This window comes from Canis lupus, chromosome 19 (assembly GCF_011100685.1).
Source record: "Canis lupus familiaris isolate Mischka breed German Shepherd chromosome 19, alternate assembly UU_Cfam_GSD_1.0, whole genome shotgun sequence".
Lineage (NCBI taxonomy): Eukaryota > Metazoa > Chordata > Mammalia > Carnivora > Canidae > Canis > Canis lupus.
The window spans coordinates 5907760-5979848 of NC_049240.1; the positions used below are offsets into that span (position 1 = coordinate 5907760).

The following is a 72089-nucleotide window of genomic DNA, read 5'->3' on the forward strand; positions in this document are numbered from 1 at the left end:
CAGATGCTTTTCCTGATCCTGCAAGTTTGTTGGGGTCACCTACCTGTAGTACCTATGTGTTTATTTTCCTCGTACTACTAGTGACATTTTGTGATTAATTATATCACAATGTATTTAATTGATGTTTCCCTTTTCCTTATTGAACCTGAAGCTCTTAGGAGAGAGACTGTATCTCCTCTGTTTACCACACTGTCTCCAACACCTACTCCAGGTTCTAATTGTTAAATTAATACATGGACATAATCTTCACTAAATAACAATGTTTTCAATCAGGTAATTTAATGTTTTTAAAATTCTATTTTACTTATTTGCAAAATAGATTTAGATAAATCCTAAGACACTAGACTCCCAGTTACATAGAAAGGGATGATAAGCAACAAAGATATAAAGAGAAGATTTTATTTTCAAATATAATACTATTTAAAAAAAGGAATACCATTTAAAGTTATCAACGAAGTGTACCATCTTCACATATTTCCAAAAACAAGGCTAAACAATTTTTTTCCTTTTGCAAAAATTACTTCAACTCTACTTTCAACCTGGTTGAATCAGCCAAGACATCTTTGATTTAGCTGGTCTGTCTCCCCAGGAGGCTTCAGTCTCTAAGTATCCTGTGGAAGGAGGCTAGAGTTCATGCTGTTTTTACAACCATCTTAAAATTAAGACAATACTAGAAAAATAAAAAAATATATATAACACCCTGGTACCCAGTAAATATTTTGTTTGATGGAATCTGCCAATAATGAAAAACTTGTCAAAAAGAATGGTTTTGAATTTTGTTAGTTATGGAACTATAGTTATGAGATATTTCACAATCACTCTTAAATACTGAGGTCAATACAAATTAATTTCAGTGTATTTATTGAAAACAGTTTCATGACACAAATTTATTGCCAAACTTATGACTAGTAGAATAAAAATTAAATTATGTGCCATGGTGCAGGATAGCCAAAGCATTAAAATCTGATGTAGTTGACTTGTCCCCGGTTGGTTTTTATAGGAAAGTAAACTAAAATCATAATAAAAGGGAATGGGTCATGATGAAAGCAGTTTTATTTATTTATTCTTCTGAAAGCAATTTTAAATTAAATATAGAATATTCTTCCAATAATTTGTAATGTGTTCGAGCAATTTTAAATCATTTTTGTCCTATAATTGCACATTTTTAAATAAAGATTGATAGAGTATAAGTGAGTCTTTATATATAGAAATAACAAGGATAGAAATATTTATTATCTTATATAATCAGTGTAAATAGTGTAACTGGATAACTCAGGTCAAGTTACTACATATTTAAATATGGATTTAATCAACTTAGGTACTTAGGTTCTTTCTTCTCAATTTTGTCTTAGGAGGCTGTAATGAAATCTTTCATCCATCACAGTACATTTTCTACTCTTCACTCATTATACAAACAGAGTGCCACTCATCTACAATTTATATGCCTGATTTACCCTTATATGGCTACATGGTGTCTAGTTCGATATAGCTTCCATGTCACAGCCTTAAAGAAAGTTGTCCTTGAATCTCTTTTATTTTTACTGACTGGGAAAACAATGGTTTATACTGCATAAGAAAAATGTGAGAATTAAATCATTTATGAAAACAGGTTAGAATAAAATCAATTACTATAAGTTATTACACTATTATTATCCACATAATAGTTATTAATGTTTTTCCTTATGAAACATTATCAAATAAAAATGTTAAGTTGGGAGCTTCAAGGAAAATGTAAATGGGCTAAGGGCAGAATTTCCTATGCATTATAAAATATGTTCCCAAATTTGACTTTGAATCTCCTGATCATCAAAACAAAATAAGAAAATGTGACTAGTGGGCACCCGGGGTGGCTCGGCGGTTTAGTGCCACCTTCGGCCCAGGGCGTGATCCTGGAGACCTGGGATCGAGTCCCACGTCAGGCTCCCTGCATGGAGCCTGCTTCTCCCTCTGCCTGGGTCTCTGCCTCTCTCTCTGTGTCTCTCATGAATAAATAAATAAAATATTTAAAAATAAATAAATAAATAAATAAATAAATAATAAAATGACTAGTTGCATAATTTTCTGTGTCCATGAGAAAATGAGGTGCTAAGGAGACACAAGGATTTTAAATACTTATAAAGTAATTTCTATCATGGGCTTTTAGTAAATGTATAGTAAGCTCTGCATCTGGTTTTATCCTTCTATCAATATAATTTGAAGTAACATTTCAACGCTTGATGAGGTGAAATCAGTTTTGTAGTTGTGGCAATGTATAGGCGGTATAGCAGAATGTGTAGCAGAGTGTGTACACAGCTAGTGTAGGGACCTAGTTTGGAAACCAGGTTTGGCCTCACCTGTGGATCCCCAGACAAGTTACTTACCTCAAACAAATATAAAGCCTTGGATTGCCTTGAAGACTGATAATTTATATTCTTTTGGTGTCCAAAAAATTATAAAGTGGAATGAAATTATTTGTATTACTTATTCATACCAGGTTAGTAGCCAGATTTTCCAGGAAAGTCACCAGAACAGATTCTTCTTCAGAATAGCAAGGCAAGATTCTCATGACTGGAAGAGTCTTCTGCAGAGATAATAGGTCCTCAGGGGGAACTGAGCACTTAAAAAGCCTGAAGATGCCACATGGTTCCTGATTTGTAGGGTTGTCTTGGTAGTTTTGCACTTATTTTTCCCATTTAAGAAAATTTGTATCATCAATCTCTGTCAGGGGATATCTTTTCATCAATCTTGCCATCAACCTCAAAGGTTGGTGTCAGAATACAGATTAGCACAAAAACGTAGAACCTAAAGATTAGGTTGGTTAGGAGGAATGGGGAACAACAATTTTCTTGGGAAAGAAAATGATACTACATGGTCTGGTTGCACCCAGACCATTTTAGACAAAGAGCCTAGAAATATTTAGCAGTGATGGAGGATTGTTTCAGAGGAATATGACCATTATTTCCCATGATTTGAGATGGATTGGCACGCTGAATGAAAAATAAATTGTTGTTCAAATAAAAAAAGTTCACATTTTTCCTCTAAATTTTACACTTCATTGGCTTTAACCAAAGAAGTAGAGATGCTTGAAAGTTTGCAACAAAGACTGAAACCAAGTACCACTAGACCAGGAATGTAGTAGATAAGAAAAAAAAAAACACAAAACTAAAACTGTGGATTCTCATGTTTTTGTGCATAAATACTTGGGGTGTTAATGTTAAAAATGTTGGTGGGTCAGGGTACCCCATTAGCTCCATTCTTTCTGAAACAGAAGTTTGTCATAAATTAAAATTTACAAGAGGTAAGAGCCTGTTTGACTTTAACCAAGTCAAAGCTCCCTGTAGAGAGAAAAGGAAAGAGGAAGATTAAAATGAAAAGAAAAAGAAAATTAAAATGTAAGGAAAATGTAAAAATGTAAAGAAAAGAAAATGTCAAGCTCAGGAATTAGCATTAATTGTATTTTAATAAATTATTTTATTTTATTTTATTTTATTTTATTTTATTTTATTTTCATGATAAGTATACTTTTTAATCCTCATCCACCTATTTCACTCCCTCTACTTCCCTTCTGGTAACCATCAGTTTTTCTCTATAATTAAGGGTATGTTTCTTGATTTATCTCTCTCTTTTTTTCCTTTGTTAATTTGTCGTTTCTTAAATTCCACATATGAATGAAACCATATGGTATTTGTCTTTCTCTGACTTCTTTCGCTTAGCACTATACATTCTAGTTCCATCCATTTTATAGCAAATGACAAGATTTCATTCTCTTTTATGGCTGAATAATATTCCGGTGTGTATGTGTGTGTGTGTGTGTGTGTGTGTGTGTGTGTATACCACCTCTTCTTTATCCATTCATCTATTGATGGACACTTGGCCTATTTTTATGGTTTGGCTATTATAAATAATCCCATAATAAACATGGAGAGGCATGTATCTATTTGAATAAGTGTTTCTGAAATTTTTTTGGTTAATACCCAGTTGTGCAACTACTGGATCATAGGGTAGCTCTATTTTTAATTTTTGAGGAACCTTGATACTGTTTTCCACAATGGTTACATCAGTTTGCATTCTCGCCAACAGTGCAAGAGTGTTCTGTGTTCCTTTTTCTCCATATCCTCTCCAACATTCGTTGTTTCTTGTGATTTTGATTTTAGCCATTCTGATCGGTGTGAGGTGATATGTCATTTTTTTGAAAGTTTTGAATGTTTTGAAGTGCATTTCCTTGGTGATGAGTGATGTTGAGGATCTTCTCATGTCTCTGTTGGCCATCTGCACGTCTTCTTTGGAGAAATGACTGTTGAGGTCTTCAGGTCATTTCTTAATTGGATTAGTTGTTTTTTGAGTGCTGAGTTGTATCAGTTCTTTATATATTTTAGATACTAAGCCTTTATCAGATATGCTATTTGCAAATATCATCTCCCATTTGGTAGGTTGACCTTTAGTTTTGTTTATTGTTTCCTTTTCTCTGCAGAACCTTTTATTTTGATGTAGTCACAATAGTTTACTTTTGCTTTTATTGACTTTGCCTCAGGGGACATATCTAGAGAAATGTTGTTACGACTGATGTCAGAGAAATTACTGCCTATCCTCTCTTTAAGGATTTTTATGGTTTCAGGTCTCACATTTAGGGGTTTAATTCATTTGGAGTGTATTTTTATGTATTGTGAACAAATGTGGTCAAGTTTCATTTGTCTGCATTTAGCTGTCCAGTTTTCCTAACACCATTTGCTTTTTTTAAAAAAAATAAGATTTTATTTATTTCATACACAGAGAGAGAAAACATGAGCAGGGAGAAGGGAGGAGGGAGAGGGAGAGGGAGAAGCAGACGTCCTGCTGAATGGGGAGCCTGATGTGAGGTTTGATCCCAGGATCATGACCTAAGCCAAAGGCAGATTCTCAACAAACTGAGCCAACCAGACACCCCTCCCCCACCACAAACACTATTTGTTGAAGAGACTTTTTTTTCCATTATATATTCATTCCTCATTTGTTAAAGATTAATTGACCATATAATTGTGGGTTTATTTCTGGGCTTTCTATCTTCCTCTATTGATCTTGTGTCTATTTTTATACTAGTACCACACTGTTTTAATTCTACTGCTTTGTAATATAACTCGAAATCTGTATTAACTGTGTTTTAATATACATGAGTAGTTGATATTTGTTTTGACATATTTTTAAAAGATTTACTTATTTTTTCATGAGAAAGGCAGAGACATAAGCAGAGGAAGAAGCGGGCTTCCTGCAGGGAGCCCAACATGGGACTTGATCCTGGATCCTGGGATCATGCCCTGACCCAAAGGCAGATGCTCAACCACTGAGTCAACCCAGGTGTCCTGTTTTGACATTTTTTAATGAACTTAAACTTGCAGTTTGATGACTCATGAAACTAGTTATTATGTATATATATGTTATAATCATACACATACATGCTTTTTTATTTTAGTTTTTAAAAAATTATCTTCAAAGTAGAGAATCTCAAAAATGATTTCATATTTGGGCCATATTTCTTTGAGTGTACAGTCAGAAGTACTTAGGTGGCGTAGAATTTTTTTCAATAAAATGTTTATAACAAATGATTTTACCCCCAAGCTTCTGTTTGAACGATGAGTGAATTCATGATATGTGGTCAGTTAGGAAGATTCTAAAAGTGAATTTTGCCTAACATGCCAAAGCAATTTCACTATAACCAGAGTGATCCAATTTAGATCCTATTCTAAATTGGTCTAAAGATGTGGCGATCAAAGGGTTAACTAACTTTCTCCTTTAGGCATGGCTGTGTTTAGGGGAAGATATTTTACTACATTGGAGCCAAAAGAGATAAGTGGGGGAAGCTGGAACTATGCCCAGCTTCTCAAATCCCAAGATCCTTGGGAAAATAACTTTTTTTCTTTTCTCATCCCTTTGAGGTGTTTTGCTAACTATGGTTTTTACTAAGCTTTCTTAGGAAGGGAAAGCATCTGGCAAGGACTTGGATGTCTGTCTCCCCTTCCTCCACTATTTTTATTTCTTTTCTTTTCTTTTTTTTTTAGTAAAAATTTATAAAAAGTGAAGTTACACTGAAAAAAATTCCATAAAAAGTCATTATTTTGGAAAGAAAAAATTTCAAGTTAGTTAACAAAATATTAAACTGTCAGGAGTTCTAGCAGCAGCACTATTGATCAGGAGCAGCAAGAGAAGCTGATAGTAAGAAATTGGAGTAAAGATCAGAAAAGTTTCTGGCTGTTCATGTGAGGAGCTTAGAAGTCACTACTCTGTCCTAACAAGTAAAAATCTTAACAGGCTGATAAAACAACTTTTCTTGGATCCATGAGAGAGGCAAGGTCACAAGACAGCACAAGATGTTCCTCATCTGGAGAGAAAAACAGGTGAAGGAACATAGGGAGTCATGGCTTCCCAGAGCAGAGTTGTGCAAGCAGAAACTCCTACAGGATCCAGTGCTGGGAAGGAAAACTGGAGCTGTACTTGACAAATTGCTGGATCCTCAGAGTGGAGAAATCTGTGAATGAGTTACTCCACAGGACTCCAGTCATTGAGGGCCTCCACGATGTTGTGGGATTTACCTTCAGGAGCATACCAGATTCCCACAGAAATTATCACAGAAAAATCCCCTCAGGAACCATGTGAAAATACCTCAGAGTAATCTAATCTGTTCTTGTTAACAAGGCCTCCTCTTAGTCCCCCTAGTTAACCAGAGCCCAACTTGTCAGAGCCTAACTTATCTGAAGGAAAGCAAATGCCCAACTCTAAACAATAAAATTGATGACATTCTAACCATGCTAATTCTCAAGAAAAAAGAAAAAAGGCTAATATGAGAAATGAGAAAGGGGGGCTATTTCTACAGATCCCGTAGACATTAAAAGGATGGTATTAGATTTACCATGAATAAGTCTATGCCCACAGAGTTGATGACCTAGACAAAATGGACCAATTCTTTGAGAAACATAATTTGCCAATACCAATATAGGAAGAATAAACAATATGAATAGGACTATATGTATTAAAGAAACGGAATAAATAATTAATAAACTTTCAAAACAGAAAACACCAAGTAGAGATGGGTTCAGTGGTGAATTCTATCAAACATTTATGGAAGAAGTTACACCAATTCTCTGCAATCTCTTTCAGAGGGTAGAAGCAGAGGGATACTTCACTCTATGGTGTCAGCATTTATCTTAATAACAAAACCAGACAAAGACATTAAAAGAAAAAACAAAGCCTACAGGCCAATATCTCTTATGAACACAAATGCAAAAATCATCAACAAAATATTAGCAAATCAAATCCAACAATATATAAAAATAATTACACAGCATGACCATCTGGGATTTATACCAAGTATGCAAAGTTGGTTTAACATTCGTACATCAACTGATGTAATCCATCATATCAACAGGCTAAAAAAAGAAAAATCCCATGGTTATATCAACAGACACAGAAAAAGAATTACCAAAGTCTAATACTCATTCATGATAAAAACTCTCTGTAAACTAAAAATAGAAGGGAACTTCCTTTTCTTGAAAAATAATATCTACCAAAAAAAAAAAAAAAAAAAGTACAGCTAGCATCATACTTACTGGTGAGAAATTAGAATCTTTCTCATCAAGACCAGGAACAAAGCAAAGATGTTTCCTCTCACCAATCCTTTTCAACATTGTACTAGAAATAGTAGCTAATGCAATAAACAAAAAATGGAAATGAAGGACATACAGATGGGAGGAAAAAAACGCCTTTGGTTGCAGAAGACTTGATCATCTACGTAAAAAATCTGAAAGAAGGAAACAAAAATTTCTGGAACTAATAAGTGATCAAAGCAAAGCGGTAGGATGCACAGTTAATATGCCAATGTCAATTAGTTTCCTGTATACCAGCAATGAGCCAGTGAAATTTGAAATTAAAAACAATATCATTTATATTAGCATTTTTAATAATGTTTCAAAATATATGCCTTTACCCTGCAAACAACAACTGTCAGTTCTGGAATTTGACAGATACACATTTCTGCATAAATGAAATGACATAGATATATAGTAATTCACTGAAATATTGTCTTTAATACCCAAAGAGTAAATAACCCAAATGTTCATCAATAGGAAACTGGTAAAATACTACTATCACAAAGCAGCAAAACAAAATAAGAGAACTTTCTACATACTGATATTAAAGAACTTAAGATATATCATCAGGTGACAAGAAAACAATTTGCAAAGTATTGTCTGTAACCAGTTACTTTTTTGAAAAAGAAAGGAAAAAATAAGTATATATATTTGTATTTACACCAATTTTGCCCCATCCCCCATGCTCTTCCCTTCCGGCAACCACCATTTTGTTACCAGTATTTATGAGTCCATTTCTGTTTTCTATTGTTTGTTTGTCCGTTTTGTTTAGATTTTGCATATAAAAGAAATCATACGGCATTTGTCTTTTTCTGTCTGACTTATTTTATTTATCATAATACCCTCTAGGTTGATCCATAGGTCGTGAATAGGGAAGTTTTATTCTTTTTTAAAAGCCATTTGCCTATGAAAAATTATACAGCTTAGTGTAAAATGAATAGTATTTTTAAAAATGTGAAAAACTTGGCATTTTAAAATAAAAATACTTATGACATTTTCAATTTTATAATGCACTCTTTATGAAATGAGATTGTGCTACTCTTAAAAACAGTGAAAACTGGCGATAGAATCGAACTTTATAAATAAATTGAGTAAAACAAATGCTCCTCCCCCAAATCTTCTAAGATTTAGAGTCGTTGAATATCTTTTAATGTTACATTTTTAATGGCCTAATGCTTTCATCATTAGCTTCAATTTAAGTAAACTTGCCTTATACTTTTCTAAGCCACTCTAGCATCATACTGAAAATTTCTACATATCAAACTTAGACAATTTCATGGTCTCCGTCATAAAGAACTGTGTTTTTTCTGCCTCACTCCTGTAATATATATTACATTTTTATCATAAATTCAAATCCTTAACCTTAGCTAAACTCTCTTTTTCATTATACTGTAGTGAAATCAAGGAAGAACTGAAATTAACAGAAACTAAATTTCCTTTGCTCTTTTGTGTTTTCTATCTTATTCTTTCAAATATCATTTGTGTGGAACAAGAGAGTTTATAAGGGATTAGTTTAAATATGGAAATCTTCAAGCCAGGAGCTATGTGTATCTTCAGATACTGTAGGAGTTTAGGGGAGCTCTCAGATTTTTCTGTTGTTCTTCGTTATTACTCTCCTATTGCAATATCATTATCCTTTTGTAGTTGGAATAGTTTTTAAGTTTAGGTAAGGCAACCTAAGAGGCTAAAAAAATATATTATATTCTGACACCTAGAACCTAAAGTATAGCATGGCTGCCCAAATGCAGATTTAGAGAAAATATTTTGTTTTGTTGTTTCCGTGCACCATAATAGGGTGTTTTGAATTGCCTCCTATCCAACTTGCTGTTGAGGAATGAATCTTCTCCTCCAAATAGTATAAAATGGCCAAATAATGACATGTGACAATAAAAAATGATTTATTGATTAAACATACATCCCCAGAGACACCTGAGTGGCTCAGTGGTTGAGCGTCTGCCTTTGGCTCATGACATGATCCCAGGGACCTAGGATCAAGTCCTTCATTGGGCTCCTCATAAGGAGCCTGCTTCTCCCTCTGCCTATGTCTCTGCCTCTCTCCCTCTCCATGTCTCTCATGAATAAATAAATAAAATCTTAAAAAATAAGATAACATAAACACACAGCCCCAGTGGAGGATGTGGCATGTCCTGGGCAATACAGTGAATAAACAGGGGCAGTAGTAGGTGGGTATGCTAGAAAAAGAGGGTGGAGTTCTTCTGGGACCATGTGATTAGCTTTTTTGAACAATTTTTGAGGTTTGTGGGCAGGTAAAGGCATTAGATCAAGAAGAATCAGGTGGGGTGCAGCCATTGGTCCAGCTATTAGGGGAACTAACAACATGGGAGCTCTTCCTCTCTATGGAAATCTATCTGGTTACAGCAAGGGGCCCTGTAAACCTTGAAATGGCAAAGCAGCAGCACATGAAATTTTGGGCCTATTAATACTTAAATGTTGCAGTCTAAAATATTATGTTCCTCTTGAGAGAATTTCTCTATTACTTTTTGGTTTAGTTCAGTCTGAAGTGAATTTTTCTTTTTCTTTTTTCCCCCTGAAAGCTCCAGAAATATGTCATTCTTCTATGTGAAATGTTTAATACTGCATCATTGAAGATCTTATACATCACCTACCATATCTAAAATACCTAAAAGGATGGACTACAGATTTAACAAGAAAAAAAAAAAAAGATTATATTGATGTGTAAGATGGAAAGAGATGTTATTATTTCATGGAGTATTTGATTTTTATGGCTTTTCATTCATACAGTATTTTAGGACACTGTGGAAGGGGATAGGGTGGCAGCAGGACACAGAATTAGCCTAGAAAACCTGCATTCTAATCCTGGTTCCTTTGGATGTCATTTAATAGTTCCAGTCTTCAGTTCCATCACTGGAAAATAAGATGATAAAACAAGACTTTGATGTTCCTCCCCTCTCCAATATTATTTTAATCCATCAAAGTTTATGCATGCTTTACAAATATTTGGCCAAGGGCTCCTGGGTGGCTCAGTGGGTTAAGCATCTGCCTTCCACTGATGGTTTCGATCTCACAGTCCTGGGATGGAGCCCCGCATCATGCTCCCTGCTCAGCGGGGAGCCTGCTTCTCCCTCTCTTTGTGCAGCTCACCCTGCTTGTGGTCTCTGGGCCTCTCTCTCTCTGTTAAATAAATAAATAAAATCTTAAAAAATATTTAAATCATTTTAAAATTTTTTTTTTAATATTTATTTATTCATGAAAGACACAGAGAGAGAGAGAGGCAGAGACACAGGCAGAGGGAGAAGCAGGCTCCATGCAGGGAGCCCGACATGGGACTCGATCCCTGGACCTGGGATCACGCCCTGAGTTGAAGGCAGACGCTCAACCACTGAGCCACCCAGGGATCCCCCAAAAAAGATCTAAACAAATAAAATAAATGCAAATACTTGGCCAATTTGCATGTGTATTTTCCTTCTCATTCTTATTGAAGAATACACTTGGAATTTGGGTGGATCCCTGAATTCTGAGTGTAGACCTCACTTCTTTCAAAGAGAGAGCCCACACCATTGTTTACTTCCTTGTTTCATCTCCCTCCTCCTTGGCAATCATTCCTGGTACTCCCAAGTCAGAAGAAGAAAAAGATCAGGTTGCCTACGTTGCCTACTCCTGACGGTACTTTTCCTGGTGGGCAAGATCCATTAACACTGTATTCTGGTCTTTCCTTAGTCAAAGAGGTGCTAACGGAGATGGAGTGACTTCTCTGACAAGTAATGATGTCTCTTATTTGGTGCACAAATCTGTCTAATCCTGGGTACATTTTGCTCTTACCCTAAGCTATGTCATCAACTTAGCCTCTTTGTATTATAAATATAATATATATGTCTCCCTTCTACTAAAAAAAAATCATTTATTCTATAAATAATAGCCCAGGGGTGGTGACAGATGGTTATCAGAAAATAAAGGTGTCTAGAGGTTGACACCAAAAGGAAGAGATGCCAAGGGAAAATACACCCACTGAAACATTTTGCTGGTGTTCACCTCGGGAATTAGGTCCATATTCATTCATACTATAGGATTATTGCAAAAGTCATAGTAATTTAGATATTTATAAGCACTTTAACCTTTAAATAAAAAACTATGAGTTTACTGTTTATTATATCCATGTTAATAAAAATTGTGCAGGTAAAATGTAGCAGCTGGTCTTTAAAAGAGAATTTGGCCATTTCAAGGGCACATTTTGAAGGGAAGCATCTTGTTTCCTTGATGGTGATTGCATTCATTCTTTCAGAATTTATTGAATACAAGATCAAGAGAAAATGGGTTAAGCACAACAACAACCAAAAAAAAAAAAAAAAAGAAAGAAAGAAAGAAAAGGAAGCAGTTGCTCTATTTTATTTTTCCTAATCCTCCTGGGAGGTCAAAGCATAGAAAGACCTAGGTTTGGAAAAAGAACAAATGAATCAAAAAGAAACTCAAATCTACTGCAGGGAAAGAGGTAATGTTTGTGAATGTTCTTTTTCTTTTTCAAAAATGTTTTATTTATTTATTCATAAGAGACCCAGAGACACAGGCAGAGGGAGAAGCAGGCTCCCTGAAGGGAGCCCAATGCCGGACCCGATCCCAGGACCCCGGGGTCACACCCTGAGCCAAAGGCAGATGCTCAGCCACCGAGCCACCCGGGTGTCTTGAATGTTCTTTTTCCAATGCAGTTTTGGGAACTGATTCTAGGATCTGGGGAGTATGATGCAATGGGGTTGCTATTGGTGGGACTTGGGGGGCATTGTAAAAGTCATTTTTATTTCCCCAGTTTTTTTTCTCTCCTCTGGGGAAAATCTTTGAGAAGTAATTTTTGTTTGGAGAATGTTAGAAGATTCCGATGAAATGAGACTTGCTTAGAAGATGGAAAGCTTAGGATTGCCTAGAGTTTAGTTGCGAGTAATGCTGAGGGCCTTTTTGTCTAAGTTGCTCAACTACTCTAATTGGAATAGGACTGATGGGAAGATTTTTTTTTTTTTTTTTTTTGTCCAAGAATAAAAGGCATGGAGTTGTCTGAAGACATGTTTTTATTCATCTTCCTGGATACCAATCCCATGGTTGATACCAAAAGGAAGAGGTGCCAAGAGAAAATGTGCCCACTGAAACATTTTACTGCCCACACCCATGGTTGGGCAAACAATAGATTGGGAATCTGTAATAGTGTTGATATTATGTTCCAAATGGACCAGTAGGTAAATAAGCTTTATAAAATTAGCTGCAACCGAACATCCATGCGAGCATGAACTGAGATCCTATCTACATACTCTGCCATTTTATTTCTTTGGCAGTATCGTCACATGTTCCTTTTAATTAAAATTTGTTCATCAATTATTGACAAAAGGTTCGTGGTTTTTTTTTTTTTTTTTTTTGAGTTTTGTTCATTTGTAACCGTCTCTCCCCAACTTTAGGAATCTCCTAAATGTATTTTTTTGTTTTGTTTTGTTTTAACATTTATTTTACGGTTAACTGATGAGCACTGGGTGATGCATGGAATTGTTGAATCACTAGATCCTACACCCAAAACTAATAATACATTATATGTTAACTAACTGCAATTCAGATAAAAACTTTAAAAAAATATATTAATTGTTAGCATTAGAACACACACACACATTTCACTAGCAGCAAGCAATTTGAAATCAATGATTAGGCTATTCATCTTTGTTTTCCCAGGTGTTAAAAAGAATGAGGACACATGAAAAGCAAATAGTAATTAGTTTCATTCTTAATCCCCCTTTTGATTAATTCTTACAGTGCCCACACCTTGATTATTCACTTGTCAAAATTTTACCAATCTTTAAAGGCACTTCTCAAATACTGTTTGATACAAAACATTTATTTTTTTTCCTGTCCAAATCACTGTAATCATTTTTCTTTGAAACCGACTGTATTTTATGTTTCTTGTCGAGCTTATCTTCCTTTTCCTAGAATTAAATTTGTATGTGCATGCTTTATCACTAGTAATAAATTAAAATAATTCATTCTCTTTAAAATATACATTGAATACCGACTAGGGTCCTGTTTTACATCCTTTTTTTAATTATTTTTTTTCTGTTTTATTATTATTTTTTATTTTTTTCCTGTTTTATTGTTTCCTGTTTTATTTTTTTCCTGTACATCAATATTCTAATTGATCTACACAAATAGAATAAATATGCTAATTAGACAGACAGATTATTACAAAATAATAAATATCACTGGAATAAAAGCCAAAACAGTGTAAGGGAAATGGGAGTGACAGGAGGTTGAGGTTGCAAACCAATCAGGTAGGCCACTTTAAGAAAATGACATTTTTGGAAGGCTTAGTGGTTAAGCAGTTAGCCATCGCCTCCCCGGGGGTGGGTGTGGGGGGCTTGGAAGAGTGCTCCATGCAGAGGAAATAAACAGCCGGTAGAAATGCCCTGAGGCAGGCCCTTGGCCGGCAAGTCAGAGTGAAAGAGGCTGGTGTAACTGGAGGGGAAATTGGAGTGTGGTTGGAGGTGAGGTCTGGTTGATAATAAGGGGCTAGATCATTAGGGGCTTTACAAACACTTGAAAGGATTGTGCCTTTTACTTCGGTGAAATATGGAGACATTGCAGGGTCTTTAGTAGATGAATGACAGGATCTGACTGTTTTAAGGGATCTCAGTGTAATCCTTGTACCGAGAAGAAGCAGTGCCAGATGTAGACTCAGGGAGACTAGCTAGGAGGATATTGCAGAAGAAGAATGATATTATTTTAGATCATGGAAAGTAGTGAGCAGTGGATATATTCAAGGGAAATTTGCAATGGACAGGTTTGGAGGAGAAAATAAGGAGTTTAGGTTAGGAAATGTTGATGTGATATCTGATAGACATCCTACATATATGCTGAGTAGGCACCTGTGGTTTTGCAAAATGTTGTTCGCACGTAGTCATTTATTATACAGGAGCTGGCTGTCTAAAACATGAAGACATCACTATGTTTTCTTTTTACTTCATAGAATAGTATTATTAGACAATAAGAAATTAGCTTAAGTTTTATCCCAAGGTAGTCAGTTTAATACGTTGTGGCCTAGAGTAGATCTTTCTCTTTAATTTCTGATTCTTTGATAAGAACTTTGCCAAGTCTATAACTATATTAGGAATTAAAAATTTTAAACTTTAAAACTTCATGGCCCGTATTCTGTAGATTGTGAAAATATGCAATATTTTTCACTGTGACAGTTTTGAGGATATACCTATCATATTAAGTTTCTGGTAAAGTTTCATGTATCCTGAAAATTAGCACAACAAATGAATCAGACACACAGAGAGAATGCCTTTGCCAGCCCAGAAAATATATGCAGTGCTCCTATGCCTGAGTACCCCTTTATTCTTTTCATGATTTATCATGGAAATGTGAGTTGACAGTTTTATGTATGGAATGCAAATGTGGCTCACTTTATCAATCCCATGCATATTAATATGTATGTATGGTAATTCTTGTTGCTTGTGGAATGGCCTTTAGATACTACTTCAATTCTATGCAATTTAATAGGTGAAATGTTGGAAGGTACACATTTCATGGGTTTGTTTTTATTAAACTAGTAAAATGTTTGTAGAAATCTGCTTGGTGATTGTGATTCTTTTATTATTTTCCTATACATGATTGAAAAAAGAAGTCAGGTGCATTATCATATATATGCATGCATAATGTATTTACCAATATAAGGGCTGTTTCTATTTATGGAAATAATAACTTTATTGAAGCAAGACAGTCATCAGGGAAGAGTTACTGTTAAAAAAGGAAGGCACACATTTTCATCAGGTTCCAGAAATTATCTGAATTAGAGCAATTAGGATCTACCAAGTGATTTTTAGCTTTCTAATATAATTATGGAAGAAAATAAAATTTCATAATCTCTAATTATTCTTCCCACATGCAAAATATCATTATCCACCAGACTTGGTTATGAAGATGAAAACCTCCCTCCACCTTTTTCCTTAGCTTTCCTAGCCACTATATTTCAAGGATTTAAGAGTTTGTGCTTTCCACTCAAGAGTTCATATTTGAAAGCCAGATCCAAGCATTTACTAGCTGGATGACCTTAGACAAATATTTTAAACTCTGTAAAAGTCAATTTCTCCAACAATGAATCATAAATAATAATAATAATCACTTCATTTAGCTGGATGGTCTTAGACAAATATTTTAAACTCTCTAAGAGTCAATTTCTCCAACAATGAATCATAAATAATAATAATAATCACTTCATAGATTTTAATGATATGAGTAACTGAGATAAGAGAGGTAAGGTGTTTCACCATTCTTTCCTACACTGAGTTAACATTCAATATGATTTCTACTAGAAGAATCAGCATCATCATACATGTATCATTTATGATAAAGATATACCTTTCTCTGTTTACAGACCAATATCTCTTCTACTAATAACTAAAAACTTAAAAGTTGTTTACCTCTTGGAGCACCTGGTTGGCTCAGGTTGCAATCCCAGGGTCCTGGGATCAAGCCCTGCATCAAGCTCTTTGCTCAGCAGGGAGTCGGCTTCTCCCTTTCCCTCTGCCTGCTGCTCCCCCTGCTTGTGTTCTCTCTCTCACTTGTCAAAAAGAAAAATTTCTTTTTAATCTTTAATAAGAAAAGTTGTCTCCCCTTTTATATTTTATAATTTCACTGATCCATTTCTATATGTGTATATATATGCATATATGTATTTATATATAAACATGCCCACATGACTTACATTAAAAACAACAACAAAACACTCCTCATATTTCTTCATCAACATGCATCCCCCTCCCCCAGCTATTATATTCTATCACTCTGCGTAGATATAGTCCCAATTTCTTGAAAGAATTGTTATGCTTTATTTCTTGATTCTGCACCTGGCATTCACTTCTCTATTATGGATTTGACCTTCATATCTCCCTTCAAGTCCCTCTGAGTATTCCATAACCTTAATATCTGTAAATACAATGAATAGTTTCTCAGAATTTTCTAGTCTTACTTTAACAGCATTTGACAGAATTGGCTACGTCCTCTACCTTGAATATCTCATCCACTGACACCAGTTTCTCTTATTTTCCTTCCGGCCTTTTGACCTTCCTTCTTAGTCTCCTTGCCTCATCCTTCAAAGCTTTTCATTAAGTGTTCTGGCTTCTCAGGAACTCTTGATGACTTCACCAAAGTTCACAGTTTTTAAGTCCTTTTAATTGCTAAGTAAGTTGTTAAACGACAACAACAAAGTACAAACATCTGATTGTTCTGGCTCAAAAAGTAGAACACATATTTATTTCTTTTCGTCACCTCTTACATCTGGTACATCAATAAGTCCTGTCGCCTCCACATTTGAAGTACATATTAAATCTGATGACTGTTCTCCATTTCCACTACATCATTGTCCTCACTGAGATACTGCAAAATAATCATCTTATTCTATGTAGCCATAAAACAACAACAACAAACAACAACAAAATAGCACAACATCCAGTAAAGTTAGGTTTGTATGTTATGTTGTAACAAGTGCTGAGGAAAAAATAAGAAAGGAAGGACACTTGGTATGTTCTAGAAATGGACGTGGGGTTGGACGTGGTTTTAAACAAGAGCTTGAATGTTGACCATATTGAAAGGTGGCATATGAATGAATGTTCATAATGTATTTATTCCAAAGAAATTTGCTTAAATCACTTAAGCAGTCTGAATTTTTATAAGCTAAGATAAATAACTCAAGGACTTCATAAAAATATAATTCAGTGTAAATCATGATATGTGAAGATTAAATATATGTAACAAATGTTCTTAAGCATTTTTTTTTCCTAGGTTTTAAGCAGAAAGCCATGAAGGTAAATGGTACAGGGGGAGATCCTCAGGGGAGTTTCTGTTCATGCAAACTCTAAGATATTGTGACAGGTTTTCTGACAGCATCAGCCCATGGAGTATCTGGGGTCTATATAAAAGCAAGAGAAAACATGCAATATGAAGTTGAAGACATTGTAATGGAAGTTTTCCATTAGAAAACTAAAAGTTTTACATTAGAAAACTAAAAGTTTTCTTTAGAGAGGAAGAGTTGCTGGTGTATCTGGGGTTTCCTCAAACCTCCTCTGGTGAGGCAGTGCCTCCTTCTTACCTCAAGCAAAATAGGAATAAACTTCAAGTGAACCAAGTCTATATTTAAATTTGAAAAGTCTGAAGGCAAGAGGCCGGAGCTGGTTTCCTGAGATGAACAGGATCAAAAAGTACTGCTCTGAGAGATGCTGCACTTCTGGTAGCTTCCAAGGAGTCCTGTGGTCTTCATGTGCTAGAAAAGAATATTGAAGAAAGGAACCAATGGTGAGCCATATCTAAAGACCCTTCCCAAGAAGACTTCTAACCAAGAGTGAGGTATCTTCAGAGGAAAGATTGAAAGTCTAGTATGTCCTAGAAGAGGTGGCACTTGAGTGAGGGGGAATATAAATAACACATAGGAGAAGGAACACCATCAACCACTTTAGGAATTCCAGCTGCCTCTGCAACTAGGAAGAAACTCTCACAAGAGAAAGAGTAAGCTTTTGGCATATACTAAACCTGAATGGTACTAATATTGGATTACAACCTTCCCAGGCAAGTGAGACATTCTCACCCTTCTCTCCCCCCACTTCTATTGACTTTAAACTTGGGGGGTTCTCTAAAGAGCCACAGAGTGGGGGCAAGAGATCAAGACCAAGCAACTATGCAGTTCCTTTCCTGTGATTGCTTATCGGTTGAGGAGAGAAAAAAAAAAATGTGGACTTGAAGAGAAGTTAAAGATCTGATGTTAAACTGAAAGGGATTTACTTTATTTGAAAAGAGCCAGAAATCTATGAGATCTTCCCAAATTTTTCTTTAGACTTAAGGGGAAAAAAATCAATGCAAAGAGTGCTCTGAAAAGGGAAGGTATGAGAAAGAAAGTTTCTTCCCCATTGTATGCTACCACGTCCACTTTTTTGGTAAACTGAAAATATGCAAGTTTATAAATTTCATTGAGTTTTTCACTGAGTGATAATTGGTTATATTGGGAACTTCACTGAGTAAATAAATTCATTTGTTCTTTATCTGAAATTGGATATCAGTTCATTTAATAGGAATAATTTGGCAAATTATTCTCAATGATATAGTCAGGAATAATTGCAAATGACTTTGAAATGCATAAAAAAAAAGATTATTGGATGTCCTGTCGAGTTCCTCCTTCAGTATCTCTAAGCTATGTTAGCATTCTAAATTGTAAATAACTGATAACAATGAATATGATTTTTCTCATAGGTATGCAAAATAAGTTTTATTTTTTCCAGTAGAGGTAATATTTATATCCTTTTCCTCCCTCCCAAAGAACTGTTTTCGATCTATTGCTTAAGTTCGTTACAACATTCATGATTATTTACTTAATATGTGCCTCCCATTTCTTCCCTGAACTGTTTTGCAGTGTCTTACTGGTGCCCTCATTAATGTATGAGGGTCATGCTTTCATCCTGTAAGAAAAAATATTCTTTAAAATCTTGGAGGTCCCACTGAGGAACTTAGTCAAGTTACCTGCCAGAGTAGGTGCGAGGGGAAAAACCCATGCTACTGATCTGCTGCTTTTTATCTTGTCCTCCAGAGTGAAATCCAGTGGCAATAGAACTTTAATTGTGTTGGTTTTGTGTTTCATTTTTCCTCTTTTACTAATTTTATGTTTTTTTTTGTTGTTGTTTTTGTTTCACTTATGTATTTTATCTTCCATTGGTAACAGTCATGCTTGGGAATTTGGTGTGATGGTCTGACTTTTGGTGATTTTTTTCATATGGATGATAGAGATCTATTCTCTTTTGGGTGAGAGATGATATAGAATAAGGTTTGTTATTCTTTCTCTGATTGTTTTCCTTTTGAAAAAAAAAATTGAGCTCCAATAAATTAAGAAGTAGATGCCCACAGGAAGGAAAATGGTTCTTTAGTATCTGTGTTTCTATATTTACTCTTGACCTGTGGCTGAATTTATAGACCTGAAGCCATAGCTTTCTATGCATGTATGTGTTTGTAATTCTGAAAGCCCTTTACCTTTTACTGTGTGAGTGTGAAGTGTTTTCCTGTCTCGAGAGGATTCATATCACACGTTAGATCATGAACTATCTTAAATTACAGGATCTGTTCTGATTGGCTTATCAAGATAACAAATGAGCACTTCTTTAAGTTAAATATTCCTAAAAGTTCCAGAAAATAAGAATATTAAACTGTTAATATTTTATATATCCTAAACTTGAAAAAAAACAAAAAAAAATATTTTCCTTACAAAAAATGACTCAGAAATATTTTAAGACACTACAAAATTAAGATCATCTTTGACAAGACTAGTTGAATAATTTTGGTTGTAAAAAAATCTAGCTGTGTTTTATCTGTAATTTATTACTATTAAGTACAATAAGAGCATATATTTTATTCTACTTGGGTTTGTTTTTCCAAACTTACAAATCTACTGATCAAATCAGGTAATAATTTCTCATGAGGTGTTTTAAGATTTTAAAAAACTTTAAATTCATTTAAATAAATTGAATAATTATTTTCTTTTTATTTCTATGATAGCTATATTTGAAGCATGCTAGCTCAAAGGAAACTTTTGAGATTTTTAAATAATTTAAAACCTCATTCTGATGTTACCTTAAGTTAATTAACAGATACAAATTGTATACCTAAATAATTTTTTAGAAAGATAGATTATCCAAACATGATTACTAAACATCATTTTTATTTCATATGCCTTTTACTTCAATATTTTTTGAAAGGCTGAATATAGATAGCTTTGGGTCATGAATGTATAAATAAGATCTGTGTGACCTTAGCAGGTTTTATTATGTATATGTATGTTTACATATGTATATATGTAACCGCTAACCTGGAAAATTCTTCTGTAGGACAGATAATTCTCATTTATCCAAAACCTCGCTTTTACTATGAAATAGCAGTTTCTTTGGTTAAAAGTTATAAACCTATATTAGGAGCAACAGTGGCTAAGGAATACAGTTGTATGTGTGCTTTTGTTTGTAAAGGAAAATTATGGAAGTTTTTCTTAATGCAGCAGTGCTCAAGCTTCTTAGTCTCTGAATGTTTTGTATTTTTGAGGGCCCCAAAGAGCTTTTGCTGATATTTTAACTATATTTACCGTGTTGGAAATAGAAACTGACTTTTTCAACTCATGAATTCATTTGTAGATAGCAAGAGCGAACACCACATAAACATAAACACAATCTTGGTTTTGTTGCAAAAATTGTTTTGACCTTGCAGACCCCTTGAGAGAACTACTGTTCTAAAGTAAAGTGTCCTTTGCTTTCAGAAAATGAAGGAACATAATGAAGGCTAACATATGGAAAGTGAGTTTTATTTGTCTTGGCTTATAATATCCGTGTTTAGAAAGAAAAAAGAAACTATGAAATATGTTAAAATTTTAGCAAAGTCCACTCAATTTGGATGGGCTTGCTTTCATAGTTTCTAATTAGTGCCTTTAGCTACTGTAGGAGAGGTTATTTTTCAATTTGATGCAGTCTGCCCAGATGGAGATTTTGTGTTGTATCAGATTAATTTTCTGTGCCTTATGGTGAATTTATAATCCTCTAAAGAAGATGAGTTAAAAGGAATTACCGACTTAAAAAAAGGAGAAAAAAAAAGACCAATGTTTCTACACTTACGGAAGAGCTATAGTTCTTTACAATTGTGTCATTTTCTATTTTTCCTTTAAATGTTTTGTCATCCAATTAAATATAAAACCAACTACTGCATGTCGGGTACCCATGATCCTATCTTAATCGAGTACCCAAAACTCTGGTAACTCTTGAGTTTGCCTTCCCAAAATCTACACTAAACTTGTAAAAAATCCACTTAAAATTTTGCTTGAGTTTTTCTAGACAGCTCCTGGAAAATCATACATCTTTCCTTCTTCTCTATAAAGAGAGATGCTAAAGTCATTAGGTTTGTTCTATATGTCACTATTATGAGTCACACAGAAAATTGTCAGATCAGAAGATATGCTCAACCTTCCCTAAGTTTGTATAAGTAAAGTGTTATTAATATACGTATTTTTGAAACTGCACTTTATGGGAAGACTGGCGATTTGTCAATATGCTGCTTTTCATAATATGTATTTATCCTCAGGTAAATTTTTCTCAATTTCAGTATTATTGGTTATAGAAATAAACTAACCACAGACAGCTATTAATCCTCTATTTACAGATAATTTTTATTTTACTATTGGGTTTTCCTGAAGGTTCTACTACAAGTTATAGTCCAGAGAATGTGTTAGCAAAATATAGAGACCATTTCATAGATTTGTGGAAAAGTTCTGTTTTAGGCACTTCAAATTATTGATGCTAAAGAGTAGTCTTGTGCGTATAGGCTTTGAGCAGATATAACTTAGGTAACTTTCAGACCTTATCAGGGGACTGAATCAAGATTTTCAGTATTCATTTTGGTCCAGAAGTCAGTCACCTGCCAGTGGATGGGTAACCCAGGATCCAGCAAGCAAGAACTAATTATATAGGACTGAATGAACTGATGAGAGAAATCACATCGTGTTCAATTATTTCCTGTATGGCTGATGTTCTTTCAATGTTCTGTTTTCTAGACTTATAAGGAAGTCCTTTTTTCTCTTTTCTTAAGCTATTTACAACTCACAACAATTCAATAACTCTGCTTTTATATATTGAAATAAGACATTTAAAAATGATACTGGATTCTCATTGACCTAGAATTCATAAAATCTTACTGAATCTCCTTACTCTTCATGACAAAAAAGGTAGATTGCATAGATTCCATAAGAATCTGTTCTCCATTTTACCAGTCATGTTTGAAATAATGCTCATTAAATCAGGTGTGACAAGGCAGCTTTAAATAGCAATGTTGCATAAGATACCTAGGAATAAACCTATCCAAAGATCGAAAGGATCTATACCCTCAAAACTATAGAACACTTCTGAAAGAAATTGAGGAAGACACAAAGAGATGGAAAAATATTCCATGCTCATGGATTGGCAGAATTAATATTGTGAAAATGTCAGTGTTACCCAGGGCAATCTCTATCAAAATACCATGGACTTTCTTCAGAGAGTTAGAACAAATTATTTCAAGATTTGTGTGGAATCAGAAAAGACCCCGAATAGCCAGGGGAATTTTAAAAAAGAAAACCATATCTGGGGACATCACAATGCCAGATTTCAGGTTGTACTACAAAGCTGTGGTCATCAAGACAGTGTGGTCCTGGCACAAAAACAGACACATAGATCAATGGAACAGAATAGAGAACCCAGAAGTGGACCCTGAACTTTATGGTCAACTAATGTTCGATAAAGGAGGAAAGACTATCCATTGGAAGAAAGACAGTCTCTTCAATAAATGGTGCTGGGAAAATTGGACATCCACATGCAGACGAATGAAACTAGACCACTCTCTTGCACCATACACAAAGATAAACTCAAAATGGATGAAAGATCTAAATGTGAGACAAGATTCCATCAAAATCCTAGAGAAGAACACAGGCAACACCCTTTTTGAACTCGGCCACAGTAACTTCTTGCAAGATACATCCACGAAGGCAAAAGAAACAAAAGCAAAAATGAACTATTGGGACTTCATCAAGATAAGAAGCTTTTGCACAGCAAAGGATACAGTCAACAAAACTCAAAGACAACCTACAGAATGGGAGAAGATATTTGCAAATGACATATCAGATAAAGGGCTAGTTTCCAAGATCTATAAAGAACTTCTTAAACTCAACACCAAAGAAACAAACAATCCAATCATGAAATGGGCAAAAGACATGAAGAGAAATCTCACAGAGGAAGACATAGACATGGCCAACATGCATATGAGAAAATGCTCTGCATCACTTGCCATCAGGGAAATACAAATCAAAACCACAATGAGATACCACCTCACACCAGTGAGAATGGGGAAAATTAACAAGGCAGGAAACCACAAATGTTGGAGAGGATGCGGAGAAAAGGAAACCCTCTTACACTGTTGGTGGGAATGTGAACTGGTGCAGCCACTCTGGAAAGCTGTGTGGAGGTTCCTCAAACAGTTAAAAATAGACCTGCCCTACGACCCAGCAATTGCACTGCTGGGGATTTACCCCAAAGATACGGATGCAATGAAACGCCGGGACACCTGCACCCCGATGTTTATAGCAGCAATGTCCACAATAGCCAAACTGTGGAAGGAGCCTCGGTGTCCATCGAAAGATGAATGGATAAAGAAGATGTGGTTTATGTATACAATGGAATATTACTCAGCTATTAGAAATGACAAATACCCACCATTTGCTTCGACGTGGATGGAACTGGAGGGTATTATGCTGAGTGAAGTAAGTCAGTCGGAGAAGGACAAACATTATATGGTGTCATTCATTTGGGGAATATAAATAATAGTGAAAGGGAATATAAGGGAAGGGAGAAGGAATGTGTGGGAAATATCAGAAAGGGAGACAGAACGTAAAGACTGCTAACTCTGGGAAACGAACTAGGGGTGGTAGAAGGGGAGGAGGGCGGGGGATGGGAGTGATTGGGTGACAGGCACTGGGGGTTATTCTGTATGTTGGTAAATTGAACACCAATAAAAAAAAATTTAAAAAAAATTAAAAAAATAGCAATGTTGACTTTATTGACAGACTCAATGCCTACAAAGCTCCTGCTAGGAAAACTGGCCCTAAACCTGCCTTACAGGGTTAGGCCTTTTAGGTGGTAAGGAAGATAAATTCCTGGCAGGCCAGGACCCTTAGGAAATTTTGAGGATCTTTGAAAGAGAAATCCCTCAAATTTATAGGCACTGTGGTTGAAATCTGGTGGAACAAGTTTCTTGGGTTTGTTTTCCTATCCTCTGTAAAGTAAATAAATAGAGGCATTTAAAAGCATGATCTGAGGTTCTTTATGATCTTAGATTCTTTTGTACAGAAATCAATTTTGGCCTTGTGGGATGTTCAATACTCTATAGCATTTAGTTTACAAAAGAACACAAAAGGGATCCTATAGGGCTAATTAAAACACTTGCTGGACCTATGTAAATAACCAGACGGAACCTAATGAGACCAGTCTATTTTGCAATGGCCAATAATAACTTCCTTTGATATTATGATGAACATAAGGGGGAGGGAGGTCTGTCAGAAAATTAAATGTGAATGGAAAATTGATTAAAAATTATTACTGGGTGTCCTGTTTAGTGCACACATCTTACTTATCTCTGTCTCTGGTTATTTTTCAGCTCCATTACCACCTTGTAAGTAGTAGATAAGGGATAGTGATGCAAATAGTTCTTGTCCATATGCATACGGATGCATTTTGACTAGTGGAGGTGTAAATGATCTCCATAAACTCTGTAGGAGAATCAAATCCTTTTATCTATTAAGAGTATTAGTTTTAGTACACTTGTTTGCTTATATATGTGTCTGATTCTAGGATAATCCATTGACCAGATGGAACATTTTTCATGTTTTTTATTATTAATGAGTTAAAGTACATATTTGAAATTGATCATATTATATTTAGATGACAGTAATGATTTTACCTGTTAAAAAGTATACTTTCAGAACTGTAGCATACCAGGCTCATACAATAACCTAATAGGAACCCAACACTACCCCTTAACCCCTAACCCTAACCAAAACCCTATGGAAAGATCTCTGACCTGCTCTATACAAGGCATATACCCTCACTCTGCCCTTAATCATAAACCTCATGCTTTCCATAACCCTATGCTGAACCTTACCCTAGATGTAAGAAGGAAAAAGACAAACAGTAGAAGTGATTATCTATACATATATATGATATTTATCATATATACACACACACAAAATGGAATATCATTCAGCCACGCAAAAGTATGAAATCTTGACATTTGCAAGGACCTGGATGGGGCTTGAGAGTATGATGCTAAGTGAAAATAAGCCAGTCAGAGAAACACGAACACCATATGATTTCACTCATGTGTAGAATTTAAGAAACAAAAATAATGAGCAAAGGGATGTAAAAAGTAGAGAAAGACAAAACCTAAAACAGACTCTTAAGTATAGAGAACAAAAGGATGATTACCAGAGAGCAGGTGAGTGGCGGATGAGTGAAATGGGTCACAGGATTTAAGGTGTGCACTTAGGTGATTAATACCAGGGGGAGTTGTATGCAAGTGTTGAATCACTGTATTTTACAATTGAAACTGATTGTAAATCAGGGGTGGTGGAAAGGGAGGCGGGTGGGGGTGACTGGGTGGCGGGCACTGAGGGGGGCACTTGACGGGATGAGCACTGGGTGTTATTCTGTATGTTGGCATATTGAACACCAATAAAAAATAAATTTATAATAAAAAATTACACTGTATGATAACTGGAATAAAAGTAAAACCTTAAAAAAATGAAATATATACTTTAATGTATGTTATTTCAATTTGCCTCTCAAGCCTTTACCATCATTTTTCTACTATGTAACAGGTGCTATTCAAGTAGATTTATAAGTCCTTTCAATTCTAAGAACCACTCTGCACTGTAGGTATTATTATGCTCATTTTATATCTACTGAACTAAACTCTCAAGATAATAGGTGGTGAAATTATGATTTAAAACTGTTTTCAATGTCTGTAGCCTTAGGAAAAGCTTGTTAACTTTCAAAACATTTAACAAAGCTCCAAAATGCAAATAATTGAAACTACCATCATTATCTATTTCAACATGATTGAATTTGGTTTGTTTTGATTATAAGCTATACAAAAACCTATTCCAGGGAAGTTCTCAGTGAGATGAAGGAAGCTGGCATCTGAAGTACACATTTTGTTGACAATAAGAAAAGTAAATGTAACCTCAGGGAATTTACTAGTATATCATTAACAGTATACCTCTATACCACTGGCCAACTTCCTAACTTCCAACCTTTTAGCCAGCCTATTAACCTTAGCTGGTATTGTTTGAACAATTTTCAGAATCATCTACTTTATCACCAAAAGCCAGGAATTGCCTGTTCATTTTTATGTTGTTTTTAGGTTTTTTTACAAGAATAAAATCCTTGATGGAGTTGGCTTTCTTACATACCTCAGCAATATGACTTGCCCTGGCTTAGATATGAGGTAGCGTTTTGAATGTCTTGCTATAAAAGTTTTCTCTTTGTCTAAATTGCAATGCCTTTGCATTTTGCTGTCTTTCCAAAATTTTCTCTATTCTCTAACTGTAGGTTTTCAGGAGCTATTTTCATGAGAACAATGAAACATTACTTCTTGTCCTACAATTCTGTTACCAAATGTCTACTTGTCTTCAGATATTCACAATCTTTGGCTTTCTCCTACATTGAAAAGTCTGGAACAAAGAACTTTGCTTAGGCTTGTGATAGCTCTGAACAGTTTATATGTTCATTTCTCTTATCCTTTATGATTAAATTTTGATAAGCCACAGAAAGCCTGATGTTTCCTATCCATTTCTACTTGTCCAGCAATATAATGCTCCAGTTGTAGGGGTAATTGTTTGGCCTTCAGTCTTTTACTTAACCTATGCTAACTTTAAAGTTGTGGGAATTAAGTAAGTACGTAAAGTGGCTAAGCCCCTTTTAAGCACAGAATAAATTTCAATTTCCTCTCTTCCTTCTTTTTCCTTTAATTTTGTCTTTACGATTCTAGCACTACTTAACCAATGATGTCCTAGACACACCCACTATGCCTTGTTACTTCTCATCAGGATTTATATATTTTCTTATTCTCTATAGATATAGCATTTGAGCTAGACGTGAAAGCAACCTCTACTTAATAAATGGAATAGTCAGGAAGCAAATTAATGAATGTCTCAATATGTGCATTTCTGCACCTCTATCTAGACTTTCACATGGACAGCTCTAACCAGTTTGGCTCAGATTCGCTTCAGTTCATACACTCGAGAACATATTTATCAGACACCAGACAGCAAGGCTCCTTCAGACAGTCAATATACTGCAGGAGAGACACTGAAAAGTGAAATTCTAATTATTCTTGACATAGGGCATTCTAAGGGTGTTTCATGCCAAAATAATGAAAGTTATTTTTCTTCAGAACACTGAAAGACGATACATGAGGCATCTTCAGGTTTCCATAGAAATGGGGCTAAATAAGAAACATGTGGCACTTTCTGATGGATACAGATCATCCTGAAATCACTTCACATCTGTTGGCTAAATAGAGAAATGACTATAAATCTTTTTGAAAACAAAGGAGAGAAAAATGTAGCGAATATATCAAGTAATACCTTTATGGCATCATTTAGCAATGACTCTACAAAGAAGGTTATTTGTAACGGTAGATTTATTTGTCATATACCATTTTTAAAAAAAGAAAATTAGAATTTATAGAGGGTTATGATATTTAATATGGCCTTGTAAACTCTAGATGTTTCACTTTGCTACTTACAAACCTTACTTTTTGTCATTAGCAACATTGTAAAAATTTAGAGATGTGTCCTTCTTGAACCTGGTATGAGTTCCTATCATTAGGGATATTTTAAGTTTATTTTTAACAGTCCTCTGTAGAAATTTAAATAAGTCTTTCTTAGCTTCACATGCACATGCATATGAAAAGGGTTCATTTGAAGCAGTTAATAGTAGAGGAGTGTATACTGGAGAATAAATTGTTTATAACCATATACACACTTAATGGGAAAAGTGTATAAAGCTCACAGTTGGGAATTCAGACATTTCCACCTTCTAGAAATGCTTCTGGAAAATACTTCTCCCCACCATGTTCCATTCTCAGTAACATGCCATTTAAATATCAAAACATAATTATTTTAAGCATTTTTTATTTTAAAGCGTATCAATGGAAGTACCTTTTACCACTTCCATATCGCTTCAAGAAATAATATAAAATATGCATCCATGAGGCTTAAATTTACACGTTACTTAACGATTTATCATTGCATGACTAGTCTTACCCTTCAAATATATAAGGAACATACATTATCCTCATATACGTGTTCTTGTATGACAAATACAGAAATAATAAATTCTCCTTTTTTGCATGTAACCTAAGATTCTGACCTTCGAAAACCCTGTTACAAATATCTTTATCATAATCCATATTCTTGTTGCCCTTAACTCTTAGAAAAGAACTATTGATTTTTTTTATATATACATAAAAAGAATCAAGTAAGAAAGAAAGGAGTAAAAAGTGATCTTCTATTCCATCCAAACTAGACCACATAGACCCGGGTATTGGTGGTGTCGGTGGAGGCAGGGATGCTGTGGAAGTTTTCATCCACCAGCATGGGCTCGGAAACTAATAAATAGCAAATTTGCTTCTTCGTCCTCTCCTTTGCTTCTTCGAATAATTTTCCAATGGCATCAGCTACAAAAGTGAAAGCTTCACATCGGACTGAGAAATGAGAGAGGACTTTCCACCGGGTGAAGCATCTGTCTGATTTGAACATCAGATTCTGCTTTTGTATGCCATGCTTTCTTCTTATACTGGGGACTGACCCCTATTAGATACTAGGATCTCTGATAAAATTCTGGCCTGGTGTGAATTTTTAGCCAAAGAAAGGAAAACCATTTCCGGAAACTGCTATATGAGAGATACTGAAATTTAATGATGTAATTTAAGCGTTATAACATTTTGAAGGGATATTAGAGGTCAGAGTTAAACGTCCTCATTTTCAGATGTAGAGAGAGTTAACAATGAGTTTTAATGACTTGTTCAAGGTCATTGTTAGCTTTCATTAGATGTAAATTGCATATTTTATTTAGTTTCCTAGCTCTTATATGCCTTGTGGTACTTCTTGACATTTTTTCCACTCCAATATAAGATTATTCATGGGGATGGGGACTGCATAACAGGGAGGTAATCCTACCCCTCAAGAAAGAACAGAGAGGCTATTAAGTGATGCTATGGAGGATGGGTTTCCTTTAGAAATTTCTCTTTTCCCTTCTCACCGTTAAGGTTAAAGGGACGTCGTATGACAATAATGATTCTAGACTGGGGTGTTAATTAATTCCCAGACTGTTATATTTGCACGTGATATATTGCAACAAAGGCACTGGACCCAAACATCCCGTCCTCTCCCATCTAAGGTACTGCCTTAAAAGGGTGAGAGGGAGAGGGGAAAGTAACATGTAAATCGAGGGGTAGAAGTACAATTTCAAGCTGCCTGGGCATGTTTTATATGCCAAGCAAATGGCACTTGGTATCAGCTAGCTCCTTCCTGAATATCTCACAGAACCAATATCTGTGCACATGAACCAATATCTGTCTACTTCATAGTAAGAGGAGAAATGGAAGACACATAGCTCTTTCAATAAATGCTGATGAGCATTTTTTTTAAAAAAGATTTATTTATTTTCCTGAGATCACAACCTGAGCTGAAACCAAGAGTGGGATGCTTTACCGATTGTGCCACCCAGGTGTCCCCAGCCCGCCCCCGATGACCTTTTTGAGGAATCACTTTAATTATTTTGACTGGAAAAGTAAAAAAGACCTGAAAAAAAAAAAAGGCACGAGAAATTCACAAAAAGGGGTGTCAAAGAGTGTCAAGAGTAGAGTGATCTATAAAGAGGAATTTCTTACCAACTTCTATTATATATATATCTGTTCTATTATTTTATAAAATCTCATCACAATGGCAGTGGTCTAAGTAGACTAGAAACTCTGTCCCACTCCCCAGATCCCACAAGGAGGTGATCTGATTACTTTCAAGTTGCAACAGAGAAAGCAAACTGTTAGGGTCGCTCCGATTCACGGAGTGTCCATGTCTTTGCCCTCTGGTTAAAAGTGACAGCCTTATTGTCTGCTTTTCTGTATATTGTCTGGTTGCACTCTGTCTGTGACAATTTAAAACTTGCTGCCAAAGTTACTTTATGATCTGTGGTCCAATCAGCATCTTTGCTTGTACTTTTTGGAACTGCCTGAGTATGGAGAGTGATAATGAGAACCACATTTATGAAACTTTGGATGATTTGTCTGAAAATCACAGATTTTTGGCAGTGTATGGAGATTAAGTTTTAACTTTCCATTCCGTTCCTTTTTCAATGGGATTTGCTCTTAAAACTCCCGGGGAAGAGAAGTTGAAATATTTTACTTCAGGACTCAATATATAAAATGTTCACTATAGCATAGCTACTCCCCAGGTAAATAGAAATACTAAAGGAGAAAAAATATCAATTTTCATGCTATTAAAACAGAGAAGCTAGATGTATTTAGCATGATAAATCACTTGGACACTGAGAAATTATAGTTCTTTACGGCTTCTAATATTTATAATTAACAACATGTTTACAGATTACCAATATATATTTGTATCTAATTACCCTATGACAACACCTTCTGCCTATTAGCTAAGAAAGGGTTGGGGTGAGGGGCTCCTGGGTGGCTCAGTCCCTGAAGCATCTGCGTTCTGCTCAGGTCATGATCTCAGGGTCCTGGGGTTGAGCCCAGCATCCCTACACTCTCTCTCCCTCTGCCCACCACCCCCACCCTGCTCATGCTCACTAGAGCTCTCTCTCTCAAATAAATAAATAATATCTAAAAAAAGAAAGAGTTAAGGTGAAAAAAATCAAGTTGGTATTTACTGAGCATATAATCTGTGCCAGGTACTATAGTTCTAGTTTCACATTTTTAAAAATTTTAAACAATATATATTTTTAAGATTTTATTTATTTATTCATGAAAGACACAGAGAGAGAGGCAGAGACACAGGCAGAGGGAGAAGCAGCCTCATGCAGGGAGCCCGATGTGGGACTCGATCCCAGGACTCCAGGATCACTCCTTGAGATAAAGGCAGATGTTCAACTGCTGAGAGATCCAGGTGTCCCTTAAACAATAATTTTCTGAAGAATCTATTCTTCATTCTTCAGACCAAAAAAAAAAAAAAAGTGTACGGAATGTAATTGAACATGTCTCACTCCTAGGATATGAAATAATTTTTTTGAGATGTTCAGGATCTTCATCTTTACCATTCATGAGCTGTGATCACTAGATCATCTCTGATTTTTTAAAATTCTAATGGAAGATATAAGAGTTTCTGATTTAACCGTTGACTGCTGTCAACAGATTGCTAACACTGGTGGCAAAGGAAGAGAGAGAATCATTTCACAGCCAGTCCTTCTGTGAGGCTGAAGGGTGCAGGTTGAGAAGATGGCCTCTGATTTAAACAAATGTGTCAATCATTGATATCTTTGTAATCAGAGAATGCAAGATGAAGAGGAGGGGCACAACTGACTTGCTCTCAATTCTTTTCACATCTTGCCAACTTTGAAACAACCACGTTCTCCAAGCAGCTGTCTTTTCTTTCCTGGAAAACCATGATAGCTTCTTAACTGGGCCTCCTACAAATACATGTGCCCTTTTGATGCAACCTTCATATAAATATTCCCCAAGACATGCCCCAAATTCAAATCCTGTCATTTTATTTTCCTACTTTTTAATCTTCTCCTGGCTTCTCATTCTTTTCATAGATGAAATTCAGCATTCTTAAACTATCCTGAAAGCCCTTGTATCATCTGGTCACTCTGATCTGGATAATTAGGATATAACCTAAATAAATGGATAATAGATATGACCAGATGCAAGACAAATAACTCTATATAAACATATTGAAATTTATTTGCAATAAATTTCCATAAATTAAAAAAATAAAATTCCATAAATTTTCTCTTCTAAAAAAGATCACCTGCTCTTTACAGATTTTGAAGAATTTGATGGAATGCCTGAACTTTTTCTCTCTAATCTTTAAAAAAATAAGTGTTGAGTCCAAAGCTTCAGAAACAGTATGTGTTAATAGGCCTCAGACTATTCTTTTGACACCATTTTATGAAATTCTTCCTCGCTAAACATTATTCAATTATAAAATACAAAAGATAAATAAAGAGTATATAATATGTTCTGTTCTTGTGAGAAAACTAGGTGTCAGAGAGATGAAGATCACCGGGGTCAAGCGATAGGTAAAGCTGAACTCATCTTCAAAGTCTGTGGCAGACTTTCAGGTATTAAAATTCATTGCTTTTTCAACCACTCCATAACCACCTGCTTTCTATTTAAAGACAGATTTCAGAAAACACTTAGAATCATCCTTTCTACTCTTTGTTCTATCAGACTAACTCATTGCATTACAGGCTATTTAAACTCTTTCTATTCAATTGAGCAATGCTTCTCTGCCAGGTATTTGGGACAAATGACTAATAGGGTCCAACTTTAGAATTTAGAATTGCCCTATTATTATTTAACAATTACACATATATGTTTGTTTTGAAATAATTAATGAATAAAGGGGCTAAGCATCAAATGGGATATAAGTAGATGAAACCACTGTAAGGGCAGTGGAAACATTTTTATAATCGCTGATATGTTTCCTACTTAACCTGATATAAATTTAATGAACTGAAATAATACTGGTTCTTTCGATATATCTTTAAAGTGCAACCTCATCAAAGAAAAATCATTGGTAACTATTCTTAGAATGTAAAGAGGACAAATGATAATATCCACATGCTTTTCATGCTTCTGTTACATGTCGGAAGGGAAATTCAAAATCAAGGAAATATAGATAAATAACAGCACTGTGAGGGACTAACCACCTTGATTTTTTTCAACCATTTTTCAGTTCATGGGCTGCTTGTATCTCTACTAGTACACTTTGAAGAAGCAGAATTCTCAGTGATTGTATGACTTTGATTCAGCACAGTAAGGACAAGCTAGTTGGGATACATGTATATTCAATTTTTTCTGTACGCTAAAGATCATAGAGTAACACTTGTGGTTCCTGCCTCTTTCAGTTAAATCAGCACAATTGAAATACGCTTTGTTGCTTTACATAACATCTTGAGTAGTCTATGTATATGCCATCCGGCACAGGAAAATATTTAACATAAGCTTATATACTGCTCAATTATAAAAAAGAGAAATTTATTTCTTGAGTCACCATCCCTCAAATCCAAGTCACTGTCTTCTATAAAGATATAAGTGTTAGGCTGTCTATTTCATCTCTGATGTACTGGAAAGATCAGTCTGGAGCAAATAATGGAATCATCGCTCTACTACTTAATAATTGAATAACATATGCTAAGTTGCTTAAGTTATTTCAGCTTCAATTTTGCCCACTAATGAGTAGAATTAGTTTTTGATGATTTTGAAAGAATTAAAACATAGAACTTACTTGAAAACATTTTATACATAGGAAAGAACTTTTTTTTTTTTTTGAGAAATTTAGGGGATAATTTATTGCATTTTTTTTTTTTACAAGGAAGTGTTTTGGCTAAAAGATCATAAGTTTTGAGTGCAATAAAACAGTAACAGAAGAATGATGTTATTTTAATAACATGAACAACCTGCATCACCGGATCATTACATAGAAAATGACTCTATCTCACAGTGTACTTTACATAAATGTGAAATATGCACTGTAGCATTAAATCACTGGGGATTATTTTTGTTACTGCTGTGCAATCTAAACCATGTTTTCTTACATATCCCATGAGAAATGTATCAAATTTTAAAATACACACAAAAATGAAATTGTTGGTAAATATGACTGTATTAAGACAGCACAACATTGAATACAAATTTGAGTGACTACTAAAAGACATTTTGTGTTACACAAGTATAAGGCAAAAAGAATTTAAACCTCAAGTATATTTAAGTCATATAAACCAGTAAGAAAAAAAAAAAACTAGTAGAAGTATTGGTAAGACATTTCAACAGGGAACACAGAAGAGAAGAACTGTTACATTGATGAGCAAAAAATAAGTGAAACACTAAATTGCAATTTCAAAGAAAAATATCAGATATTTGTCAGATTGTAAATAAAATACTAACATTCTGAAGATACCAAGTGTTTTCAAGGATGTAGAGCAAAGAGATCAGATTTTTACTGCTGAGAATTTAAATCATTTTGGGAAGTAATTGAACAAAATTTAGTAAGGTTGAAGATGTACAAATCCCAAAACTCATTATTTCTATTCGTAGTTAAGTCCCTGAAAAGTTTTTTACATGTAAGGACATTTATTAGAATATTGGGTATAAGGGTAAATATTTGAAATGACCTAAATGTCCATCCAAAACAGAAGCTTAATATCTTTACAGTATATTTTTTTACATATAATAGTATTTAGCAGTTAAAATGTTGGAAGTGAACTATATGTGTCAAAAATTTTCACAAATATTTTTAAGTAAGAAAATTATAGAATGGAACTTCTAATATTGTGACATATTTAAAATATAAAAACATGCAAAATGATAGCATCTATTTTGTAGGGCCTCACATATGTTGACTAAAATAATGAAATGTGAGAGGAATAAAAAACACCCAAAATCGGGATAGTGATTTTGTGTAAGAAAAAGGAGAGAAAAGGAGGGAAATCAGATCAAGGAAGGAAAACACAAGGAATTTTAATATATTTATGCTATTTTTACTAAAAAGTGGTGATGAGACGTTAGCTTAGACAATTGGTATGCTGGTAATTTTGATCAACAATCTTGTTGAAAACAACTGGAAAACCCGAATAAAGCATAAGTAAGCATGTGCTTGAAAGAACTGGCAAATTATTAAGACTGTGAAGAATTAGTAGGCTAGTTATTGGAAAAAGATGCAATTTAAGAATATAAGTCTTGCATTTGGGGTTGCTTTAGCCTTGGGGTATTTGTCAATTCTGGAAGAAGTGACTGAGAGGCTTGTATTCTAAGAACTGCTTTGATATTCTTGTGGTACTAGGGAAACAAAAATTGGAATCCGGGAGTTTCCACAAGGAAGATATCCCAGATAAAGCCACCACATTTGGGTTGGTATCCTGAAATGTTTGTAATACAAAAGCAAGTTTTAGCAAGATGTGGATTAACTTTCTGAGAAATTGAAGCCCCACATCAATTAAATATAATCACAATTACTTGTCTTAGTTGATTTGGGTTTATTCTTGTCCCTTGATCTCTAATAGAAACTGTCAAGATTGTGATTATTTTTGGAGGGAAGAAAGGAGGTTGTTAGTAATGGAATAGGACAAGAAAGGAGCATGTTGGTGTTGGCTAATGTTTTGATTTTCTGCCTGGGTAACGGTTACAAAGATAATAATGTGATTAATCTAAGACTGTATATTTTTGTTTTATGTACTTATTGACGTTGAAATAATTTATCCTAAATAAAGCTAGAAATGACTTTCAAAAAACTAGCAGGAGTTCAATGAATGTTAATTGATAGCTAAAAAATGTCAAGCAAATAAGACAAAACTATTAAGATTTGATAAAATTGGTCCACCAACCTATGAATGTTTATTACTTTTTCGTAAGCATTATAAAAAAATGATATTCTTGGGCACCTGTGTCAGTTAAGCCTCCAACTCGATTTCAGCACAGGTCATGATCTCAGGATGCCATCAGGTCCCACACTCAGGAGGAGTCTGCTTGAGATTCTCTCCCTCTCCTTCTGCCCTCCCCCCTGAACACACACACAATTTCTCTCTCTAAAATAAATAAATCATTTGAAAATTATATACTTCATAAATAAATTTTTGTCAAACATATCTCAGTAAAGCTGGAAATAATTAGGAACACGTGGATGGCTCAGTTGGTTAACCATCTGTCTCGAGCTCTGGCCATCATCCTAAGGTCCTCGCATGGACCCAAGCCCCGTGTGGCCTGCCTGCTTCTCCTTCTCCCTCTGCCCTTTCCCCTCAACCTGCTTGTGCCCCCCTCCCCCCATCTCTCTCTCTCTAAATAAATAATCTTTTTTAAAGCTGGAAATAATGAGTAAAAAAAAATCAATGAAATGTACATTTCAAGAAAAGAAATCATTGTCATATTCATTCCAAGGAAACAAAATATTACATCTGGTACATAAACAACTCATAGGTAATATTTACAATAGTTCCAAGTCATTTCTATACATTGTTTACAGGGTCCAGATTTCTCACTTTATCCGGAATAACTTTTTATTGGATTCTTTTGTTTTCCAGAGGGAACAAAAGAAAATAGCGTGAAGTCAATTTCACAGACCTTGGAAACAGCACTAGCTAATGCAGCTGTAGCTCATTAAGCTAATTCGACAATCCTATAAAAAGACAGCTAGAAACCAGTATTGTAGCTTTTGCCCTTTGAATTATCTGGAATAGTTGCCCAGTAAAGTAAGTTTGGTAAAAGTAATATGAATGAAAATCACATTTCGGCATGATAAAACTTGTACGTTTTTCTTTCCCTTGCCGGAACACCTCATTTATCACATGCCGTGTGTGTGTGTGTGTGTGTGCGTGTGTGTGTGTGTACATATATATATATGTATATATACATTATATATATGTGTATATATGTATATTTTTTTCACTAAGAAATGAAATTTCCTTTTCTCATTGATTGTGAAAAGTCTTCCAATGTAGCTACTATGGCAATTTTTTTCCTGTTTAAGAGAAAAAAAATTACTTGTAATCGTCAAGTATAGTTCACTCCCCATAGTTGTCTGTAAAGGAAATGTGTCATGTATAAGGAAATGTGTTAACCAATCTTCTAAAATAAGCCAAATAGGTTAGTGAAAATAATTAATTAAAAAAACAACTTAAAGTCGCATAGATGCCACTTATGTGTTAACCTAAAGACACACTCTACATACACACACTTAAAGATAAAACAAATGTACTAAACTTTTTTGTATAAACTTCTAGTTTCTTCATTAGGGCATTTTTAAAGACTGGTATCATTTTTTTATGTCTTCTCAGTGTTTCTAAACTTAAAATATGTTTAAATTTTTATTCTTACCTCACCCCACATTTGAAACATATCCTGATATACTCAGGCAGCATTTGCAGCTTCAGTTGTTGGCTCCTATTTCCTTTTTTTTTTTTTTTTTTTTTGTTGGCTCCTATTTCCATTGGCAACTTCTGCTGTTGCTGTTTACTTCCTGCCTCTAGAGGTCAACATGAAGATGCAAATCTTGACTTAAAAATCTTTGTATCTTCATTCACTAGGAGGTATTCAACAAACACCAGCTGAATCAGTGAATGAAAATGAAATCTTAAGGGTGCCTGGGTGGCTCAGTTGGTTAAGCATCTGCCTCCAGCTCAGGTCATGATCCTGGGCTAGGGTCCTTGGATCAAACCTCTCATTGGGCTTCCTGCTTAGTGGAGAGTCTGCTTCATCCTCTCCCTCTGTCTACCACTCTCCCTGCTTGTGCTTACCCTCTTTCTCTGAAACAAATACATAAATAAGATTTACATCATTAAAAAAAAAAGAAGTCTTAGATATATTTTATGCTATCTATGGCATAACCACTGCTTTGTGGAGATTGAAAGCACTGATTGGTTTTACTTTTTTTTGTCCTGGAAATGGAGTAACTTTCCAGAAACAAACGAACCCCCCAAAGGAAAATCAGAGTTGTTAGTAGAAGGAGCAATGAGAGAAATAAAGTGAGGAGAAGATGTGTATGATTAGCAAGAAGAAAAAAAATCGTGAATGTAATATCCTTTGGGAAACAATTTTGTCTCTTGTTTTTAGTCATCGTTGATCATTATGGAATTCATAGTATTATCTCACAAAATATGATCTCAACAAAAATTTCATAATAAATAAAATGGGTAAATATTTCATTATTTGCAAACTTTATCATTGAAAATATGAAAACTTGAGAGACTCTATAAGCAAAATATGAAAATTAGTAAGTTAATACTGAATGAGTGCAACAAATTAACACCATACCGATTCTGATGCAAAGCAAATACACAAAAATAAACTGTACTTAAATATTAGCAACACATGAATTGTAATTTTCTAAGAATGCTAAATATACAATTGTGGGAAATATGAACTATACTCTAAATATTGCTTTGTATTAGAGTAGAAAGCTAAAAAATAAAATTGAGTCTTTGCTTCCACTTATTTAAACAATCCTTAGGCTTATGAAAGTCCTAAAATCACAATTTAATGATTTTTATCAGTAAATTTGACTTTTTATTACTGGGTGTAATGAAAGGATTCTTAAAGCATTAAAAGTGTAAACAACAAAGGTAATTTTGGAGGTAATATTATTTATTTACTTATTTTTGTAGAAGTATAGTTGATACAGAATGTTACATCAGTTTGAGGTGTACAACATAGTGATTCAACAAGTTTATACCTTATGCAATATTCCCCAAAAGTGAAGCTCCCGCCTGTCACTGTACAATGTATATCTTGACTATATTCCCTACCAAGGCAATTATTGAGAAGTGTAGCTATGACAAAATCTAAAATATATATTCCGTAAAGGATCCCATAAGATGTAAAAGATAAGCCATAGAAAGACAGGAAACCCTTGCATTGTATTAATAATCAATGGTTAGTATTCACCATATAAGGGACATTGACGGATCAATAAGAGAAGACAGCAGTGGGAAAATAGACAAAAGGAAAGGATATTCACATGATCATAAAAGAACACTAATCTATGAAAAACTATTCAGTCTTACTAGTAATTAGGAAAATAGAAATTAAAGCACGATGAGATACTACTTCCTGCTTATTGGATTGGGAAAATATTAAAGTCTGACAATACCAAATGCTTTAGATGTGATGCAACTGGGAAATCATATGTCCACGACGAGCGTGTAGACTGCTATAATCACATTAGAAAACGATATGGATATAGAGTAAATATTGAAGAGAAAATTCTAAGGTACAATTCCACCTCTTGGTAGTCTGCCCAGAGACATTTTTGCATATGGACACACAATAACAAGCAAAAGAATGATAATTATGCCACTGTTCTCAGTGGTAAAACTTAGAAAAAAATCCAATACTAATGAAAATAGAAAAATAGTGACTGTATTAGTTACCTAATGCTATTTAAAAAAAACACCACTGGCTGAGTGTCTTCAACAACAGAAATTTATTTCTTGAAATTCTGGCTGCTGGAAATCCACCATCAAAATGTTTATAGGTAATTTGATTTCTCCCGTGGCCTCTCTTTTGCTTAGAAATGGCCATCTTCCTGTCTCCTTGCATGGCCTTTTCTCTGTGTGCATGTCTTCCCCGTATGTTTCTCTTTTCTCTCCTTCTAAGGACATCACTCCTATTGGACTATTGCCTCCACTTTTATGACTTCATATAACTTTAATTACTTCTTTGAAAGTTCTGTCTTCAAATAAAGCCACACAATTCAGTCTACAACAGTGGCATATTCATATAATGGGTTACTGTAGAGTGCAGAAAATAAATAAACTATCAATAAAAATGAATTTGACAAACAAAATAGATGTTAAGTACAAAAAGCAAGTATCAAATGGTCAACAAACACAGGAAAAAATGCTCAACATCACTGGGCACCAGAAAACTACTAATCAAAACCACAATGAGATACCACCTCACACCAGTCAGAATGGCTAAAATAAACAAGTCAGGAAACAACAAATGCTGGTGAGGATGCAGAGAAAACGAAACCTTCTTACACTGTTGGTGGGAATGCAAACTGGCGCAGCCACTCTGGACAGCAGTAAGGAGGGACCTGAAAAAGTTAAAAATAGACCTACCCTACCACCCAGCCATTGCATTACTCGGTATTTACCGCAAAGATACAAATATAGTCATCTGAAGGGGCACCTGCACCCCAATGTTTATAGCAGCAATGTCTACAATAGCTAAACTATGGAAAGAACCCAGATGACAGATGAATGGATAAAGACGATGTGGTGTGTGTATATATATATATATATATATATATATATAGAATATTAGTCATCAAAAAAATAAATCTTGCCATTTGCAACGACATGGATGGAACTAGAGTGTATTATACTAAGTGAAATAAGTCAATCAGAGAAAGACAATTATCACATGATTTCACTCACATGTGGAATTTAAGAAACAAAACAGAGGAGCATAGAGAAAGGGAGGGAAAAACAAAACAAAATCAGAGAGAGCCACAAACCATAAGTGACTCTTAACCATAGGAAACATTTTGAGGGTTACTGGAGGGATGGGATAATAGGGTGATGGGCATTAAGGAGGCCACGTGATGTAATGGGCACTGGGTGTGATATACAACTGAAGAATCACTGAACTCTACCTCTGAAACTGATAATACACTATGTGTTAATTACTTGAATTTAAATTTTAAAAAGCGAGTATCAAAGAGTCTTTTAGATATGGGAAATAATGTATAGTATTTATTGTTTAGGAATACAGTAACGTATAGTAAACTTGTAAATAGCTTTATAAGAATAAATAATTCAAGACCGTCTTTTCTTCTGCAGGGAAAGGAGGGATGATTTGGTAGCATATGTGTGTACTGGACACATTAGCTCACTTGTGGCTGGGTGGTGCAAACGTTTGTTCTTGTCTTTTTTTGGTTTGTATTAATATTTGCATTCAAAAGTATATATTATGCAATAATTTCATTCAACCTCGGTTGACCTCCAGGTTGGCATGCTAATTAAGGTTCAGGAGTCTCACTGCTTTGGTTCATATCCTGGATTCCATAATAACTAGTCTTATGAACTTAATCTCTCTAAAACTCATCTCATCTGTCAAATGCAGATAATATTGGTACCTACATGATAGGGTTCTTAGGAGGATTTAGTGAAATAATCTTAGTAAATCCTCAGCTCATGTCTGAAACAAAGTAAACACTCATTAAATGTCAACCATTATTTATATCTTTCTTTGGACATGTGTATATTGTGCAATTGGGAACAAAGAATTTGTCACAGAATAGAATTTTGTATCCTCTGCTGGTTTTTTTTTCATTAAATATTCTGTGTTTTTTTTCCATGTGCTTTAACATTTTTCCAAACTATAATTTTGATATTATATAGATATACTTTATTTTATTTAATATGTCACATAGCAAAAACTAATTTACTTCTCCAACTTTTATAATATATGTGTGTGTATAAATATAAATACACATATATAGAGAGATATACACATATGCCTATATTATAGATTAAATTATTATTTTGATTTGTATTTGTTGGATAACTAATGTAATAGAATATTTTCATCATTTATTGTCACTGGGTTACTAATTTTTTGAATTGGCTGTTCATAATCTCCTTTTGTTTTTTTCTAAGTGGGGCTGTTGGTATTTGATCAACGGTTTTAACAGTACTGAAAAAAGAAAATATATATTATACACTAAACAATGAACAGATGTACTTTTGTATTTAATCTGTTGACGATGTGAGGATTACCAGATTTTCTGATCTTTCCTTATTCATCTGTTTATGTTTGCTTATATTCCAGAAATTTTTATAGACAGAATTAAGGCAGCTTACTAGAATGTTAGCATTTAAATTAGAGATTTAATTGGAAGTTAGGACTAACATATAACATAATGATAAAAATATAATTAGTTAGAGATTAAAGTTATAATTCTGCTTCTAATGGTAAGGCCAATACTGCCCCCAATATTATGAAAATGTTCAGGGGCTTATATTTTCTTATGATTCATAGAAGTGATATTCATCATAGCAACAGAAGTTGTGAATATGAGAAATCTCTATCCTTAAGAGTCTTAAGTTATCCTGACCCTGGAACGTTGTTACTTGCTACCTTTTCTTCAAGCCTCCTGATCCTGTTTTTCTTCCCTCCCTCCCTACTCCTCCCTCCTCGTTTCTTTGCCCTACCTTATCTTGATTAACTGTTCAATTCTTATGCAGAGTAATTGTTTTTATTTATTTGACAGAGCACACAAGCAGGGGGGGGGGGGTGGCTGCGGAGCAGCAGGCAGATGGGGAGGGAGAAGCAGGCTCTCCACTGAGTAGAGAGCCTGACATGGGCCTTGATCCCAGGGAGCTGAGATCACCACCTGAGCCAAAGGCAGATGCTTAACTTACTGAGCCACCCAGGTGCCTTATGCATAGTAATTTAACCATCATTTTCTTGATTCCTTCTCAGCCCTTTTGTCTGAGGATAACAAGACATTTTGCTAAGTGAGGGCAGTGTCCAAAAACAGTGATGCTGACCTTGAATGACTATTACCTTAAATAAATATGAGAATCTAAACAGAAAAAAAAATATGAACAGACAATGTCAAGGTGAAATACAAATGACCAATATGCATTTGAAAAACTTTTCAACAGGAATTAAAGAAATAGTACCATAGTGACACTACCATGTTCCCCCCGCCCCCTGCCCCGATATTGACTTTAACATTTTTAAAAATAACCTTAGCTTTAAAAATATATAACTCGGGATCCCTGGGTGGCGCAGAGGTTTGGTGCCTGCCTTTGGCCCAGGGCGCGATCCTGGAGACACGGGATCGAGTCCAACGTCGGGCTCCCTGCATGGAGCCTGCTTCTCCCTCTGCCTGTGTCTCTGCCTCTCTCTCTCTCTGTGTGTGTGTGACTATCATGAATAAATAAATAAAATCTAAAAAAAAATAAAAAAATAAAAAATAAAAATATATAACTCAATGAAATAAAAAGTGTTTTGGCAGGATTCACTGGTGTGAACTTTACATTGCTGCTTCTGGAAAGTTCTTTTTTTTTTCTGTCAAGTTCTTTGACATTATATTAAAAGGAATCTTCACACTAAATGTATACATTTGAACCCATAATTAAATGAATATCTTCTAAAAGGGAGATTTTCTTCTATTCTCCATAAAGGGACAGTAATTCCATATTGTCTCTTGTCGCCTTTATTTTTAATATTACTTATATCCAGACATTAGAGTTAATATTCACCAGTCTATATAGAGCTTCTTTATATCACAAAATTACATTGTGCCCATTATACACTTTTAATTATACATGTGTTCATATAGATAAGTACCTAAGGATAGACTAGGTTTAACTCTAATTTTATTTTTTTCATTAATATTTTGAAGATTTTATTTATTTATTTATTTGAGGGAAAGAACATGAGCAGTGGGAAGGGGCAGAGGGAGAAAGAGAGAGAGAAGCAGAGTTCCTGCTAGGGAAGAAGCCCATCTCAGGGCTAGATTCTAGGACCCCGAAGACCATGTTCTGAGTGGAAGGCAGTTGCTTAACCAACTGAGCTGCCCAGGTGCCCCAATTCCTTTTTATTTTTATTTATTTTTTTATTGGAGTTCAATTTGCCAACATATAGCATAACACCCAGTGCTCATCCCGCCAAGTGCCCCCCTCAGTGCCCGTCACCCAGTCACCCCAACCCCCTGCCCACCTCCCTTTCCACTACCGGTAGTTCATTTCCCAGAGTTAGGTGTCTCTCATGTTTTGTCACCCTCAGTGATATACCCACCATTTGCTTCGACGTGGATGGACCTGGAGGGTATTATGCTGAGTGAAGTAAGTCAATCAGAAAAGGACAAGACCAATTCTACTTTTAATTCACAGCAACTTGGCCCTTCACCTATACACATTATTTCTTCTGCTCATCCATATACTCATGGATCGCCGTACTTTCTAACTTCATCTCTGAAACCAATCATCTTCATGGGTTTGCCTACCAGTTCTGTTCAGAGCCTCTTCATTTTTAACACCAGAATCAGCATTCAGTGATTTTTTTTCCCTTTTTTTCTTAAGTTCTCTTACCTGGAGTGTTTTGCCCTGTGCTATGTTCCAGCTCCCTGTGTTCCAGTTCTTGCCCACATCCCATTACTGCTTCTTTGCGCCAAGGTCCATCTCTAATCTTTTCTTTATCTTAGTGGCATTTTTATTAGCTCTTTGGATAGATCTATATCATATACACCTAATCTAGCATGATTTTAATGGCATTTTAAAGGCAAATAATCAACTTTTTTCCTTACAGTTAAACATATTCTGGTATTCAGTTTGGGAGGCCTTAGCAGGGAAATTAGAACCTTTGATTGATGATCTTGATGATCGGGAGGTGAAAGAAGAGGGAAAAAGGTATGAGAGTTAAGGTGGAACAGAAACTGGTCTCCATTTAAATAACATTCAAAATTCAAATTCTAAGTTCAAACAACAAAAAGTATTCATAGATATGAGCAGGAAGGAAATCCATCTGTAAGTCAAGTATTCACTAGCTCTTCTGTGTTAAGGGACAGTATATAGTTTTACTTGGGCTTAGAAAAATTCCTCACTTGAATAACTTACTAATTTTTTTGTTTTTATGGATGACTTCAGCATCTAAGGTTTCACGTTCATGGATGTAGAAGAAGCTACATCTACAAAAATAATCCGAATCTCTGCTGTGATCTCCTACCTGATTGACCGTAGGGATGTCAGCCTTAACCAGGAATCCTGCCTTCAAATTTCTGGAAATCTCCAAGATTGCTGCAAATGAGACTAAGTAGTTGTTTGCCAGCTTCCACACAGACACTTGAAAGTACAAGGAGTCCCAAACACTGTCGCTCTCATTGGAGTATTTACTGTCCCTTGTGTGCCTGCATCCTTTGTAATTTTTATGGAATTGGGTTCCATTGGCCTTCCTCACTGGCAGCCTCTTTACCAAGCCAGAAGGCCACCAACGCTGCAGGTGCTTCAACACACACCACTGCTAGCTTTACTGCAAAAGGGTGAAATCTCCATAGGTCTGCGTTTCACACATTGGGGAAGCTTTCCACAGCAAAATTGCCTAGGGACAAAACTACAGCTGTAAAGGATGAATTATTTTTAATTCATAGATGTAGTGACATAAACAGAAGGACCTGGATAGTCACCTCAAAGCTCCACCAGCACCAGCACCAAAATGATGATCCAGGGACTAGATCACATTTAGTTCTGGTACTGGGCACCTCACTAGTTCTCTTTTACTCCCTTACTCTTGGTAGAATTTCAATCATCAGAACAGGGCCCTATTTTGTGGTTTATTTAACTGAGGTCAGGTTAGGTTCACATCAAAAATGTTTATATGATATAGCTTTATTGTGCGTGGAATCTTCAAAGGACACTGCAGCTGATGATGCAAATTAGCAGATATAAATCAATATGTAGAAACAAGGCAGAGAGAAATTCCATCTTGCTAACATCTTGTTAAGCATCAAATTCATGTACATATTAGAGGTTGAATATAACCAATTCCAAATATGAATAGTGATAGACCTCAGGCCTTGGCAGCATGTCTTGTTTTATATAGATTGTTTATAATTTGAGGCTTCTGTATCCAGAGTTCTCTATATTTAGTAACAAAGGTAGACAAGTTCCATGGTTATTCAACTTCCATCACCACCTGATGGTGACTATCTTAAATTACATCCAAAGGCCCTAGAAGACTGGTCCTGTCCCTTTTTCTGAGTCATTCCACTGAAATTTCATTAGGAATTTTAGAAAAGGGAAAAGTCAATTATCATACAGTTTGTTCAGTAGCATTCTTAGAAAATGTAGTATTTGCATTTAAATCAGTAATTAAAGAACACATGAAAAAAGCTTATACGTAAGCCCTTATGATACAATTTTCTGAATCCTGTAAAGTTCTATGTTCTAGTAGACTAGAAAAAAATTAATTACAAAATATTAGTTCTAATGGATGGTTTTTCCTTAGTGTATATTTATATACCAGTACCCTAGATGCAAAATTTGTAAGTAGCTTATGGTTTATTTTTAAGATTGCAGGTGTTCAGTTCATCTGCATATAAATATGACACCCACACATGAATGCAAGTTTATTCACCAGAGTAAATGAGGCCCCTCTAGCTACATTCCTTGTACTTTCTTCAGAGATCAATTCAGCACAAACCACATTATTTATTCAGGATGACATTAAGATGTTCACTCTTCACAAGAATAAACACATTGATGATGTTAATGCCAGCGCTTCATTTTCTGTGGAACACTTACACTTAAATACAGCAGAGGAGTGCATGACATTTTCTTTGCATTTTTTTATTCCAACATGTGATTATAGCTTTCTATTTGTGCTAAGTCACTTCTGCAAGATTTTCCAGATTTAATTTAAACTTTAAAATGTTATATATATTTCTAGGTTATCAAATAAGGAACCTCAGCATGATTTTATCATCGCTACTCTTTGGTAGAAACAGACAGTAAAAATTTAAAGATATGTAAGGACACCAAATTCTGTTCTTCCAAAGAGACTCAAAAAGAAAACCAAAAATGGAAAGCACTGAAGAGCAGGAGGAAAGTCATGATAAGTCATATAAAACTCTGGGTAACACAAACCTCCTAAAGAAGCAGATGGGTCTTTTTACAATGAAATGAGCATTTTTATGGTCCACTGGAGCACATACTATAAAGTGCTAGTGAAGAGGTTTAGATAAGTCTATAAACTGAGATTCTGTCTTTGTAAGGGATAGTAAACAACTCCAGGATGTGTCCCGCAAAGGTTTTTAAAGTTCCTGCTACCCAAACAATAGACGCAGAAGGCAACATGTGGTTGAAGCAACATCCACTTTTTTCCCCCCAGTTTATATAAAGTCTGTGTTCCTGGGCTTCTGGCTCTAGAAGCTTGTTGCTGCCTAGTTAGGGCTAATATCTTTCACACAATTAACTCTTGAGGATCTTGGCCTAGTTATTGCTGATCATTCAATATTTCTATACATTTCACTATCTGAAAGAGAAGAAGTGATTTCCATATCCTATAGCATAGATTTCTTATAAGATATAAGTCAATTGGAGAAGGGCAAACATTATACAGTCTCATTCATTTGGGGAATATAAAAAATAGAAAGGGAATAAAGGGGAAAGGAGAAAAAATGAGTGGGAAATATCAGAAAGGGAGACAGAACATGAGACTCCTAACTCTGGGAAACGAACTAGGGGTGGGGGAAGGGGAGATGGGTGGGGGTGGGAGTGACTGGGTGACGGGCACTGAGGGGGGCACTTGACGGGATGAGCACTGGGTGTTACACTATATGTTGGCAAATTGAACGCCAATAAAAAATAAATTTATATTAAAAAAAAGATATACAGCAACGCTTTGAAAACCACCAGTTTCCAAATGTTAGATCCAAGTAAATTTTTAAAACTGGAGGAAAAAAAATGAAATTGCCATTCCTCGGAGATCTGAAGGAAAGTCAACCAAAGCCAAAGTTATAAAATGTATCACAGACGATTTGAGGGATAAGTGATACCACATTGGTCAATGTTGAAATACAAATGGAAGCATATCTCCAACGTAGAGTCATGAAAGAAATAATTTAGTAGAGAATATTTTGTTCTCCTAAATAGAAATTATATTAAACAATATAATTATACTTAACTACTAAATGAATAAAGCCCAGTTTCATGCCTAACAAAATATTCTAAATAATTATGGGACGAATGCTATGCATTACATATAGTTAATTTAAGTGAATTTTAGGAAAACCTGCAGAAAAGAAGAAAAATAAAGATTTTATACTCTAATTTTAAGGAGAATAATTCCTACTTCTTCAGGAGCCACGTAATGGAATTGATCTCAAAATTAGAAAGAATTGTCTAAATTCGAAGCACATTGTTATGGATAAATAGTTTCAAATAATATTTTATTTTTTCAAAGATTTTATTTATTTATTCAGGAAAGACACAGTGAGAGAGGCAGAGGCACAGGCAGAGGGAGAAGCAGGCTCCATGCAGGGAGCGACATGGGAATTGATCCCCAGACCCGGGATCACACCCTGAGCCAAAGGCAGATGCTCAACCACTGAGCTACCCAGAAGTCCCTCAAATAATATTTTAAAATATGTACTTGATCACTTGAAAGGTAAAACTTGCAACTGGATAAGAATGCAGTATTTATAAAATGGTATCCAATGAAAAATTAGTTTTTCCTACTCTTATCACCTAAAGTTTCTTATCTCAGAAGTAATCATATCTTTTTTATACAGTGTTTTTTGACATGCTTTTCCAGATTATTATTATATCCAGTTCTGTAAAGTTCATGTAGTTCTACATTACTCTTTTTAGAGACCACCAAGTACACTCTTGTATGTGTACATCATAATTTATTTTTAGATTTTCCTACATTTTGGTGTTAAAACTGGTGATGATATTAGCTTACATTTGTGTGTATATGTGTATTTCTAGATGAATATAGCTGTAGATAAATAACACATTTCATCAAATCTTAACTCTCCATTGTAATATATGCCATTATTTTTGGTATCAGGAAGAAATAGAAAACACCACCATATAAATAATATGCATCATCAAAAATAAGATACACCCCAATTTTAAGGATGCTAAAATGCATCTTATAATCAATAACATATAAGAGTATGTACATCATAGAGTCAGTGAAATATTTTACTGAAAGGCAACATTGCTGAATCAAATTGCCAAATTGCCATGCAGGACAATGCCTGTTTGGTTTTTTTGTTTTTTTTTTCCAAGACTGTGTATATCAAATTTTGAATCTTGGAAATCTCAAATATAAAAAAATAGTGTCTTTTAATATGTAGAAATGACATTGGTATTTTCGATTCTGAAGGCTGCTCTAGATTTTTTTTTTAAGTCTGAAACAAAAAATAAATGTGCTGATACCCTGAGAACCATTAACTTTATTTAGAGATCTTTCTAAAGTTGGACCTCAGGTATTCAAAACCCGTATAATCTGGAGCCATTCACTTTATTATTTTTCCTCTCAGATTTTCTCTTTGTAAACTGAATATAGGAATATCTTATTCATGGATTTTCATAAGTATTAAATAAGATAATGCATGCAAAATATTTCTGGAACATAGTGGGTAGTTTTTATATATTAGCTATTACCCTTCTTATTATCATTAATACAACTATTATTATATTGTGCTTACCAACACAAAATAATTTTAATTGATCACAACAATTTTTGTTCAAAGAGCTAGTTTTTAGTTAATGAGTGCAAGTATAATGCCTAAGGAAAAATGACTCAATCTTTTAGGATGCTTTTCAATAATAAGTATTGTGCTCAGATATCCAAACGGTATCAGAAGTAGTTTTTAATAAAACAGAAATTATCACACTGAAGTTTTATGACTGAGATACATTTGTTCCACCAAGTTCTATTGAGTCCAAATTAATATTAGTTTTACAGATTTGTTAATTTTTAGGGATATAATATGCATTTCTTTGTCTGAAACACTCTTATTTATGCTCATGTATATTACACAAACCAGAATAGGAATTAAAAGTTTGCCTGCTAAAATCTTGAAATATAGATTTAGAATGATTCTTTGTGTAGCACGCCATGTATCAATATACATTTTCATGATATTTTCTTTTTTTTTAAAAGAATGAGACGTTTTAAGATTATATATATGCATATTATATATATAATTTGTAAGCTTTTACATGTGTTTGGACATTTTCCTATGAAAATAGCAATAATTATTTCAATGATAACAAAGGTCATAATTCCCATGATTTGTATGTTTGGTTAATCTGCTTTTGTTCTGTACCTCTGCATATTGCTAACATCAATCAAAAATTCTAATCTCAGGATGCCTGGGTGGCTCAGGGGTTGATCATCTGCCTTCAGCCCAGGGCGTGACCCCGGGATCCAGGATCAAGTCCTGTGTGGGCCTCCCCGCATGGATCCTACTTCTCCCTCTGCCTGTGTCTCTGCCTCTCTCTCTTTGTGTGTGTCTCTTGAATAAGTAAATAAAAACCTTTTTAAAAATTCTAATCTCTTGAGAGTTGCAGACCATGATATGAAGTGGCATTTATATTGTGAAGTGTATCACAGACACTCTAATGAGTAATTTATTTTTATTTTTTTTTAATTTTTTATTTATTTATGATAGTCACAGAGAGAGAGAGAGAGAGACAGAGACACAGGTAGAGGGAGAAACAGGCTCCAGGCACCGGGAGCCCGACGTTGGATTCGATCCCGGGTCTCCAGGATCGCGCCTTGGGCCAAAGGCAGGCGCCAAACCACTGCGCCACCCAGGGATCCCTCTAATGAGTAATTTAAGAGCATTATTTTATTTAATTCCTACAATAAATATGTGAGGTAAAAAATATTATACCTACTTTACACAGAAAGAAGTGAATCTTAGAGGGATATTTCCTCTCAGTTATAGACCTTATCTAGTTTTTTGTATATACTATATATATAGACTATGTACACTATATATACTATATAGTTCTATATTATATAGTTTATGTGTATAAGTGTGTATAGTAGGGAACCCTGGGTGGCGCAGCGGTTTAGCGCCTGCCTTTGGCCCAGGGCGCGATCCTGGAGACCCGGGATCGAATCCCACGTCGGGCTCCCGGTGCATGGAGCCTGCTTCTCCCTCTGCCTGTGTCTCTGCCTCTCTCTCTCTCTCTCTGTGTGACTATCATAAATAAATAAAAATTAAAAAAAAAAGTGTGTATAGTATACATAAGAATATATAATTATATTCTTTTTACCTGTTTTGTGTAGTACTATTAATCTCTTCATTTGTCCATTACTCACTCATTTATTCATGTCACTAAGTAAGAAACCTTTATGTTCCACAACTGTATAAAGGGTTAGGGATACACTTGTGAGTAAGGGGGATTGTACAATTTATTTTTTTAAAGGCAATTAAATTTAAATCTGATAAGAAATTATAATAATGTTATAAAGTAGTAAGGGCATGGAGTTTTATGAGTCTGTCTTTGATAGGTCAGGATCTTATTTGTTAATCACAAAATCCACCTAAAAACGATTTACCAGAGAATTTTAGAAGTTTACAGTATATAGAAAGAAAACAAAACCAAACCTGGATGCTGCACAGTTGACAAAATTGCTGTTTGTTTGTTTGTTTTTAAGATTTTTCTTTCTTTATTTATTTGAAGAGAGAGAGAGAGTGCACAAGTAGGGGCAGGGGCAAAGGGAGAAGCAGACTCCCCACTGAGCAGGGAGCCAGATGTGAGACTCAATTCGATGAACCTGGTATCATGACCTGAGCCAAAGGCAGACACAACAAATTTAGCCACCCAGGTGCCCCGACAAAACTGTTCTTGAGACAAATTACCTTGAACCTATTAATCTAGGAAACATTGACAAAGCTTTATCAGAAGAATCAAATACCTCACTACACAATCTGATCTCCTTAATGCCCTTTTCCTTTCCATAATCATTTTCCATAAGTGGTCACATGAGAACCCCAGATGAAAGGGAGTCCAGAAAACTTTAGTTGAGACTCTCCGGTTTCAACAGAACATATGCTGGAAGAAGATTGGAGTGGAGTTTGAGTCAGACAATCTGCTTTATCTGGCACACCTCAGCTTATAACAGAATCTAACTTCTACCAGAGGAAAATGGATTAAATGAGAAGAAAATAAACAAGAAAATAAGACCCCACTTACACCTAATATTTGATGGCTAACACCTGTGTTATGAAGTAGTATTAATTTACATTTGCACATGCCTGACTCCTGACAAATTGTGAATTTGTAATAATGGAACAATAAACAAAAATGGAAAGAAAAATCCTATATTAATTTACCACCAAATATGCCTTCATATATTAAAGTAAGTCCATGTATCATGAGTCTAATAAATTTCTCTGAATAAATAATGAATTATTTGATGTTTTAGAAAATTTTTTTGCAGTTTAATATTTTTTACAAGAAACTATGTCATAAATTTCTGTTTCACTTAATGTTCATTCGGGGAATTTTGATGCAAGATTGTAGTTAGTTTTGGTCTGGTCTCATTTGTCTAAACATTTGAAAATGGACTTATTTTAATTTTAAGTATTAGATAGCTTAGGGCAAAAAAAGCTGTAAAACTTGGTGATATAAACCTTTGACCATTGTTTCCACTAAATCAATGGACTGTATACAGTGTGTAATTTTAAAGTTATACTAATAAAATGTATTTTTTTTTGAGAGAGAGAGACAGAGACAGAGAAAGAGAGAGAGAGCAGAAGTGAGGAGGGGCAGAGGGAGAGAGGGAATCTTAAGCAGGCTCCATGCCCAGCACAGAGCCCAACCTGAGGCTGGACCTCACCATTCCTGAGATCATGACCTGGGCCAAAATCAAGAGTTGGATGCTAGAATGACTTTGAGCCATGCAGGAGCCCCATAAAATTGAAATTCTAAATGAATGGAGTAAATTTTTTATCCTTAAAACACATGTAATTATGAATTATTTTTGTATAGTGAAAGCATCACAGAATCAAAGAAAAAAGATACTATTGCAACTCAAAAGAAAAAAATGTAAATGATGCAATGCGATATAATAGTTTGACACTTAATATTTTCTATGCTTGGGCAGCCTGGGTGGCTCAGCAATTTAGCGCTGCCTTCAGCCCAGGGCGTGATCCTGGAGACCGAGTCCCACATCAGGCTCCCTGTGTGGAGCCTGCTTCTCCCTCTGCCTGTGTCTCTGCCACTCTCTCTCACTCTCTCTCTCTCTCTCTCTGTGTCTCTCCTAAATAAAATATTTTAAAAAAATATTTTCTATGCTTTCCTTTATTCATTCATTCCTTCAGTCATCAAATATTTGTGGAGTTCCCATTATATGCCCCATATTTTTTAAGGCAATTTGGATACAAAATTGAACCACTCAAATTCATTTCTTTAAAGGACCTTATATTTAATAACAAAAAATAAACACTGACCAAATAAGAGAACAAAAAAGGAGATATATAGTTATTTAATTAAATTATGATAAAAATAAAAAAAAATAAAACCATATGTGACATAACAAAGTATATAAAGAAGTCACACAGCTCAGTACCAAAGAGCAAACATTCCAATTAGAAAATGGGCAAGGGATGCCTGGGTGGCTCAGTTGTTTAAGGGTTCGACTTCTGATTCTGGCTCAGATCATGATCTCAGGGTCGTGAGATCAAGCTCCACATCTGGCTTTGCGCTCAGTGTGGAGTATCCTTGAGATTCTCTCCTTCTGCTTCTCTTCTCTCTCACTCCCCCAAAAAATCATCTTTAAAAAAAATGGGCAAAGGACTGGTATAGACATTTTTCCAAAGAAGATGCATAAGTAGCCAAAAAGTTCATGAAAGATGCTCACCATCATTAAATACTAGGGAAATGCAAATCAAAACCACAGTGAGATACTACTTTACACCATTACGATGGCTATTATAAACAGAATAAAAACAACAAACAAACAAAAAGGAAATAACAAGTATTGGCAAGTATGTGGAGAGATTAAAGCCCTTGTGCATTGCTGGCAAGAATGTGAAATGGTACAGCCACTGTGGAAGACAGTATGGAAGTTCCTCAAAATATTAAATTTGAATTACCATATGATCCATTAATTCTACCTCTGGGTATATACCCCAAAGAGCTGGGACTTGAACAGAGATTTCTACAACATTCATAGCCACATTATTCACAGTAACCAACAGGTGGAAGTGTCCCAGATGTTTACAACAGGTAATGGGTAAATAATATATGGTATATGTGTTTTAGATTGGTAGATAGATAAATAGATAGATAATAGACTTTGGAAAAATTATTCAAACTTGTAAAGGAATACAATTCTGATACAGGCTACAATATGGATAAACTTTGACGTTATTATGTTTGGGCACCTGGATGACTCAGTGGTTGAGTGTCTGTCTTTGGCTCATGTTGTGATCCTGGGGTCCTGGGATTAGGTCTCGCATTGGGCTCCCCGCAGAGAGCTTGCCTATGACTCTGCCTCCCTCTCTGTCTCTCATGATAAATAAATAAAATCCTTTTAAAAAATAAACTCATTATGCTAATTAATATAACCAAACATGAAAAAAACAAATTTTGTAAGATTCCATCTGTACAAGGTAGTAGAATTATCAAATTCATAGAGACAGAAAGTAGAATGGTGGTTACTAAGAGCTGGGGAGGAGGGAGGGATAGGATGCCATCATCTAATGAGTATAGTTTCAACCTGGGATGGTGAAGAAGTTCTGGAGGTAGATGGAGATGATGGTTGCATAGCAATGTGAATGTACTTAATGCTACTGAATGTTCACCTAAAATAGTTAAAATGATAAATTAAATGTTATGTATATTTTAGCACAATAAAACGATTTAAAAAGTTTGTGTGAGGTTAGAAGTTAAGGTTGAGGGGATATGTCATTCTATTCTGTTCTATAATGAAAAAAAATTAAGATAGTCTTCAATGTACAGAACATTTGCACAGATACATATTCTACAGGCAGTAAACTCCATTGGTAATAGCTTATATCATACCAACATGATGGATTTGTTCAATCTAATGAAACAATATTTTTTTCAGTTTTAATTTAAATTCTAGCTAGTTAACATAAAGTGTAATACTAGTTTCCTGACGTACAATATAGTGCCTCAACACTTCCATACAATACTCAGTGCTCATCACAAGCCCTCCTTAATCCCCATGACCTGTTTCACCCATCCCCAACCCACCTCTGCTCTGTTAACCATCGGTTGGTTCTCTATAGTGAAGAGTCTGTTTCTTGGTTTGCCTCTCTCTCTCTCTCTCTTTTTTTTTTTTTTTTTTTTTTTTACCTTTTGCTTGTCTGTTGTTTCTTAAATTCCACATATGAGTGAAATCATATGGTATTTGTCTTTCTCTAACAGACTTATTTCACTATGCGTAATCCTCTCCAGCTCCATGTATATCATTGCAAGTGACAAGATGTCATTCTTTTTATGAAGCAATCTTGATATATATATTCATTAACATCCATACTTTATTTGAATTCCTTAGTTTTTACCCGATGTCCTTTTTCTGTTCCAAAATACCATTCAGGATACCATATTACTTTTAGTCATTGTGTTTTCTCAAATTACTTTTAGTCATTGTATTTTCTCATTTCTTTAGATGATATTCTTAATATTTTGTTTTTGATGACCATCAAAGTTTTGAGGAGTACTAGTCAGAAATTTTGCAGACTGCCCCTTGATTTGGATTTGCCTAAAGTTTTCCTTAAAATTAAACTAAAAATGCAGAAGTCTTGGGAAGAAGACCACAGATGCTATCATATCAAGAGCACATTATATCAATGTGACTATATCCTCAACATGTTGAGGGTAGCCTTAATAACCTGACTAAAGTTTCTCTGCTATAAGCTAACTCTTTTTGTCTCTATACTGTACTCTTTGCAAGGAAATTACTCTGTTCAGTTCACATATAAAGGGTTAGAAGTTATGCCCCATTACCTTAAAAATATAACATCTATGTAAATTATTTGGAATTCTTTTGCATGGGAGATACGTCTACTAATTAAATTTAAAATTTACTTTATAATTAAATTAATAGAGGACCTGTAAATATTTTTTTTTATACTCTGGTGTGTAATCAACTATTGTATTTTTTTCTTGCTCAAATTGTTTCTAATTTAGCCATTAAAAGATCATTCAGTTGTCTCCCATATTCCTTGATATGCCATTATCCTTTCAGATCTATTATTTTTTAGATTTGTTTATTTATTTATTCATGAGAGACAGAGAGAGAGAGAGAGAGAAAGAGAGAGGCAGAGGGAGAAGTGGGCTCCATGCAGGGAGCCTGACATGGGATTCAATCCCGGGTCTCCAGGATCACGCCCTGGGCCGAAGGCAGGCGCTAATCCGCTGAGCCACCCAGGCTGCCCTATTTTTTTTTTTAAGCTTCTGTGCTAAAAATAATAAATAAATAAATAAATAAATAAATAAATAAATAAATAAATAAGCGTCTGTGCTTTCTGACACCAAAAGATGCTCCAGAGTCAACTTTTATTTTCTCTGTTCCAGCCCTTGAGAAGGTATTTTTCAAAGGAGTCCCAGTACCTTTTTTATTAAGAAAGATATTAGAAACCAAGATATGAGTATTGGGTACACGTGTTGCTACTAGAATGCCATGGCTTCTATGCCCTTTCAGCAACAGAGCTTGGAGATTTAGGTGTGTATATTTATCCACATATACACACATATCTACAGTATATGGGCATCTATGTATTAGGCAAAACATGAATTCATATTTGACTGATGACTCCAACTAAAATCCTCTATTGTATGATTCATCTTAGACTTTGTGCTTACACTGCTGATCTGTAAACTTCCTCTTCAACGTGAGAAATAGGGTTCCTCTCATTTACTATTTATTTACTTATTTGTTCAGTTCCAGTATATGTGTGTTGTAGTTTCAGAATAATTAATACCTAACGCCTTGGAGAAAGACTTTAGAGGATAGTGTGCAATGTTTCTGTATAGTTCCTTTGTCTTTAGACTTACAGTTCCACTCTACTCCAGCGTTACTTAGGTTGGTACTTCCTCCACCGCCAATCCTTGGAGGCCATTTCTCAAGTTGATCCAGGAAGTTCATTGTGATTAGGTGACTTCTGATGAGTAGATATCTGAATTGACATAGGGAAGAAGTCACGGGGAAGTTTAAGAATAGAACATTGCAGACAGAGAGAACCATAAGTAGAAAAGAAGGAAGAAAAGGAATCTTAAGAGTATCACAACGGGATTGAATTGGGAGATACTTTGCTTATGGAAATAGTAGCCAATTTTTAGGTTGTAAAATGGGGGGCACTCTAGACAGGAAGGAAATATGACCATTATTGATGGACATCTGGGCTGCTTCCATATCTTGGCTTTTGTAAAAAATGCTGCAATAAACATAGGAGTGCATGTATCCCTTCGAGTTAGTGTCTTTGTATTCCCAAGGTAGATCCCCAGTAGTGTGATTATTGGACCATAGGGCAATTCTATTTTTAACTTTATGAGACACCTCCATACTGTTTTCCACAGTGCCTGCACCAATTTACATTCTCACCAGCAGGGCACGAGAGATCCTTTTTCTCTACATCCTTGTCAACATGTTGTTTCCTATGTTTTTGATTTTAGCCATTCTGACAGATGTGGGGTGATATCTCATTGTAGTTTTGATTTGTATTTCCCTGATGAAGATGCTGATCATCTTTTCATGTGTCTGTTACCCATCTGTGTGTCTTCTTTGGAAAAATTTCTATTCATGTCTTCTGCACATTAACTGGATTCTTTTTTTTATTTTTAATAATAAATTTATTTTTTTATTGGTGTTCAATTTGCCAACATACAGAATAACACCCAGTGCTCATCCCGTCAAGTGCCCACCTCAGTGCCTGCCACCCAGTCACCCCCCCCCCCGCCCTCCTCCCCTTCCACCACCCCTAGTTCGTTTCCCAGAGTTAGGAGTCTTCCATGTTCTGTCTCCCTTTCTGGTATTTCCCACTTATTTTTTCTCCTTTCCCCTTTATTCCCTTTCACTATTATTTATATTCCCCAAATGAATGAGAGCAGCAATTGCACTGCTGGGGATTTACCCCAAAGATACAGATGCAGGGAAATACCGGGACACCTGCACCCCAATGTCTATAGCAGCAATGTCCACAATAGCCAAAATGTGGACGGAGCCTCGGTGTCCATCGAAAGATGAGTGGATAGAGAAGCTGTGGTCTATGTATACAATGGAATATTCCTCAGCCATTAGAAATGACAAATACCCACCATTTGCTTTGACGTGGATGGAATTGGGGGGTATTATACTGAGTGAAATAAGTCAATCGGAGATGGATTCTTTTTTGGGGGGTATCGAGCTTTAAGAATCCTTTATATATTTTGAATACTAAGCCTTTATCAGATACCTCACTTGCATATATCTTCTCCCATCCCATAGGCTACCTTTTAGGTTTTCTGATTGTTTCCTTTGCTGTGAAGAAGCTTTCCATTTTGACAAAGACCAAATAATTCATTTTTGCTTTTGTTTCCCTTGCCTCGAGATACCTATCTAGAAAAAAGTTGCTAAGGCCGATGTCAGAGAAGTTACTGCTTGTGCTTTCTTCTAGGATTTTTACAGTTTAAGTTCTCACATTTAGGTCTTTAATTCATTTTGAGTTTATTTCTACGTATGGTGTGAGATTGTGATCCAATTTCATTCTTATGCGTGTGGCCTAATATGTAGATATATCCTGGAATATGTTCTATGTGCATCTGAAAATGATGTGTTTTCTGCTGCTTTAGGATGGAATGTTCTGAATATATGTTAAATTCATCTAGTCGAGTGAGTCATTCAATTGTTTATTTACTTTATGTTGAGATGTAAATGGAGTGTTAAAGTCCCCTACTATTATTGTGTTATTATCAATGAGTTCCTTTATGTTTGCTATAACTGTTTTATGTATTTTGGGTGCTCCCATGTTGGGTGCATGAATGTTTAAAATTGTTATATCTATTGTTGAATTGTCCCCTTTACTATTATATAATATTCTTCTTTGTCACTTGTTATAGTCTTTGTTTTTAAGTCCATTTTTTTCCGCTATAAGTATTGTTATTTCAACTTTTTTGGACATCATTTGCATGATAAATGTTGCTCCATCCCCTCACTTTCAATCTACAGGTGTCTTTAGGTCTAAAATGAGTCCCTTATAAGCAGCATATAGAGGGTCTTGTGTGTGTGTGTGTGTGTGTGTGTGTGTGTGTGTTTTTCCATTCTGTCACCCTACGTCTTTTGATTGGAACATTTAGTCCATTACCCTTAAATTAATTACTGATATCTATGTATTTATTGCCATTTTATTATCTGTTTTATGGTTATTTCTGATTTTCTCTGATCCTTTCTTGTCTTTCTCTCTTTTATGGTTTTCTGGATTTCTTTAGTATTATATTTGGATTTCTTTCTCTTTATTCTTTGCATACTTATTAGAGTTTTTTGATTTGTGGTTACCATTAGGTTTGTTTATAACATCTTCTGCATATAGCAGTCAATAGTAAGGTGATGGTTGTTTAAGTTTGAATCCATTCTTTACTCATCTCCAACTCATGGTTTAGATATATAGTGTCATATTTGCATTCTTTCATTTTGTGAGTTCTTTGATATTTTACAAAAATGTTCACTTTTTTGTTTTTGTGTTTCCTACCTTCATACTGTTACTTTTGGTCTTTCTTTTTCACCAGAAGTCCCCATTACTATTTCTTGCAGGGCTGGTTTAATGGTCATAAACTCCTTTTCCTTGTGTTTGTCTGGGAAACTCTTTATCTCTCCTATTTTGAATGATAGCCTTGCTGGACAGAGTATTCTTGGCTGCAAAGTTTTCCCATTCAGCACTTTGAATAAATAATGCCACTCCCTTCTAGCTTGGAAAGTTCCAGCTGAAAAATATCTGATAGTCTTACAGGGTTTCCCTTGTATGCAATTGTCTTCTTTTGTCTTGCTGCTTTAGATTTTTTTTATCACTATATTTTTCCATTTAATTACAATATGTCTTCATGTGGATCTGCTCTTGCTGATTTTTTTGGAGGTTCCCTGTGCCTTCTGGGTCTGGATATCTGTTTCCTTCCCCAGATTAGGAAGTTTTCAGCTTTTATCTCTTCAAATAAGGGGTTGGGTGGGGAGACCTTTCTGTGAATGCTGCCTCTTTGGGATATGCTCCCAGATGAGCAAATAACCTCTCTGCTGTGTGCCCCAGGTGCTCTTCAGATCACTTTCCACTCTGTATAGTTCTGAGCTGTTTGGCCTGCCTTTTCTCCAAGACAAACACCAGTGCTTCAGGGCTCTCCTTGATCTAAGCCTGCTGATGTTTAGAACTCCAAGCTTTCAGCCCTGTTGGTAGTAAGAACAGAAAATTCAGCCCCTCTCACTTTCCAAGCCAGTTGCTAAGGGGTCACCTTCCCTGTGTGTTCCATGTGTGCTAATCCATCTCTCCCCCTTCTCCAGGAGAGCATCTCCCTCCTTGCCATGGAGGAGGCTACAATCCATTTCTCTCCCAAACCATATCTCTGCACTCCTTACTTTCCTTAATGTGGCCTCTTCTCTACCTTTAGTTGTAGAGTTTATCCTGCCAAACTTCAGGTCAATTTCTGTGGTATTTAGAATTATTTGATAATTATCTACTTGTATTTGTGGGAGAAGGCAAGCCTAAGGTCCCCCTACTTGCCCACCATCTTCCCCTAAGACTATTTTTAGAGCAGTTTTAGGTTTACAACAAAATTTGTGAGAAAGGTATAGAGATTTTCCATATACTCTTTGAACCTGCATAACCTTCCTATTATTGACATCACTCATCAGTATAGTACATTATTATAAAGGATGAACTTACATTGATACATCATACTCAATAGAAGTCCATAGTTTATCCCAGGGTCACTCTTGGAGTTATACATTCTATAGATTTGGGCAAATATATAATGATATATATTGATATATTATAAATTATATTCATATTTATATATATTTATTTATACATTATATATATATTATATATTTATATATATTAATGATATATCATTGTAAATATATATATATATATATATATCCATCATTATAATATCATACAGAGTAGTTTCATTGCCTTAAAAATCCTCTGTGCTCTGCCATTCATCTCTTCTCATCCCTCACAGGTGTTTTTCTTGTCTCCATGGTTTAACCTTTTCCAGAATGTTTATACAGTTGGAGGCATATTATATGTAGCCTTTTCTGATTGGTTTCTTTCATTTATTTATATGCATTTAAAGTTTCTTCATGTCTTTTCATGACTTGAAAGCACATTTTCAGTGCTGAATAATATTCTATAATCTGGGGTGCCACAATATATTTGTCTATTCAGTTACTGAAGGACTTATTGGTTAATTCTAGATTTTAGCAATTATGAATAAATCTGCTATAACCAGCTATATGCAGGTTTTTGTGTGGACATAAGTTTTCAACTTCTTTTGGTAAGTACCAAGGAGCACAGTTCCTAGATCTTGAGGTAAGAGTACACTTAGTTTTATAAAAAATGACAAATCATCTTCCAAAGTGGCTGTAAAATTTTGTATTTCCACCAGCAATGTATATTTCCTCTTGCTCCATATCCTCACCAACATTTGGTATTAGCAGTATTTCAGAGTTTGGCCATCCTAGGCATATCTCACTGTGGTTTAATTGCATTTCTGTAATGACATATGAAATAGAGGATTTTTATATGTTTAATTGCCATCTGTATACCTTCTCTGGTGAGGTGTCTCTTAAGGCTTCTGGCCTATTTTTAAAATAGAGATGCTTTTCTTCTTATTCTTGAGGTTTTTTAAAGATTATTTATTTATTTATGTATTTATTCATGAGAGAGAGAGAGAGAGAGAGAGAGAGGCAGAGACACAGGCAGAGGGAGAAGCAGGCTCCATGCAGGGAGCCCGATGTGGGATTCCATCCCGGGTCTCCAGGATCAGGCCCTGGGCTGAAGGCAGTACTAAACCACTGAGCCACCTAGGCTGCCCTTATTGTTTAGTTCTAAGTGTTCTTTGAATATTTTGGAAAGTAGTCCTTTATCAGATGTGTCTTTTGCAAACGTTTTCTCCAAGTTTGTGCCTCCTCTTCTCATTCTCTTAATGTCTTCACAGAGCAGAAGTTTTTAATCTAGATGAAATTCAGCTTCTCAATTCTTTCTTTTATGGATTATGCCTTTAGGTGTTGTATCTAAAAAAGCATCACCTTACCCAAAGTCATCTGGGTTTTCTTCCACGTGATCTTCTAGGAGTTTCATAGTTTGGTATGAAACATTTAGGTGCTTTTATCCATTTTGAATTAATTTTTATGAAGGATGTAAGGTCCATGTCTACATTCTTTTTTTTTTTTTTTTTGCATGTAAATGTTCAGTTCTAGCACCATTTGCTGAAGAGACTATCTTTACTCCATTGTATTGCCTTTGCTCCTTTGTTAAAGATCAGTTGACTATATTTATAGTGGTCTATTTCTAGGCTCTCCATTCTTTTTTGGTGATCTATTTGTCAGGCGTTTGCCAATACATGCTAGCTTGACTAATAGAGCTTCATAGTAAGTCCAGGGCTTTAGTTTTCAAATATAAAAATAACAAACAATGTAAGTGCATAAATGTAAGTGATTTTTATTATTTTAGATGAAGTTTTACAAGAGTTTTTGAAAAATAATCAGATGTTTCATTCATATAACTTTAACTCAGTTTTATTTGAGGAGAATCTAGGATCATCTATGATCTTTCTAGCATGTTCTGTATAACTTTTTCAGAATTTGCCCAAAACATTTAACCCTGGGGAGAAGGTTCACATTCAGTCATCCAAGTCATGGATACTTACTCCTGGATGCATGCTAGAAGTTTGTGATTTATCATCCCATAGATACAAAATGTAAATACTAAATATTCCTTCATCCTTCTATTACTCCTGTAGAAATGATGAAAAGACAATTAGAAGCTCTAGTCTGCGGAGAGGATGTTTGAAGTCATGGCAGAGCAGCTGACATTTCATTGGGGACTCCAAAATCTGAATTTGAAAAGATAATTTTAAGGTGATTTAGTTCTCCTCCCGAGAAGAATTATCTAGTTTCCTTCAAGGTGGTACATGTTGTCAGCCCAGATACAGTTGACAGTTAGGAGTCACTCCTTTTACTATGGAGATTTCTCCTTCTGTTTGGAGGGTGTCCTTTGTTTCATCTTGCCCAATGTCACTAGTGTTGGAGATTTTAATCCAGTTTCCACAGAATATATATACTTTCCAAAGTGGGAAAAGAGATATTATCTAGAGAAATGCAATGGAGACATTGCCTATCCTAAATGGTCCCTATTACAGAATTTTGATCAATCCTCTTTTCAGTATCTGGCTTCACCTCCACTTACACCTTTAGCTAGAGGCTTCAATTCCTAAGCCTTTTTCTAGAAAGTTCTGCTTTATAAATTGTCTTGCTCCTTACTCTCCCCCGTTGTTGGTTGGAATTCAGCATTCTCTCTTCCTTTTCCTTTTTATTATTCAATTAATCTCAAAAAGAAGTTGAAATCTCATCTACTCTAGTTGTATTCAGTATTCCATGTTTAGTCTAAAATTATTTCATAAATAAAATACACATATCCTTTGTACAGTCCTGATTTTACATTAGTTTAATAAAGATTAATTTCAGAATAATTAGTTTATCAAAACTGCCTAGTGAAATTAGTCTACCAGTTATTGACGTAATTAAATTTGTTACATTAAAACAATTCAGAATCTTAAATAAGGCTATGTGTATTTAACAAATTTATTATATGAAAAGTCTCCTGATCTGACTTTCATAAAGATACTAAGCATATTTTTACTTTTCCAAATTTGTTTTAATGAAAAGTCTCCTGATCTGACTTTCATAAAGACACTAAGCATATTTTTACTTTTCCAGTTTGCCTATTCTTTTTGACTTCTCATTTATAAAAATAATCTTATTGTCTATAAACAAGTGCTACCCTGTTCACTAAATTCATGTATGTGTTTCTCCTTTCTGTTTCAAGGACTCTGTATTTTCCCATTTTTTGAAATTTCTTACAATCCTTCAAGATACATCTAAAACACTATTCTTTCCCTTTCTTTAATGTTTTCTTATTTTAAAACACCAGGACAAGTTTTCATTTCTTTAAATCATTTTTTAGATTTTAATTATTTATTTATTCATGAGAGACACACACAGAAGAGGCTGAGACACAAGCAGAGGGAGAAGCAGGCTCCATGCAGGGACCTCGATGTGTGACTCGATCCTAGGACCCCTGGGATCACGATCTGAGCCAAAGGCAGATGCTCCACCACTGAGCCACCCAGGAGTCCCCAATTCATTAAATCTTTTAAAATCTCACTAAGAATACTCTATTTGGTCTCCTCATTTTTTATTTCTTGAATTATAGTAGGAGATTTCTACCTGCTTTTCTGCCACTAATCTCTTCTTTTGGGTCATTCTCCATATTTCTATGAGAACTATTTCCTATAAAATTTTATTAAGTAATTTCCTTTCTGAAAAACTTCTCTTGGTTTCTCATAGCTCCAGCAAAACCAAGTAGTATAATATAGATGCTTTTCCACTCTTGTTATCACGTGCTCCTGTGACCTCTTCCATTCTTCCATCTCCGGATTCCTGTGTCTGTACAATTGGGGCTACTTTAGGAAATATGCATATTTAACATAAAAATAAATAAGCTTTCGTTAGTACAAGATTTAATTTTTCTTCAAATAAATCAAAATAAATATTGAACCAATATTTAAATTAAAGGAACATCAGAATATTATTCTCCTGGGTAGACCCCAAAAGAGTAGTTAATGAATTCAATAATGATGACAAGGAAAAGAAAAAGTCAAACATAACTATATTTGAGCCTGAGTGATTGAGAAGATAGCATTGTTGGTAGCAAAATTCAGAGAGTGTGCTAGAATGCAAGTTTAGAGAAATCTAGTAAGTACAGTGAAATGTATTGGTGTGCTTATGAGGATACTGTAGTACAAAGCATACTTGGAAGTGTCCCCATGAATAATTGGGGAGGGGTTAGGTTTAGACTTGTGTATTGGTAGAAATTTACATTAGGGCAACCATTTAATTCACTGAATATTAAATTCATTTGCATCTTTATTTTGTACCAAGGAAAATCTTCTACTATGACAAATCTATTTATGCAAATCAGCAATTTAAGAAAAATCATGGAATTCCTTAGAATGATTTATTTGTTATATATCTATATGCTTTTTTCTTAAACCAACTTCCTATACTAGAATTATAATAAATATATCTATTTAAAGCAAAAGACTGGATTATTATTATTTAAATCTAGAGAAAATCATACATAATGTAATAGATTCTTTCTGATATTCAAATACCATTTGAATAGTGGTATGCAGTATTGTGTTTTTTGGTTGTCGTGGCAACTGCATCTCAAGTTTAGAACATCAAGTCTTTATTTTCTATGCATTTTTAAAAGACAAGAATGTATAAAATAGCAAGCTGTATAATGGCTCCTTTATTTTTTATTAAAATAGAGCAGATAGAAATACTTCTCCTGTGATATAAAATATAGTTCAATTATAGAGACAGCTCATTTTAATGGAGAAAATTTGGAATTGAACTAACAGGCTATTATTGATAAGTACACCAATTTTTAATAACAGAAGTTTAAAAAAATGGTAGCTACCAGAAAGTCATTTCCATCTTCTGCTAAATATTAGCTATCTGTGCAATAATTACTTGATCGAGGTTTTATGAAGATGTAGTAATTATGATTTTGTCTAGTGCTATTTTAGCTACAATCATGTCATATATTAAATGAAAACTTAATACCCCCTTATTTTCTAGCTTTCTCTTTGACACTCAGATGCCTAATGGACTATAAGTAGCCACTACTCTTATGACCTTCTACATAAAATAGTAGCAATCTCTGTAGTAGAAACATAAAATGGCTTCTGTCAATATTTTATTTATTAGGTCAAAAATATGGTAATTTTCCGACCACGATAAAGTGCTCTTATTTTGAACTTATAGGAAATCAAGTATATTTTGGCATGGAAATGAGGATGTGGCTCTTTAATGGTAGATATAGGTGTAAAGAGTTGAAGTATGAGGAAAAAAATTAAAAATTTCAAAAGTTAGTGAAAGGGTCTGTTCATTACATAGGTAGACATGACCTTCTTACTTGGAGCATCTGCACAGAAGCTGAATAAATATATAATACAGATAATTTCCAAGATAGTTCCTTGGTTAATGCACTCCTGTGGATGTGGCCTTTGGTGACCTCTAATACTCTCTTTTACCTGAAAGCTTCAATAATTCCATGCAATTATTTGCCTTGTACAGGCTCGTGAAAGGAAAAGCACAGCACGGAACTTGATATATTATAAAAACCAACAGTGGTTAAAATCATATTTTTATTTTTAAGATTATTTTACCCAGAAACACTGTAGTAATTTATATATGAGCAATTAGAATATTAAAATTTATGCATCAAAATTGACCCTCTACAATAAATTTCTATAAATATTTCAAGCAATGCTGGGCAAAAAAAGTGGCTTCATTGATTTCCCCCTCGGTAAGGAAATAGATAATGCGTACAGCAAGTGACAATGTGCAGCCTTATGTTGATGGAGATAGCTCTCTCTTCTATTTGTGACTGCATGCAGCTATGGAATGAACCATTTGGGCTGAAATGATTGGTTTTGTTGCCCTTCTGATTTTGCTGAACTCACTATTTTTTAAAAAAAATCTGAATCAATAAGCTATTCAGACAATTGTGCAGATATGACTTTTTATTCTTAAGTTTATTTGACATGTGGCGGATTTTAGCATGAATCTAATCAGAGGAGAGGCCCATTTCCAAGCAGTGAGCTTCAGGCTAAGATTTCTTTTGCAAGTAAGTCCAGGAATCTCTGTATTAAAATGTGACTCTGCCTTAACAAGGGGAAAATCATTTTGCTAAAAGGCACCCCTAAAAGTCAAGACTTTCAAAATAAAATTTATTTAAATTGTCCAAGTACTAGTCATACTATTTTTAAACTCTGGGCCTAAAAACTTTGCAATTTCTGGTGTTTTTGTTGTTGTTGTTGTTGTTGTTGTTGTTTTTTGTTTGTTTGGTTTTTAATATTTGCTTTAGGGGCACCCCAGGTGGCTCAGCAGTTTAGTGTGACCTTCAGCCCAGGGCCTGATCCTGGAGACCTGGGATCAAGTCCCACATCAGGCTCCCTGCAGTGAGCCTGCTTCTCCCTCTGCCTGTGTCTCTCCCTCTCTCTCTCTCTTTGTCTATGAATGAATAAATAAAATCTTTAGATAGATAGATAGATAGATAGATAGATAGATAAATAAATAAATAAATGTTTTAAAGTCACTTGGATTACTTGAATTATTGTTCTCTTATATATTGGAAAAAGCAGTCAGACTATTCAAGTGTGATCCCACTGCTTTGTACTTGTGCGATCTTAGACAATAAAAAACTACACCAAGCTAAATTTATCTGAAAAATCAGAATAATTGTTATAACTCAGAAAGCTGTTGTGAGGGGAAAAAATAGCAAACCATCTGCCACCTAGCACAAAACAGGCCTCTGATAATTATTAATCCCCTCCCTTCTTCTACTCTCAATTTTAGTCTCAGGATGGTCATTTACCTGGAACTTTCCCCGTCATTAAGTATAGGTTCTGTTGGACAGTAAGAAACAAATCAGGCTAAAAGATACATTGGATAGTGAAGTAAAATTTCTTAGAGCAAGCATTCAATTAGGTTATAAATATTGCAAAGAAACACATGTAATGATAGTTTTTGGAACATCTGCACAAACAAAATAAGCCTCTAAGTAAACAGAAGAGTAGGAAATGTGATTTTTTTTTCCTGCAGATATTTGGCTCGAGCAGCTACTCTTTGATTTATGTAATTTTATCATTATGCTGCAACTGCTTTCATTCTGAATTATTCATTCAACATAAGCTAAGAATAAAGGCAATGTCTTTCTTCAGCTAAAAATTCTCTGACATTAAGAAGCTGTTTAAATGAACCATGGAAGTTTTTCCCTTCCATTTCATGTTCTGAATAGATGTTGGTCTTGGACAAACCACATTTGGGGGAAATTTATCACAGCTTTTAGAAAAGCTACATATACGCTAATAGAATAGAATTGTCTTTGAGCCATGTCCTTGAATGGCCACTAATTTCTTTTCTTGGCTCCCTGCTTGTCTGGAGAGAGTTTCACTGAAAGGCCTATAATGAAAATAACAGCACAAATATTGGCTTCTGCTACTAAAGATACTCCAGATGGTTACATGTTTCTGAAAGTGTGTGTGCTCACATGATTAGTTTTCTCAGCTCACACATTCAAATGTGAAATCAAAGAATAATGGATCATTAGTGTAATATTTTGTGTCTTTATCAATAGAGCTCTTATTAATATATGTAGCACACTGAAACTCAACCAATTGTTTTTTTAATCACATATTTTTAAACCCAAATGTTTACAGAACACGTGATACATTCTTTGCACAAGGCAGCCCATGGCTATACCACCCTGAAATTATGCAAGTTCTACTCTTTAGTATTACCCCCGTGTATTAGTAGAAATTTAGATTTATTCTTTAAACTAAAATTCCTTTGTATGAAAGGTATCTGTAGTAATTTGAGATTCTCTATTAGTGTCCTATATTTTGATCTTTCATCTGTATTTTAAAGATGATCTTATCAATTTTATTTTTATTAACAACAGGTGACGCAGCCTATGGCATGAGCAGTCTTGTATATTGAATGAGTTAATTGTATGAAGTCTCTGAGACACAAATCAAATGTGTATAAAATCATGTAATGTGAAAAAAAATTAGTGTGTTAAATTATCTACTACTTGAGACAACACATGCCAAGCATGATGCTGATATCTAACACATTGTAAGTACTCAAGTAAATGTTCACGATTACTATTCTCATAAAGTTCCGAATCATCCATGTTACAAAAACATTTATTTATTACCTACTATGTATTATGTAATAGGTTATAGGTTTTATATTTAATCATCATCTCATCATAATTCTGAAAAAGGAATATTTATCTTTATTTTTAAGGTAGGGAAACTATAGTTCAGAAAGTTGAAGTAATTGGAGCAGAACTCATGGAATCAGAATTCAAATATGATTTTATAGGACATGAAGCCCAGCTTCTCTCTATTGACCAACTGACTCACTATTAGCAGAGTTTTAGCTTAATAGACATGTTGAATGACATATCTTTCTAAGACTTGAGAGAGTGCATTAAATTTATTTAAGAAATTTCAAACTATAGTGGCAGAAAACATCCATTTATTAGACTCACAGAGTCTGTGGGTCAAGAATTCGGGAAAGGTACATTGCAAGGGACTGGACACCAAAATGTTTCAGTCAGAGAGTGAGAAGGCTGAGCTGTGGACTAGAATTAACTGAAGGCTTGTTCAATCTCTTTTCTGGCAGTTAATACTGCTTGTCACCCAAGGCCTACTTGAGGCCTCTTCATGTAGCTACAGCCTTCTTAAGGTAAGTAGTTGAGTTCCTGGGGTAAGTGTACCAAGAAAGAGGCTAAAGCAGAAGTCATGTCCTTCCACTGGCCTGGCCTCAGAAGTGACACAGCATCATTTCCTCCATAGTCTATTGGTCGGACCAGTCACAAGCACGTCTAAGTGTGGAAATAAACTGCACCTCTTGACAGTCAGTGACAATGTTCTGAAACAGCAATTGGGACCAGAAATAATTCTGTGGCAAATTTTGGAACAATATCATCTGCCACACTTTTATAAATAGCAATTATTTAAACCGAAGGAATAAGATATGCCTATGATCACTAAGTGAAAATGCAATGGCCTAATATGCTAAAAATTCATGAAGTTTTTCTGAGTAAAATATATGTAAGTATACATATATTTTAGATCGATATTCTCTAGCAGAATTTATATTCTACATATCTAAGGAGCACATACCTAATAAAAATATATATCTAATAAAAATGCTGTTTGGCTTTATACAGTAAACGTGAAAGATAAGCCCTAGTTTTGCTCTTAAATTGAGCTTTCCCCAAGTGATTTTTGGAAGAAGCTATAAGTGGCAATAATTAAAATATTATGATTTAGGGAAATCACTAAAAACCTTAAAAACACGATCCAGATTTAGGCTTCTGTTTTTGCTCTTTTTTCCAAATTGATAGAACAGAATATAGGAAACTAATCATTTTAATCTTTAAGTAGGAGGAAAATTCACAGAGGAAAATTTAAATCGAATTTCTGTTTCAATCATAATTCAGCAAGTAAGTCTTCTGATCTTGAGGCTGCCATTCCTTTGGAAACATATCATTTGCCTGTAATTCTCTAACACCATCCACAAAAACGATCCCATCCATGGATTTGGTAGGTGCAGATTTAAAGACAAATAATGTAGTTAATCTAGCTATGGATCCCGATGCTGATTTTAAGTTACTATATCTGCTCATATAAGTGACAGAGGCCAAGCAAAAGTAGGTCATTGAGAAAATACAAAATATTTTCATATTTCTCAAAATATGAAAATACGAGAAAGTAGGTTATTGAGAAAATTTATGATCTCGTTAATAAGTATTAACTTATTAAGTTAAGTATTAACTTCCCTCTGCTGGAAGCAGAGGGTTTCTGGGACTGGATAAATGAGCTGTAGGTCTTACAGACTATAGCTCAGCTTCTTTGCTATTCCCTTGTCTTCTCCTCACCGTCCCAAGAGGGTTATGGCCATTGCAGATATTACTTGCAGGATGAAAATATCCAGAGGCTAAGAGGAGACCTGTCCTTGTTTGGTGTGTCTTTTGAGAGTGATGACATTTTTAGTCTATAAGCCCCCCAAATATTTTCTATGGTGTTTCTTTAGTGTCGCATCACATGCCTGTACTGAAACATAGGAGAAAGGAATTAGATCATCATGTATGGCTTAGTCTAATCATCTTTTATTTGCTCAGGGCTGTGAAGGGATCATGATTAACATGACCCTTCAAGGGATGCCTGGGGGTAGTACCTGGGTGGTATAGTCAGTTAAACCTGGACTCTTGGGTTCAGCTCAGGTTGTGATCTCAGGGTTGTGAGATGGAGCCTCACATCAGCACGGAGCCTGCTTAATACTCTCTCTCCCTCTGCCCTTCTCCAACATGCTCTGCCTCTCTCTGTTTTTCTCTCTCTTTCTCAAATAAACTAATTAGTTAAAAAAACAAGATCCCCTCACAAAATGTGAACAGAATGCAGATCCTGATAGCAAAGAGGAAGCAGAAAGGTTATTGCATAGACCAGACAGTCCTCTCTAATTAAGAGTGATCATACAATTATTTGGGAATCTTTAAAAATGCAGATTCTGAATTTAATATACTCCCAGTAATATGGTGCTGCTAATTTGTGGACCACACTTTAAGTATAAAGGATACAAAGTACAAACTATATCACCTCAGATATTAATCTTACTCTATTTCCCTTTTTGTTTTACCAGTGATGCTTCCAACTGAGGCAGAATGTTGATGTTGATATAGAAAAATAAGAATTATGATAGAATATGCAAAGTCCTTGTTGCAATAAACCCATAAATTAACAAATGGATATTTTTCATTATTTTTTTAATTTTTCAGTATTGTAATACCATTTTATAATTATCACTTGTGTTCATTTCCCACATGGACACATAAACTTACAGTTCCCCAGTGAGCCATAGAATGGAATTATAAGCAAAACAATAATACATGAATGAAAAATATTTATGAACTTTTCACTCATAAAAGATTTTTCAACTGTATGCATGAAGTATAAGCCATGGCATAGTAAGAAGATTTTTGTGTTTAACTTACCATGAGCTTTGTAGAAATTCTACTCTTTCAATCAATCAGTCTTCCAGTCACTAAAATACATTAATATTATCTTACCAACTTTAAAAACTGACTCACCACTCCCCAATTTTTTTTGCTAAGGGATTGTTCACTTTTATATTGCCTAATAATTGTGAATTATGGCCGAAACCTGTATAACTCCTGAATCAAAAAGCCACGTTTAGTTTCTGGGGATGTAACACACGTCTTGACTAAATATCAGAAACCTGGCACCTGGGGTACCTGGGTGGCTCAGTTGATTGAGTGGCTGACTTGATTTCAGTTCAGGTCATGCATGATCTCAGCTTTATGGGAATGAGCCCCATATCGGGCTCTGCAGTCAGTGCAGTCTGCTTCTCCCTCTCCCTCTGCTCAAGCTCTCTCTCTCTGTCTCTCAAATAAATAAAATGTTTAAATAATAATAATAAAAAGAAACCTGGCACTAACTTCATTAACTTCTAAATACATTATCCATCATATACCAGAAGGTAATTTTTTTCAAAGAATAATTTTAAAATTATAAATTTGGCAACTGATACGTTTTCATACCAAAAGACTTATGAAGTCTTAGTCTTTGAAAAGTCTATTTAGTGTTTTTCAAAGTCCTAGTGCTTGGATATTTTCTCACAAATCTGCTTCATCTCCCTCTGCTGGCTCTTCCTCTGTAGGGCAGAGTTGGCCTTCACCCGTTAGTAAAATCCCTTTTCTGGAATTGCCAGCTATTATAATTAATGTCTATCCAGATTTTTACTCCACACTGTATTTTTATTCCACACCTAGTAAAAGTTCTG

At 34.9% G+C, this 72089-nt stretch overlaps 1 long non-coding RNA gene across 1 annotated transcript; it reads right to left on the reverse strand.

Annotated features, from left to right (window-relative positions):
• Positions 1–16105: 16105 nt before the first annotated feature.
• On the reverse strand, positions 16106–56994 carry LOC111091099. Its single transcript, XR_005373897.1, has 3 exons — positions 56453–56994; positions 17689–17859; positions 16106–16161 (listed from the first exon to the last, which is right to left on the reverse strand). It is a non-coding gene; the product is annotated as an uncharacterized LOC111091099 (long non-coding RNA).
• Between the last annotated feature and the right edge of the window lie 15095 nt (positions 56995–72089).